Source organism: Lathamus discolor, chromosome 1 (genome assembly GCF_037157495.1).
Source record: "Lathamus discolor isolate bLatDis1 chromosome 1, bLatDis1.hap1, whole genome shotgun sequence".
NCBI lineage: Eukaryota > Metazoa > Chordata > Aves > Psittaciformes > Psittacidae > Lathamus > Lathamus discolor.
The window spans coordinates 54,507,032-54,578,748 of NC_088884.1; the positions used below are offsets into that span (position 1 = coordinate 54,507,032).

A 71,717-nucleotide genomic window follows, 5' to 3' on the forward strand; every position below is an offset into this window, starting at 1 on the left:
GTAAGAGAACTAGTGCTAATACCATTCTGTCCTTCAGCTCTCTGCCAGCCCTAGCTCCCTGTTTGTGAACTCCTAAAAAGCATTTAGCCACCCGAACCTGTAAAGTACTCAGTTACAGGCAGCAGAATCTCTCTTTAAAGACCCAGCACAACCATACCCTCAGCAAACTATTATGCCAGCGTTTATTAGTCCGCCAGGGGTCATCTTTGACCTGTGCTAATGTGCCTGTGGCCTCACTGTCTTTAGCAGTACCGCTGTGTGAAATATTTATGGATTAAGATTAAATAAAAACACAATTTTCAGGCACTTTTAGAGGAAGTCTTTACTTTTACTAGTGGCTAAGTGATAGACTGTGAAAGGCTTCAAGTAACAGCTATGTGGCTCAGAATATTGTGACAGAGGTGAAGTCTATGGAGACAACCCAAGCTAATGTTTTTTAAAGTTGATGGAAAGATTTCTCTGTCTCTCTGAGTGTTGAATTGGTCTGTGAGAGACTGGAGGAGATCCAATTGGGGCCCATAGTTACCAGAAGTTGCTACCAACCAATGGCTATTCAGTGAGTCACATTAAGCAAAAAGATGGTTGCAGTAACGTGCTCAGTGACCAATAGCTGCAAAATATTTCTCATTCTTCACAGTGGTCTGGAGTCAAACGACCAGGAAGGAAAGGGCATGAGGGCAATAATAATGAATTTATCAGCCAACACATGCCCCCCTCGGAGAGGTCTCAGGAAGAGCCAGATGAATGTAAATCCCACTATGTCTTCCAAAAGGTATTTGGTCCAGAGGGCTACAGGCTGAAGTCACTGTGCCTGTCAGGCTGACTCCCTTTATCAGCAGTGAACTGCTGCTTCAACAGAAAATTCCCAGGACTGACCTACAGCCACTACATTGCCAAATACAACTGCGATTTCTTAGAATCTGCTCTCACCGTGTCTTTTGCATAAAATGTTTCCTAAGATGCCTTTGTGTGTTAAACTTTCTTTAAGTGGCGAGTCACAGGGCTGCCTTGAGAACTCTTCTGAAATCCTCTTTTGTTACAGACTACTCCCAAGTTGAACCTGGAAAACAAACAAAAAAATATAATGAGACTGTTCCTTAACAGTCTTTCAGTCTAAGTCTTTCAGTTCCTTAACAGTCTAAGGAATATTAATAGTCTTAATATTCCTTTTTTCACCCTCACTGAAAATTACTCAGAAGCATATATTTAAGGGGACATAGATTTCAGGTCAACCTGAAAGAAGACACTGGAATGAAAACTGGTTGAGATGAAGGATCAAAGTGGTGATTATTCAGTGACTGCAGATCTTTCAGGGAACAGTTAAATTATTAGTAAGGCCGGTTTAATAGAATAGGACAGAATACATTGCCTGGAGATACACTGGAATTTTTAATTTGGGAGACTTTTAAGCAGAGACCAGCCAAATGTTTGCTGGGAAAAAATTTAGATAGTGCTGGTGCTATGTCAGAGCAAGAGAATAGACCAGGAGACCTCTTCAGGTCTCCTGTAAATTTATCTTCTTTGATTCTGTGCCTACAAACAGAAAGGAGTGTTAGCCAAGAACATGCTAAACTTGGAAAGGTGTGCAGTAATGTTTTAAATCCATTTATATACAAACTAAAGTTTAAGAAAATATATATATGAAATGAAGAACTGCAAATGAAAGATGACAGAGAAATAACACACAGGCATTTGAAACGTGGTCCAAAAATAAAACAGGATTCAGCTTGGAAAATGCATGCTAACATACTTGGGGAAATATAATCTGAAATAATATCCTCAGTGGGAAAGTGAAACCTGGAAATCATTTATGTTACAAAGGAGTCTTCTGGGTGATTGAGGACTGCAGAATTAGATAGATGTGTTTAAAGCACCACTGTAAAGGATGGAGCTCAGCTGGGACTTTCAAATTCAGGTTTGCTGCTGCTGCAACTGAGGCACACAAATAAATCCCCCAGCACTCACAGTAACAGTCTACCAGCTGATTTATACCCCCATTGAAAATTTGGCTGGAAGTGTTTAGAAATTCATGCTATTTTACCATGCAAAATTAAACTGACCACCTGCCCTGGGATATAGCTTTGATGTTGAGTCCCTGAAGCTTCACCTGGAGACTAACAGTCAGCTCTGGAAATACAGCCTGATGGCAGTCTGGCTGAACACTGTTTTCCAACAGAGTGAGTGAGGTAACAGGCACCCTTCCATCCCTCCCCCGTTTATGTGTAGTAAGGCAGTCTGGGCAAGGTCCTGGTTCACTAGCATTAGTAAACATCAAGATTCCTTTTGCTGGCTTCTGTAGACACAGAATTGCACCAATACTGGATATTCAAAATTTCTGAGGTTAGCTATAAGAAAAAACTAGGCAAGGAGGTGAGGAAGAATTCAGGTGATGAGATAAATCATAGAAAGCAGCATGAAGAACTGCTAAAACCCCTACAAACGCAGATATTCACCATCTGGTAGTTTTGCAATTATTTCAAATTATTAGACCTGCGCTGGCTACCAGCTGTATTCCCCACATGTCTGTCCACAAGCAGATCTAAAGCCATTTAGGAAAATTCCTTCTCCATCTGATAAGAGCAACCAATATGAACTCCAGACCCTTGCTTATGCAAGGAACTTTAAAATGTGGGTAGATGGAAATGACAAAAATACTACAACCCACCCAGTGTACTGCTAGCAGCACCTTTTTACCTAGTTACAGGGAAAAACAACATCTTAATTTCAGAGGCTTTTATTTCCTCAGCATCCAGAAGCAATGTTTTAGATGTTTTAACACAAAGTTTTCTATTCTGTCAGTGGCACACTCAGCAGCTCCTGTCATAAGCACAAACCCAAGCACAGTACGACTTCATGAAAGACATCAGCTGATGGCAGCAATAGGAAAGTCTGTGTTTGCTCCGTGTGAGATTTACATATTCCCATAGTGAACCTATTTGTACTTACATGCAGGAGTTAGATGTCCTGTTAAGAAATATAAAAATTAACTTGGTTCCCTTTGCCCTGACTACTCACTTTGTGAGGAGTTGTGTCCTTTTCTAAATACTCCAGTTGGACATTCCCACAGGCTCTTGACAGCTCTTACTTGTCCATTTGTAAGGAAACAGAAAGTAATGTTTCCAAAGGAACTAACTTACAATCTGAGAAGTCTGTCTCCTAGCTCTGTTAAGATGATAGCCACAGAGTAAGCCAGTCCTTCCACTTCTCCCTGCTCTTGATAATATTTCACCATCCAAAGCAAGCTTTAATTAGACCTCTCTGTTTTAACTACATCATGCACTGAAATGAGATCATTGCTATACGCTGGCAAATGAGGTTGATCTGTGTGGTCCTCCAGCTGTGCAGACTGCTATTCTCCAAGAAACTTTTCCTGTTCACTGTGAAAGGAATTTTGTTATCTGATATTTTTTCTTTCTATCACTGTATCTTATGAACACATGGAAGGGGTCTGATGTTGGGCTTTACTAGATTAAGCACAGAGAAGCTGTGTTGGACAAAATAATTTACTGAGTTCATTGTGCATGATCCTGAAGCCCTTCAGTGGCGGCAAATACAGCATGACTACTGGCACAAGTCATGCCAGTTTCTTGCTGAGAAACTCTGGATTGTCAAAATCTGCCATGCAGGGAGCTGAGCCATTTGGGAAGATACAGCCCAGGTCACCCAAGACTCATGCTGTCTCGCCAATATAGTCCTCGTTCTGTGGCAAGAGCCCTTCAGGTTACAGAGGGTCAGTTCATTTACTGAACTCAACAGAGTCATTTCAGGTTTATTGCTAGTGCAAGCATGATCAAACTTGGGCAAAAACACAAATAGGCTGCAAGAAACAGAAATGAGTGAGTTCTCAATTCACTGACCTTCTTTGTAACCTTAATGTATATCTGCTGGCTATGTGAGTACTTGTAAAGTAGCAGAAATAACTGGCCGGGATCAGCCATGAAGTACGCAGTTATAAATCTTGATGAAGGGTCGCGATTACTTACTGGCATTTACTTTACCTGTTATTTTAGTTATGTCTTCTAGTACATTGGTAAGTAAATTCCCTTCCTGCTTTAATTTCTCAAGATCTCTTGCACAAGCAGACATCATCTTATATGTCTATTGACATGAAATCTTGTAACCCACATATATATATTTAACTATTCAAAAAATCACATTTTGCAGCCCATTGTCAATTTTCTGTCTTCTAAGTTTGCTCCATTATTTCAGTATTTTTTTATTGAAGTAGTGGCTTGGACTAGATTTATTGTTGAAGGAAAGTCTTTTCGGGGTGTACAACTGAGGACTATGGCATACTTGTATTACGTTAAGTCAGACCTTAACATTATTTCGTTATAGTCTCTCTGCCTCTCTATAATAGTGTGTTGAAAACACATATCAATTGATCTTCACTCCCCAGAATATTTGGAAGGTGGGGTCATGACACCCCTGTAGTAACAACCCAAAGGCTACCTGTGTTGCTAGCATTGCCACTTTCTGTTGCTTTCTTGTTGCCATTCTTCTGATAGATTAGATGACAATCTATGGACAATAATACAATCACAATCAAGCCCACAAATCTGGCAACATTTTGGCAACCCTTGGTTACCCACTGCATCCATACAGGTATTTCCCTTTTCTTTCTTCCTCAGTTTTTGGAAATAAAAAATAAGGAAGAAATCCTTTACTGTGAGGGTGGTGAGGCACTGGAATGGGTTGCCCAGGGAGGTTGTGAATGCTCCATCCCTGGTGGTGTTCAAGGCCAGGTTGGACGAAGCCTTAGGTAGGATGGTTTAGTGTGAGGTGTCCTTGCCCATGGCAGGGGGGTTGGAACTAGATGATCTTGAGGTCCTTTCCAACCCTAACTATTCTATGATTCTATGATTCTATATTTTAGTTCTTGTTGCTGCAGACCTCAGTTCCGAGCCTTTGTATCTGTTCTTGAACCTGTCTTCACAGAGCATATGCTAGATGTTATTTCCTCTAGGTTTTTGCACTATCAAGGTTGAATAAAAATGATTCAATGTGGCTTGTACAGTTTTTGCAGCCTTATGACTGCCTCAGATGAATGATTTCGCTTTGTTTTGATAAAACAAAATTGGAATTATTCAAAAGCTTGCCTGCTATGTCACACACGTTTTTCATACAGGAGTGTATTAAGCCTGAAACCAAGGCCTTCAGTAACAAGCTTTCAGCATAATACAAACTATATTTGAGTCATTTGCCTGACCTTCCATGGTTTTTGTAACTGAGACCACCATGACTTAAACCATATTGTTTGCATAAATTAGGTTCTCTTTGCTTAAAATACTTGCAAATTCATCTTGGCCAAAATGTTTTTGTGATGGCTTTTTCCTTCTCCTGGTGTCCTACCCTTCTCTTTTGGGTAAGTTAATTTATATTGGAAGACTGGTTTATTGTTTTATAAAAAAATGTCGTCTTCGAAGGTGGATTCTTCTTTTTTTTTTTTTTTTTTGTATTGACATGGGTAACATTTGCTGATGGATTATTTTTACCTTTATTTGTACCCACTCCAACAGATTTATGACTAGGGTTTCCAAGAACAGCAAAACATGGGTCAGGGTCATCTCGCTTTTCATTAATCTCTTTATGTGCCATTGCAATGGCAAGGTTAGAGAGTCTGTCAGCATAAAAGGAAGCCTCTTCTAGCTCTCACTTGCCTTCAAGCAGTGGCTTCGTCCTCTATGCCCTCTGTCTCCATTGGATTTGGACTGGCTTTCATGTTCAAGTGAAAATCTTTCAGTAGAAAAAACATTATTTATCCATGGCCTCTTCTTCTTTCTACCCATTTTTCTTCTCACCTGTTCTTTATTTTTTAATTTCTAGAATTCTTAGAAATGGGATTTTCCAGTTATCCTATATCTGGTTTCTCTTTAAAGCTATTGCAAACAACCCACAACATGAAGTTTTGCTTTCCCCCCCCCCCCTTAATCTTTGTATTAGCATTTGTAAATTAAACAAAATCCAAACATTCTGTTAAACTCAGGGTATGCAGCTACATGAATTTGAAGAGCTATTAGTGTCAAAGAATATTCAGTCAAAATTCTGAATTTATGCAGAGATCATTACGCAGAGAATGCAGACTGAACTATATATGCTTCTAGAACTAGTCCCCGTTGACATATAAGTCCTCATATACAGGAAATGAACCTTTATAGTTACCCTAGGAAACCAGAGCACCTTTGCTGAGCAGTTTGAAAGAGCTAGTCTAAACTTACCCAGGCTTAGCTTTAACTCAAGATTACTTCGTTTGAATTTACACACTGAACTTCAATTCAAATACTCCTTGCTTATGCCAAGGATAGCGTTATTTAGCACTGAGGAACACGGTCTGAAAAAGTATGCAACAGTTTACTTTGGCTGATAAGAAAACATATATGTAAGATGAGGAATTCTATGCCTCAGTTCTCTGCATGTGCTTACCCAATTTACAGTAAAAGACACTGAAGAATTGTGCTTTCCCTTATTTAGACAACAAATTCCTTACTGCAAAGCAGCAGTAACTACTGCTATGTAAGCATCAGCAACAGTCCAATATTCAAAGGATGGCAGTCCTAGATTTAAGCAGTGAGAAGAATCCGAAGTTGCGTTGCACTTGTACAAACATTTGGTATTTTGCAGCACAGAGTGTTCTTCCTATTAGCAAGTTTAACAAGGAAGAGGTGTAACTTTCTTAAAAATATTTAACCAGACACAATCCTCTTTCCTGCTTCCATGGATGCTTCTTCTACCTGCACATGCATTTACAAAATAATTAGAAGAAACATGTTTCTTACTGTCCAATTCTGTCCTGTCTTACCACCAAGAATATAATGATCCACTTCACAGAGCTCTCTGGCTCTGCTGCCAGTCAATATTATCAGATATCAATGAGTTAAAAAAATAAAAACCCAAGAGAAGCATGTACATTGAAAAAAAGAGAAGTGTTTGTGGCATGTAGTGAACTGTGGAAATGCAGTTTTCAATGTTTCACTAAAGTCAGAATTTAATGTGGTAGCTTTATATTTTATTTGCATTTATGGACAGACTCAAACACTGAAAATCAGATTTTTCAAAGTAAAGGAAGGTGTTCCAAAAATCCTCATCTGAATGAAAATACAAGTATCGAAAATAAAAGAAGCTTTTGTAGCTTGAGCTTGACTTTTTTAAATTCATGCAAGCGAGTATATTACACACAGATTTCTAATGGAGTAAAAAGTTGTAATTTAATGCCTTTGCTCCAGAAAATGCCTCTTGACTCTTCTGGAGATGAGCTGTATTTAAATGAAGTTTTTGAAATAACTTATCTTTTTGTGCCTGTAACAGGCTGCAAGACTGTGATGTTCCTCAGCTTTTCCACAAAAAGCTTCTGTAAGCAGTCACATATAATTAGACTATTAAATGGAAAAAAATTGTTTTTAAGATATCTTTGTGGATGGCAACACTAGCACTCTGCTTCTGCTACTTTTTATCTTTACTGGGGTTGTCACAATGCACTTGAGAACCACATACATCAAATGAAGCAATATTATTAGTATTTGGAAAATCTTGTTAGCTGCTGAAATAGTAATTGAATAGTGTGAAAAAGAGAAAGGGAGCAAAACAAGAACCTATCAAATTTTTTCTTGTTTTCATTTGGTAAAAAGTGACATTTTAGATAATCTGCTGGATTTAACTGAGCTCTCATTTAGTCCATGGGTATGAATTTGCTAAAGCAATGTAGTCTGTAAGTCTAGCCTTGTGCACACTGAGGTATCTACCTATCTACTCAGGTGCATAAGCAGTAGCTCTGATATGTGCTGCTTGAAAATCAATATTTGCAGAGAAAGCATCCACTTTGTTAAATGTTATGATAGTCTCTTCCTCTTGTAGCATGCATAATTCAAATGCCAATCCTTTCATGCTATGTAAAATATCTTTGTCCCAATATCCTATGTTCATCTTTCTCTTTCTCCAAAGGAATATTATTTTTTTTTGTGGGTTCTTTTCTTTTTCTTTTTCTTTTTCTTTTTTTTTTTTTTTTTTTTTTTAGTACAAACTAGCTTGTAACAACTGCATTTATGGCAAACTATTAACCAAAATATAATTCACTGAACAGACATTATATGACTAGCGTTATCCAACAGTGTTGACAAAGAGTCTGAAGTTTTAAATGCTCCAGATCCTTCCAAGTCTTATGCAGATGGTTAATGTTACAGTTTTGAAGATTTTCTGTTGATTTCAGAGAGCCTGTCCACCAAGGGCACTTTGGCAAATGTCCATGTTTGAAAGAGAATGCATTCACATAACACAAGCTGTCTTGTCTTATTGCAATTAATGAAATCTCAGTTTTTAAAAATACCACCAAATGCCCTAGAAATTCTAGTGTGCAGCACTATTGCTTTTGAATCTGGATTAATTCTATTGCAATGGCTTGGCTATCAATCTAGTGAAATAGAGGAAGGTTGGTAACTGCAGAGTTCTTCTCCTTCCCGTGGATGGTTTTCATTTATATAATGTTAGAAAAAACACCCAGTATTACCAATAGGAACCATGAGGGGTATTTCAGTTTTCTATCAAGTATTTTGTGCATTTGACATATAGTTGGATTGCCTTTTCAATTGTATCATCTTCTCATACAATTTCCTACTTTGAGTGTTCCATATTGCTAGAGGTGGGACAAAATGTTTACAGCTTGGATTACAAAAATCCTGATATGGAAATCTCAAGAACAGATATAGTAGAAGTCATTCTTTTTATTAATTTTACTTTGGAAAAGACTAATTTTCAAGTTGATTGTGTAATTTTAAATTACAAAAAAATAAAACAAACCCAGCTCAATTAATTCCACCCAGCTTACCTTCAGCATCCTACCTTGCTGAAAAGCAAAGGGGACCAAGAATAACAGTTCTGTCAGTGCAGTTCAGCAAGAGGATAAATGGGAAGCCTCAGGGATATCTTCCTGTCATTGAACCTAGCTGTAAAGGAAGATTCATTCACCCCAATCTATCTAGAAAGTGAATCTCTCACCAGATAAGACAATTGGTGCTAGCTGAGGAAGAGCTGCTGTAAATTAAGATTTATGGATTACAGACAACATAAAGAGATACGTTTTGATGACTGAGGCAATCAGTCACGGATCCTGGGTGTGACTGATCACTGAGCCCCTACAATGAAAAAAGCCTCTGAAGGGAGGCATGCTCTCCAGGGCAGTGTGCCCATGAAGCTCAGGGAAGAATGCATGGGGTGACTGACCTGTTGCACAGGAACCTGAACTTCCCTTGACACAAAGGGGACCCAGGGTGGCTGTTGAATAACACATCAGATGTGTGAATCAACCCCTATAGAACTGCTCATCTCTGAATTAAACAAGAGTGCAAGTGTCTTCCTTCCTGCCTTAGCCAGACCAGGATGAGGAGCGTATACATGAGAAACCTCTTTGAAGTAGTTCTGGGCTAGTCACTTCTGAGACTTCTCACCAAAGCCTTCCCTGTCCTGTGCCTAAGATGGCCTCAAATCACATATTACTTCCCAGCAGCAGAGGATGCCCACCATCATGATAGTGAGCATATTACAGAGACACATGATGAGAAATATGTTTGTACTGTGAGTCAGCTGTCTACTGCACTTACTATAGTCTGCGAAGTGTAATTAGCATTCTGATTTACATACATCGCTATATCATTCTGCTTAATCAAAACCCTACGTAATGTCAAATAATTTCAGGTAAGTAAATCTGACATTAAAGATTAACAACCTTCACTACACCCACCACCAAGTGTGGAACATCTAAAAGCACTTAACTAGGGAGTATTGGACTCTGACACTGGGTCAGATGTGCTGAGTAGGATTCAGGACAGTGCAAGGATTAGCTTTCATCCAAGATTTACTGGAAGGACAAAGGAAGTAGGTGCTCACTGCTTTCCCTGGAGTTACAACGGGAGCAAAAAGTAGCCACAGATTCACACTGGTGGCATAACAACACTGTAAGCACCCCGTTCCCTCTGCATCATGGTATGAGTTCCTGGAGATGTGGTTGCTGTATGCCCTCACCTTCTTCCTATGACATGTCTGTCCCAGAGGCCCCACATGTAGGTTTAACATCAATTTCAACTGAGGCTGAATTTAACCCACTGTAGCTTCTAGTTTATCTAAAACCCAAGCCTTTATTGTCAGCACTAAAGTATTTTGTTTATGTAGGTCTTAACATGACATGGTCTCATCTGTTTTTCCCAAAGTTAGTTACTGTTGTACACTACAAGAAAGACAATTTGTAGGGAGACTGGAATAATTTAGGATACCATTATTAGAAGCATAAAGAAAACAATATCAGATAAAGAAAACAATAACTCAGAAACAATTAAAGAACCCCAAACACAATGGGTTTTATAAAAGTTATAATTCTATATAAACTCTATTATATATAATATATATGTAATTTATATTATATATAGATTCTATACATAATTCTATAAATTCAGAGGAAGCTTGGGATATATATAAAAATATGCTACCTCTAGGAAACAAAGTTAACCAATATTATCAGTACTTTATTCTAGCATAGTGTTTTCCATTAGTATATTTCTAAGTAAGTGTTTCACAAAGCAGGCATCATTATTCCACTTTATGGGTGGGGAAGCTGAGGTGTGACAGTGTGACGTGACTTCCCTATGTCATAGAGCAGATGAGCAGTAAAACTGGGAACATGCCCTTGGTCTCCTGAGGGCTAACCCTGTACTTGATCCACCGGCAATGCTGTGATCCCCTTCTGCCATCTACAGTATATAGTCTAGCTTCATCTAAGTCAAATTCATAAGTAGCATCACAGGAAACAGCCTATTATGCAGAGATCTCTGCAGCATATGCCTGTTTTCCTCTCCTTAGAAATGGCTTTCATTCTGATTTATGGGGTGCCTCAATTGCAGCATGAGAAGTTGAAACGTTGGGGAAATTACCTAATATTTTACAAACCAAACACTGCTCAGGAGTTAGCAAATGAAACATGCAAGGTATGATGAAGAAGATGCAACACTGCATGCACAGAGCAGAGCTACTTCCTGCCTTCCACCCTGCACCCCTCCTGGCTGCTGGCCTAAGCCACCCAAACACACCGGCAGAGAAACCCAGCAGAAAAGGAAGAAGTTTTCAGAGGAAGAAGAGTATCTGCTGTACCCTCACACACCTCTTGAAGAAGCCACATTACGGACAAAGGAGACTATGGTGAGAGGAAGTTTCAGAAGTGAACAATCTAGAGAAGTTTCTTACACCTCTGAAACAGCCAGATGAATTCAAACGATGGTGAAATCAGACAGCAAATGGGGTCTTCCAGGCATGAACTCACGCTCTTATTTATCCTGTACATGCACTGAATCATCTGAAGAATTGACTGGACTTTCCTATCTCAGCAGCACCAGTGTGTTTGCTGGGCCTAGATAGTTCTCAATGGATGGGCTGTTTGAGTTGTTCCCACCAGACAGCCTCTTTGGTCTCCTGCTTATCTTGCTCCAGCCAGAAAGCAGAGTGACATCGGTATTTCCGTAACAACAGTAAGGCCACAAGGAGACCAAGGGTACAGGCAGGGTTGCGTGGAAACTGAGGCACACCATTCATACCTGCCAGTCCTTGAAGTCAGCATTTGTAACTAAGCTTGCTGTTCCCGGATGTGGGAGATGTGAGACATGCCAGAAACACTCAGCACAGGACTCTTAATAAATCCTCACACATTTTAGGTAATCATTAGCCCTGAGGCTGCTTTTAGACGTTTGGCTCTAACTTCCCTGGGATTCAAATACAGTGAGATAGTTCTTAATCAGCAATATGATGTTCCAAATTGTTCCAAATCAAATTCACCTCCCTGTATATTGCACATTTAACCCAGTTAACTTGTAATTGGAGCTGTAACAAGTTGGATGTGTCCATTATCTGACTGTGTTTTTTTATGATTACATCACCGTAAGACATAAGCATCTCTGGTCAACTAGCACATCTTATGCCTACAATAGCACCGCTGAAATAGGAAAATATTATTTTAGAGAGTGGAAGCCACAGAACTCTGGTTCATCTTGCCTAAAATCAGTGGGTGACAAGCATAGAAGACACATCTCCTAATTGGTGGTCCTTTGCCTTATTCATCCTTCTCCTTCTAGCCCAAGCTTAGAATTTGCTATAAAAGCACTTTCCATGGACATTTATGCCACCGTAGAGAACAACTAAGGGTCAAGACCCCACAGCAACAGGCTCTGACTTGGATCAAGATGCATGTGTGAGATGCAGGAATTGGATAGCCACTTTCACATAGCTGTTTGCTATCAGCTTTTTTGTACTGTATCTAAGTATAGCCATACAAACCAGACTCCCTGAAGGCGCTGAGGCAGCCTGGGCTGCTCAGAAAAGCTGGGGTGAGACTGTCAGGCATGATGAAGGTAGACAGAGAAAGTGTGGGTATGTAGTTTGGGGGTGGGAGAGAGGGGGCCTGCTGCTGTGGTTCTCAGCTGCCAGCAAAAGGAGATGAGGATGTTTGCTTTGTTGTGCACCTGGCTTGCATGCTAAAAAAGTGTGTTTGGGCTGAGAACTGGGGATGGTCAGAGTTTACAGAGTACCTGGACTTCTGCCCCAAACCCCAAATCACCTGCTGAGCCACAGCTCTGGCAGAACTGCACTTGTATTTGTGTCAGGAGTTAAAATAGCATATTTTGGCATCTGTTCAAATTGCCAGAAATCTTCCCTGGCTGTTCTGCCTTTTACCCTGCTGATGTTTTACAAACTTTTTGGTGAATATGAGTACCAGCCACAATGGAGTAAGCCAGGTTACAAAGGAATGGCCATTTGTATTCCACACAGACCAAAAAGCAATGGGAACCCATGGGAAAAACAAGTCCGTAATAGTGCAACTGGCAGATTTAGAGTGCCCTGTGTGTGAGCATGATGCAACATTCACAGCAACACTCGCTTCAGGGAGGAAGTCCCAGTGAAATGTTGGAGACCCAGGATGACAGAGGGAGTTAGGAATTTCTAGAGTGGTTGCACGGCTGTAATTGTAAAATTGTTCAATCCCTCTTTAAGGCAAATTTAATGAGGCCAGGTAATTCAAGGCACAAGTTACTGGAAATGTTTTCAATCAGTGCAGCTCAGTAGTGGCCAGTTACTGTCATTGAATCGTAAGGCTTGGCTCGTTTCCCACTTAGGCAGGCAATCAGGAGGTACAAGGACCTGTGAAACAGCAGTTCCCCTAGACATTAATCAGTATTTCACTTTGCGGGCTTCAAATGCACCTGCACGAGTTGGGGGTCACGCTCCCCCGAAATCCCTCTCTCGGGTGCTTCCACCCCATCCTCCAGAGCAGCCTGCCTCAAGCATCCCTCCCCAGCCAGGCCCACACTGCACCCACCACACCACATCCCGTCCCTGACGGGCCGGCTTAGCCCCAGCCCAGCACTCAGGGATATATGGCTGACCGCAGCCCTGCTTGGGGGGGTCTGTCGAAGAGTCAGCGGTACCCCCTGAGATGAACACCCAAGCGCACCCCGCTACCCGCATGGCGCTGCGGTGGACGTGAACGCGCAGGCGCGCTCCCCACTCCCAGAGAGCTGCAGGCGCACTGACGAGATTTGTCCCTATCCGTGCGCCGTTCGGCGTGAGGGGAGGTGGGTAAAACAAGATGGCGGCCGTGTCTCGCTGCGCTCGGGCTCCCCGCGGCCTCTTGTTGCCAAGGGCAGGTGAGTGTCACCGCTGCCGAGGGCTTGTGGTGAGGGCCAGGCTGCTCTTGCGCTCCGTGTCCGGGCCTGTGTGTCACTATGCTAGCCGCCTGCTCGCTCTGCACCTCCGCTCTCGGTGTAGAGCGGGGCGAGGAGCTCTCCGGGCAGCGTCTGAAAGGCAGCTGATACAGCTGTTTGCGGCAGAAAGGTCGGGTTTCTGCTGTCCTTCTCTTTAGGGAGCTGGGGTTTACAGCCCGAAGGTGGGACTGGCTCAAGCTGTACAGTGTAAGATGTACAGTGAGTTGTGTCATCGGAACTGTTAAATTTCAGCAAATGAAATGCCCCATTGGTTAAAAGTGTTGTTTCTTTTACGATTTTTTAGGTGACCGTGACATTTTGGCTGTGGTCTATAAGCATGCTCAAGGACCAGACTTATATTAAATCTTATATTTTGGCCTTTAATGCCAAAACAGAACTTTCCTGTGAGGGTGCTGAGGCACTGCAACAGGTTGCCCAAAGAAGTGGTGAATGCACCATCCCTGGCAGTGTTCAAGGCCAGGTTGGACAGAGCCTTGGGTGACATGGTCTAGGGTGAGGTGTCCCTGCTCAGAGCAGGGGGGTTGGAACTTGATGATCTTAAGGTCCTTTCCAACCCTAACTATTCTATGATTCTATGATTTTTAGTTAAATTGATTCGGCACGTGCTCCTCTGTTAAACAAAGTGGGAGATGGCAAACAGGTTTTGTTGGTTGATAAAGGTGAGGAAGGACTTTAACGTACTTTAAATTGGAGAGATGTGTCTTTTCAAGAAAAAGATTTTTCTGGTTTACTGTGGGTATTTGAGATTTAATTCAAGCGAGTATTCATAAACTTCAAATATGGATTGTAAAAGCAAACTTTCAGTAACAAATAGATTCTGTTTTGGGAAGAAATCCTACTATCCTGGGAAAGAATCGTGGTACAAGTTTGTGTTATACAGGAACACAGAGCTTTAAGCAGTGCTGCTAAGCCTGGAGGTGTCAACATGGGCTGTGAAAGCTGTATGGCTGTGTTAAGCCCTAAGTTGCTCAATGTGCATTTTGGTAGGGCTCCACACCATGTGAAAGGTCCTTTAAGCACGAATCAGTGTGAAGATCTCTAGCCTGCTTTCTTTGAGTCTCATAGATACCCTTAAACCTATTTTTTAAATATAAAATAGCAGTCATTTGGCACGTCACCATATATTGTGGTGACAATTTGTGACAGATCTTGTACAGTTTTGGAAAACAAGAGGTATATACCATTAAAGGTCTTACAGTATAAAGCAAGCAACAGCAGGTATATACAAAAAGGTGGGAGAATACAAAACTAATTGGGTGTTATTTGTTAGTGTGGCAGTGATAGCATCAAGAAGAGCCAGTCACCAATATTATTTTGCAGAAATAACAGCAAAAAAACTTGCAAAGTAGTTGAAAGACATTCAAATTTTTTTCAGATTAACTTTTTAATAGTTCTCATATGGGCTGATTTGTTTAATAATGCTTTTTTCAACAGGTATTCACAGTGGACTGAAATTTTGTTGCTTTTTAGGTTTTGTATTGTAAGAACTGAAATGTGTTCCTATCTAGAAGTAATAGTGATAGTGTTAATTCTGTAAATATGAATAATGATATCAATATTCTGTATTTTATTTTTTAATTATTTTTTTTTTTACAAACCTTTAGAAAGAGAAGTGTATGTAAACAAGGTACTGAGGAGTATGGGTCATCAAACTTGCTTCTTCAGTATCTCAGCATACCATGTAGCTTTTTGCGTATATGAAGGAATGCTGCTGCTGGCTCTAAAGAACAGGGTCATTTTCCCATGAGTCTGCTTTTCCTAAAAAAAAAAAATAAATAAATAAAAAAAAAAAAATCCTAGTTGTTAGAACACTACAAGAATGAAGGTAACAAGACCATGCAACTGTCTCCCTCAGTATTATCCTTTATGCTTACACTTGTACTGAGCTTGGTTAATCTTCACTCTCCAGGTACCTGTTACATAGCTACAGGCTTTGTTCTGTGCACAGTATTCAGAATACACTAGTGATTTCATTTGCATTCATTTTCTGTTGTCATTTAAAAAAATAAAAAAGCAACCCTCCTCTCCAGGAGTTTTGAACTGGTGAAAACCTAGGGTATGGGCTTTATGTTTTTGTAGCTTGTATCAGATTACATAGTGAGCACAGCGTGATAATGTGCTTTAACATGTGCTGTATTGGAAGTCCAGTGAAATGACTGGCTTCACCTTCACTGCAATTCCTCAGAATTATACACAAGGATTTTTGAGGACAGTGTTGAATTAATGATAGATAATGATAGATAAAGCAGAACGTGAAGGTATGTGGTGAATGTGGCAATGATGAGTTGGCACGTTCCTTAAAATTTCACTTTGAGGTATTGTAAAGTTTAATATGAACATATTGTGTCACTTTTAAAAACTGCATGTTAGGCTTTCAGACATTAATTGGGTGCCACAGGAGTGTGTACTTCTTTTAGACTCCAGCACATCTTTGAGAAATTGTGTGATTTAATATTTTTTATTTCTTAATGGGTGCTTATCATGGTGTATATTTTGGTTTTTTTTTCTCATAGTTAATCTCAAGGTCCCTGCTTCAGTAATGGATAGGACCTGCATATCTGCCACTTTTAAGACAGATAGTGTGCCCAGTTTAACTGTTCCTGAGCTTAGCTCTGTTTTGTAGGAATTGTTTTTAGGAAGTCATATACCTACTTGAAGTTTGCATTGGTAATATTGGAGTATATTTTTTAGGCATAGTATATTAATTTGGTAAATACAGTATTTGTGATTGCTCTGGTTAGGTGAGCGTCAAACTACCTTTCAGGACAAAATTGGGATGTGGTTTCTTTTATTATTCTAATTTGTGAATTATAGAGAGAAGAGGGATAGACAGGCTTTTAGATGGAGAAACACCTCCTTCAGGCACTGAAATCTTGCTGAATTTTCTGGTTTGAATTTTATCAGCTGATCTAATGAACTATAATTTATGTTCAAACATCACTGGTCCTTTTCATCATGGCTACACCATGCCACAATGCAACTGGTAACACATAACCATATTGGAATAAAACATACTCCTTCAATGTACAAGTGCGATTTTGTTTTGTTCCTTAATGCATCCATCATTCTGATATCAAACACTAATCTTGTTTTCATTATGATTCTTGCTACTTGGATTTCTGTGAGATTAAACTTGTTTATCTTTCTCCAAAAAAATGCTTATGACCATGACTTACTAAGAGTTGGAAGGTCAGTTACTTGATTTCTGTTATATCCTCAGGCTGGTTTTCCAGTGACGGCTCTTATGATCTGCTGTTGTCAACAGTCAGTTGTCTGTAGTGTGTTTATGCACTCTGTATTTCATCTGTTCCTTTCTTCCTGTGAGCATGCACATGTAATTACACTAAAACACTTCTAATTTCCGAAATCTTTTACAAGCAGTTTGTTCCTTGCTTTTAGCTATCGTGGTTGGAGAGGACATATGTTTCTTCTTTTCAAAATCCCTATTGGAGTGACCTTGTCAATTTTTGTGAATATTCTAGTGGTGTCGTATTTTTATGGCTTTCAAGTTTTCATAGTTCCTTGAGAAAAGGAACAGCTTTAAGGCAGTACTGTTTGCATCATGAATGTGTCTCTTCGAATCTCTTAATTTCTCTTCATTTCCCTTCACTCAGAGCTATGATATAGGAGGGTTGCTGCTTCTTCCAGCGTTTGGGTCTGATATGTTTAGACTGAGGTGAAAAGTCTGGTTAACTGCACCTGGAGTGATTCTGAGTTTTTTTTCTTTCAGTTCCAGGATCTGGGAGTAGGATGTGGATGTACTTGGGTGGGACCTGCCTGTAGCAAGTATTCTTTATTTGCTTAACCTGTGTGCTTCACCTTGTACATCAAGTGCTAATGCTAGCTAGTAAAGCTTTATTTGCTGTTTAGGAATCAATAACCTTAGTCTGCTCCTTTCGTATCTTAGTTTGGTCTTTATCAACAGCTCCCTCAAGGCTGTTGTCCTCTGACCTATCCAGATGTCTCTGAAATAGCCTCTCAGGAGTCTTGACATGGGAAATTTTGCTGAGGGAGATTAGATAAAATGGATCTGTAACAAGAAAAATAACATTAACTGTGGTTTGACACTGCTAACTTTTAGCTTATGTCACATGCTCTCTTCTGTTTTGTGTTGTAGGCCCTGGCATTTCTGTGCTAGCTGCAGCACCATCTGTGTTGCAGCAGAACCGCCAAGTTCATCATGCATTGATCCCTCATGGAAGAAGTGGACGATCATCTGTTAGTGGCATTGTGGCCACTGTCTTTGGGGCTACAGGTTTCCTAGGACGATATGTTGTCAATCGTTTAGGTAATGTTCCCCAGGAGTGCTAATTAAAACAAACAAACAAACAACTATTTTATTCTTCAGGTTGCAGGGTAATCTAGAAATCTCAGGCACTTTGGATCTTAAGAGTGTGATGCTTCTGTAGTGTTTGGTCTGTTAAAGTGTCAAGATATGGCAATTAGTAAAAACTGTTTTAATCTAGGAAATCTAGAAGCTTTAGAAGACCATTAAAGTTGTTAAAATAAGTTACACTCGTTCAAGTACTGTTTCTGAGTCAACTGTTTCTGAGGAGAGGTACAACACATATTTGAGTTGCTCTGTTTTGGCCTTATTAGGACATTCCAGGAATTTGGGATTCTTTGAAATTACCGTTTTGAATTCAAGTTTTAGATAACAATTCTTGCTTTTGTTTTTTCGCCTTTCCGTACAACTTAAAAATTGCAAATACCCTTAGATGTCACAGATTTTTAAGTATTGTAATATGTTTATAGCACATGCTGTGATTTTTGTTGTTGTTAACAAGCTTAATGCACGCTTCTCTATTTTGTCTTACAAGCCAAATACCCAAGTGTGTCCCTGCTTAAGAATTGCAGTGATGTAGGTTCAAACATTTACTTCTGTTCTACTTTTAGCTGTGCAGATAGCTATTCAAGATATCTATGTTGTGCTTTACTGCCAGGGGAAAAAAGGAAGTTTTGTATATTCAGAAGTTCATCTACTTAAAGTTATGTAGTAGTTTAGGTTAAGTCAAACTTTGTTTTGTGAATCCTTAGGTCGCATTGGATCTCAAGTAATCATCCCCTATCGCTGTGATCAGTATGACCTCATGTATCTGCGGCCCATGGGTGACCTGGGGCAACTTGTCTTCTTGGTAAGTCTTTTGCTTTGGCTTTAGATCAAATACAATACCATTGCTATACAAGGAAGTCTGTTAATCATTCTCAAAGTCAGAACTCCAGCTATTGTTTAGCCTCTAAATGGAAATGGTGTGAAAGAGCTTTCTTTGATTATGCCTATTTACATATTATCTCATCTTTTTCCCATTTGATGCTCTGGTTACAGGAGTGGGACTCTAAGGACAAAGACTCTATCCGAAGAGCCGTGGAACACAGCAATGTGGTCATTAATCTTGTTGGAAAGGAATGGGAAACAAAGTAATTTTCTTTTTTTCCCCCCCCCTGCCCTATATAGATAGATTTACACCAGGTATTAGACATTGTAGCTGCATTTTGCAGCTTGTGTATAGTATGCAGTGACTCTGACATTATTCTTGGCTTTTACGGAAAGGCAAACCTGAAAATCTTTACGTAAAAGTTCTTCCATTTCTTTTAATTATTAAGTAATGTCCTGGTTATGATCTGCTTTTGGAAATTGCATTCTTTCTATAATTTTCTAGCCTACAGCTTTTGTTCTGACAGAGAGTTCTATGTGCTGTTTTCTACAGATGTTTAATTAGAATCATAGAATCATAGAATAGTTAGGGTTGGAAAAGACCTCAAGGTCATCTAGTTCCAACCCCCTGCCATGGGCAGGGACACCTCACACTAAACCATCCCACCCAAGGCTTCATCCAACCTGGCCTTGAACACTGCCAGGGATGGAGCACTCACAACCCCCCTGGGCAACCGATTCCAGTGCCTCACCACCCTAACAGGAAAGAATTTCCTCCTTATATCCAGTCTAAACTTCCCCTGTTTAAGTTTTAACCCGTTACCCCTTGTCCTGTCACCTATAGCTGACAGAGGTTCACTAGTTTCTGTCAGCTCGTATTTACATTATTACAGAAGTGGACTTTCATCCTGTCACTTTGGCATAGTGAAGAATTGTAGCCTATTAGAATAAGCTGTGATCAAGTTTTTCCTATTCTCTGGCAAATGTTAGTAAACAGGAATAGCTTATTGAGAGTCCCAAAGATTAATAACATAATTCCTTGCTAGAATTTTGGCACAAACACTATTAGCTACATAAGCATTTTTTTTGGAAATAATTTTTTTTAAATAGTTCCTTTTGGAGATCCGTTAAAAAATCCTGTATTTGTTTTAGGTTGAAAATACCTGTAATAGCCTCATGTGCATTTGGTTTTTTTCTTGTATGCGTGCAAGTATATCCACCTTGTGTAAAGCCTTGTGCAGAACTGCCAGACAAAACCTCATTAGTTGTGTGATTTGCCTTTATAGGGTACATAATTTTGCTGTTGTAGTAGACAGAAACAAATGCAGATATCAGTTTCATCTACATTTACAAGTCTAATGCCTTTTTTGCTCTTTTTTTTTTTGGTGAACATCATTTGATGTTCAAATTGTAGAATTAATTGTCAATTGTATTAATAGAATTAGTAGTCTCATAGTGTACAGTTATTTTTCCTAAAATATGTGCTTGCCAACAGACTCACTGTTTCTCATCTAGTCAAATATCATACATAATTCTGGGAGACACTTTGATTTTGCGTTCAAGTTTGTAGAACTGTTTTGTTTTTCTGATAGTCACTTAGCTCCTTGTCCCACTGTTGGAGTCTATAACAAAGCTTATCTGGGGAAAAGCCCACCAAACCTAAATTATCTTAAGTCTTGTGCATCTCACAAGTGTTTTGGAACTTTTGGTATCTTCTTCTTTGAGATAAAGGTAAAAATGTACAAACCAGCAACCAGCTTGCCAAGATTGTTTGCGCTGTTGCTGAATTACGAATGTAAGTGTTCAGATGCTAATTGCTGTCAAAACAGGAGACATTTCTTTGTAATGTGGAAGTGAGGAAAGAAAAGAAAGCCTGTACAATTGGCTCAAGGACACTGTGGTATCTGTTTATCTTTTAGCTAAGTATTTCTTGTGTACTGCCCCCTTTAAAATGTCTGGACTTGCATAAAAAGTATGATTTATGTAAGGGAGGTTTTCTTCGTTATTGAAAGGAAGTGTGGTGACAACAGCAAAAAGTTTCATTCTAGTTAAAAATCCTCCAAATCTGTCACTCTGGTCAGTTTCAATAGATTCAAATGCAGAGGAATCTTTGTACATGTTAAAGGCTTTTGGATGTTCCAAACCTTACCACTGTATTGCACATATGTTCTTAAGTTATTTTATATATCTTGGTATCAGTGCTGGTGCTGGAACCCTGATATAAATTCTGTGCACTGTTAATCACAAGGTCAGACTAAACATTGTAATTATCCCAAAGTCTATGAAAAAAGGTAAGATTAGAAGTACAGATCAGTCAAAAAAAGTAAAGTTTGCCATTAAATACTTTCCTCCTTGTCTAGTATTAGTTTACGGTCTCATCTGTGTATACTGTGTTGTTCGAAAACTCCATAGTTACAGGAGGGATGTTGTTTGTTCTTGTATGTTTCTAAAATCTATTTTTGTGTGTGGAACAGGAGTGATGGTTCCCAGGATCAGATTAGTTATTGAAGGGTCAAAAATAACTTTTTATTTTTAAGGCTTTCTTTAGACTCCAGTGGGATCTGAAGAGCTGTGGGAGTAGATAAGGGCAGAGAGAGAGGCATTTGAACAAGATGTTTGTTACCCAAAGCAAATGGAAAAGATGGAGCAGGGTGCTCACAAGGACAGTATAAAGACGCGAGAAGTTAATTCTCTTTCTTGCAGTCTTGGGATAGTTGGAAACAATTTTAGAATTGTTGCCAGCCTATAGTGTTAGTTCTGCTTAGAGACAGAGCTTCTGTATTGTTCTTGATCAGATGCCAAACTAGATTGTAGTTGAACCCCCACTTTAGGCCCCTTGAATGCCATAAAGTTAGTGAAGTTGTTCTTTCTTCATGTTTCTCCTTGAAGTCCCTTACAGCTGCTGTGAAATGGTTCTAACTGTTCTGTCAGTGTAAAAATTTCAATTTACAGAAGCACCTGTGTATTCTGTGGTCTGGTTTTGTCTACTTCTGCAGTGCATCTGACCAAACTAAGGCTGCTAAGAATTTTTGAGCTCCTTTGTAGTGTAATTGAGTGCATCAAATCAAGTCAAAATTTTGAACAGAGCAGGTGTATAAAGACAGCTTTGCTCAGATTTCAAGATACAGCACTTCTCTTAAAAAAAAAAAAAACAAAACAAAACAAACAAAACCAAAAACAAACCTGCCTTCACTTGGAAAGAGTTTTCTGTTTGTCACAGACAAGTGGACAAGAGGATTTTTCATATTGATTTAATGTTAGCATGTGAAAAAGCAGACAGTACTAAAGCTGTAATTGAAGCTTACTGTTGCAATTCACTTGTCTCTAGTTTTTGTTACCTGAAGAGTCCCTCATGAAAGGAAACTTTCTTAGAAACAATGAGCATCGAGATAGGTCTTTTGAAATATATTCAAGTAATGTCATAATTGCGATTAAAGTAAAATTTGGTTTTTGTCTTGATTTAGAAATTTCGGTTTTGAAGATGAATTTGTAAATATTCCTAAAACTATTGCGCAGATAAGTAGGGAAGCTGGCGTGAAGACATTTATTCATATCTCTCACCTGAATGCTAGCATGAAGAGTCCTTCCAAATACCTTAGGAATAAAGTAAGTCTGGAATCCTTTTGAATATATTTTCCAAGAGATGCCTTTTTTTATTTGTTTGTTTGTTTGGTCCCGTTCCCCCCTCACCCTGATCCACCTCTGCTGGGTCTGTTCAAAGGAAATTGGGGTATGAATTTACTATGGAATGTTTTCTGCAGCTGAGGAATTTCTGAGTTACTGTGCTTATCGGAGCTAGACACCCCCCTTATACTACTTCATGTACTTTGAAGGGAAATAGATCATGTATTACTGAAAACCCTTTCTTCTGTCCTTGAATATCTTTGCATCTAAAGTTGCCGTCATTAAGAAAGAGGAACTAGTTTGATGGTTTGGGATCTGATATCAGGCCTAAACATCTAAGGCTGCAATGACCTAGCAAAGTAAGTAGTTTATGCCAAAAAGAATGCTGCAAAGACAGATGGATATCTGATATAGTTTTGGTATCTTTTTTTTTTTTTTCTTATTAGGAGGTATAATTTTTTTATTACTGATTTTTCTCTTTTTAATAGAGCTGTTGTCCCACATTTTTTGTTTTGCTTGAGCTTATTGTATTCTGCCTTGTTTTCAGTATAAACATGTTTTAAAACCACAGTTAAAATTTAGTAGTTCTCAACATGTAACAACTCTATAGTATAGGTAGGCCTTAGTGTATTTGCCAGGCCTATTGGAAAGTAGATAGCTGCCACTGAAATTTCGTACTGTACTTCAGCAGTTCTTGGCGTGTTCTTATAGTGTAGTAAGGCTTATGTAAACCTTCTGTTTTCTTCCAAACTCTGGTCTAATATAAACAAGAGAAGTATTTAGGTTAGGCTTCTTTCTTTTCGAATTTAAATTTGTGTCACTTCACTAGTGAGGCTGTGTTATATTTCAAATACAAGAAATGATCTACATGTTGATGGGACTGTTTGGGATGTTCTGTGAGACCTTTAGCATAGCATCTCAAAGATCAAATGGCCAGATAAAAATAATTTTTGAGCTACTGATGGTATCATTTCTTTCAGTGCTGTAGTCAGGATGCATTATGTTCTGAAAAGGCATTCTTATCTGTTCAGAATGGATCTAATAAATGTGTTCATTTTAATTGAATGATAGGCTGTTGGAGAGAAAGCAGTGAGGGAAGAATTTCCAGACGCTATAATTTTGAAACCCTCTGAGATGTTTGGGAGAGAAGACCGATTTCTCAATCATTATGCAAGTATGTACTCTTGAAATCATAAAACCATGTACAAGTTGTATACCTGCCTATAGAGTACAGAGGGGAAAATGTGATTTGCTTCTGAGAAGCAGAGAGGTATGTTTTTATCAGAAATATACTGTATTTATTAGCTGAAGGTGTGTACTGGGAAACATAATAAATTTTTACCTCATGGCTGAATTCTTTCTGAATCTAGTTAGTCTTTGCTATTTGGTTGTTGGGTGTTTTTTCTTAGTTTTGTTTTCTATTTTTGGTCTGAGCTAAGGTCTTGTCATCTTAACCCTCAAAATAGTTACCTCTAAAAGTAGTTTTTCAAGATGGTATAATGCTCAAAAGTAAAAATCAACCTGAGCTGTTCTCGGCTCAGAAGCACCAGTAATGATTCTGATGTATCACCAACAAAATTGCTAGACAGGATAGAGTGGAATCTGCTTCTATCTTGCAAAGTTGAGGTAAGTCTGAATCACTGTAAGTAAACAGTAAATACAACCTTCCCATTGTTGTTGAGAAAACTGTGTTGAAAACAGTGCTGCTGGAATTGGATGGTAGTTCTTCCCAATTTTATTTATTTAAAACAGCTAAGTCAGTGTTCAGAATAGATGCACACTCGGTGTAGTGCAAAATGCATTGATTATTTACCTGAAAGGGTTCAGACTTTGTTCACAAGTTATGTATGTGTCTTTCTGCCAGACATGCGCTGGTTTGGTGGTGTGCCTCTTATTTCTCTGGGAAAAAAAACAGTGAAGCAGCCAGTATATGTAAGTTCTGAATAAACCAAAACAATCCCAAATCTTTTGTGTGTGCCTGTGTGTTGGGTTTTTTTTTTTTTTAACTTTTCCCCCTGTAAATCACTTCTGAAAGAGGAGTGTGTGCATGCATTCCTGTTTTCTATTGGTAATTGTCTGAATTTGTTTCTTACAGGTGGTTGATGTAGCAAAGGCAATTATTAACACAATTAAGGATCCTGATGCTAAAGGAAAAACATATGCCTTGGCTGGGTAGGTTGCTTTTCTGATTCTAATTAACTGAAGTACTTCTTTTTGGTGTCATTTTTTGGCATGCTGCACAGTACATTTAATTTCTTCATCCATGCACACAGTTTGAGCTACAATAAATTCCACCTCCTTTTTGGGAGGAAAAATGACTCAAGCTGTTATTGTGAGTACTCTGAAAATCCTAGTTTGGGCCCCACTGCATTTAATGTTATGTACATGCACACAAAGAAATAGGCAGTCTTGGGAAACATACTAGACAACATGGATTTGGAGAAAATTATGCTAAAGTTGTGTGGAAGCCACCTGGAATTAGAACAGATGGAGACAGTGGATCTCTTGAAATATTTTTGTGTACACAAGCTCCAAGTCAGAATAGGTCATTAGCATTAAGAATAAACAACATGGCAGATGCCAAGGTAATAGGTCCATGTTTTGATGCTCTTAACATAAGCACTGGAACTGGTCTTCATCTAAAATATGTGTTAAAAGGAACATTAGTTTTATTGATAAACAGGTGCTAATTAGTCAAGGTATAAATGATGGTGAACTTTTTTTTTCTTTTGCATGCGTATCCATGTCTTCCTCCTCTCTGAAAATGTGCCTACTACCTGATTTTGCAAAAGGCTTATCTGAGATTGCGTTGTTTTTTCTGTTTGTTTTGTGGCACCGTTGCAGTGGCAGCTCTTTATTCCTGTAAAGCAGAGATCATTGCTGGTCTATCTTTTTACTCGTGTGATTTCACTTTCTTCAGTGCTGCCAATGAGCTGTTGAGAATATCCTGGTAGCTATGCTAGGTGTGTTGTATGCTCTGGAAGAGGCAGCAAGCAGGTCTTCAAATTACTTTGGATCATGCTGAGGAACTTCTGTTTAGAAACTAGCAAAATAAGAGGAAGAAGCTACCAATGGTCTGGAAGGGACTATTAACAATAACAACAAGGTTAAGGAGCTTGAGGTTGCTTTCAAATCACAGGGATGATACAAAGTGTCACGTTAAAGGACAAGTGGAAACAGGTGGAATGCTACAGCACTTCAAACCTTATTTTTCATCAAAGAGAATACATACCTAGGTGTCAGACACAACTAAGGCAAAACCGCAAACTGTGATGAAAATACTTATTTGAGTGACTGTAATATCTCTTGGGGGCAACTTGAAGATGGGTCAATATGTATCCAAAGCTGCCTGCCACAAAAGGAAGGAGAGGCGCCTGCTTTTAGATTCATCATTATCTCACAAAAACAACTGCACCAACTGCAGGAGAAATTGAGAATTGCACACAAAACAAAACACTATTTGCAGCCAAGTGGGAGGGTGGTTGGCTAAACTTTGAATGTATTCTTGCAGTTTTCAAGTCTCATTTTTTGGCAATTTACTGAGGGCCAGGAGTTCAGTTACCAGGTTTTGGAGTCAGGCATTCAAACGAGGATGTCAGCCTGTCACTGCAAGGAATACAGCTTCAGGGACATAACAGTGACTGAAAAGACTTTGGTCTAAACCAAAGATCCAAATCAGTGTTAGAAAACCAAAGGAACTCTGCAGCATAACCCTTGACTAAATCTGTATGTTCTGTTTGTTTTTTGGGTTTTTTTTTTTTTTTTTTTACTTCCTGCTGAGTGGTGGAATATAGTTTTAACTGTGGCAGCTAGTGGTTTTTTTTTTACCTGTTCCCCTCTATTCTCTGTGGCATTGCTTTTGCTTCCTCCACTCATTAAATCTTCTGCCTTGAATGTTAATGCTCTCTAGAGCTTGCTCTCTGCTAGTATTGTGGTTAATGTAATGAAACTTCCATGTGAATTTCTATTCTTGGTGAAGCTGTATTGTTGATGTTTGCTAATTTGTAAAGGAACAAACAGTATTTATGTTTATTTTTACATTTTTTAAGTTTGGCTATACTGTATATTCTTATATCTCAGGCAGTAATCCAGCCGCCTGGATGAAGCTCATACAAAGTTTCAAGAGTTGAATTCTTTTGAATTCTGCCAAATATGCTGACCTACCTTTAAGTGTATACATTAGAAAGTTTTTTCCTAATTTGCTTTTACAAACTAAAGTAGCAGTAATTTGGGTTTCTGTTTTTTTTTTCAGCATTTATCAACAAATTTTGTTTGTGGTCATTAGTATTGCTGTTCTTTTTGAAGTACATGTCAATTTTCATGCATACAACCTCAGACCTTGATATCTCTGAGATCTTGGGTTTATCAAACTGTAATTCATGTTCTTTGTATCATAGTCTTGGGTTTTTGGACTGTGTGAAGTTTTGCGTATGTAAGTCTTACCCTAGCATAGTCTTGCAGTTGGGCCACAACAGCCCCATGCAACGCTGCAGGCCTGGGGAAGAGTGGTGGGAAAGCTGCTCTGTGGGAAAGGACCTGGGGGTGCTGATTGATGGCCACTGAACATGAGCCAGCTTGTGCCCAGGCAGCCAAGAAGGCCAATGTCATCCTGGCCTATATCAGCACTGGTGTCACCAGCAGGGCCAGGGCAGTGAGCATCCCCCTGTACTCAGCACTGGTGAGGCTGCACCTCAAATCCTGTGTTCAGTTTTAGGCCCCTCATTACAAGAGAGACATCGAGGTGCTGGAGTGGGTCCGCAGAATGGCAGCAAAGCTGGTGAAGGGTCCGGAGCACAAGTCTGATGAGTAACAGCTGAGGGAATTGAGGTTGTTTAGTCTGGAGAAGGGAAGGCTCAGAGGGGACCTTATCGCTCTCTACAACTGCCTGAAAGGAGATTGTAGTGAGGTGGGGGTCTGTCTCCCAAGTAACAAGTGATAGGACAGAAGGTAACAGCCTCAAGATGCACAAGGGGACATTTAGATTGGATATTAGGAACAATTTCTTCCCAAAGGGTGCTCAGGCATTGGAACAGGCTGCTGAGGGACTTGGTGGAATCACCGTCCCTGGAAGTGTTCACAAACTGTGCGGATGAGGCCCTCAGTGATGTGGTTTAGTGGTAGCCTTGTCAGTACTGGGGTGATGGTGGGACTTGATATTAAAGGTCTTTTCTAACCTAGCTGATTCTACAATTCTCTGATTCTTAGTTTTGACTAAAAACACACTTTATTCAATATAACTGTGGTGGGTTAGCCTTGGCCAGCAGCCAGATGCCCACTCAGCTACTCACTCCTCCTTCTAAACAGGACTGTGGGAGAAAATTGCATGAAAGATGTATGGGTTGAGATAAAGAAAGGGGGAGGCTGATTACCACTTATGTCATGGGCCGAACACACTCAAGTTGGGAATACTTAATTTTATCTACTGGCAATTTAAATAGATTTGAACAGTGTAAAATAAATAAAAAAAAAAAAAATAAAAATAAAAGAGTAAGCCAGCACTACCTCCCTTCCTCCACCCTTTCCCCAGGCTCAACTTCAGTCCTTCATTCTTGAATCTTCTACCCCCTCTCCCTTTGCAGTGCAGAGGTATGGGCAATAGCAGGTTATGTAGTCAGTCCATAACTGTTCCTTCCTGTTCCTCCAACCTCTTCACACTTTTCTCCAGCTCCAGCCTGGGCCTTTTCACAGGCTGCAGCCCTTCAAGAAAAACCTTTAGCGTGGGCTCTTCATGAGCTGCAGGGGAATCTCTGCTCAGGTGCCTGCTCTCACCTTGATGTCTGCAGGGCTGTTTATCACGCTTCCTTTCCTCACTTCTCTGGGCCTTTGTGGCATTTTTGTCTTTCCTTAAATACATTTTCCCAGAGGTGCCATCTCTTGTCTGAGGGTCTCAGCTGTGCTCTCTGGTGGGTCTTTTGGAGCTGGCTGTCCCCAGCATGGGGCAGCCCCAGCTTCTCCACAGAGGCTGCCCCTGCAGCTCCCCTTCCCAGCACCCTTCAAAGGGTGCTGGGTACCATCCTTTCAGACCTAACCGATACCTTCTGTATGACATGGTAGAATACATAGACTCATAGAATGGTTTGGGGTTTGGGGTTTGGGTTAGAAAGGGCCTTAAGATCATCTGGTTCCACCCCCCTGCCATGGGCAGGAACACCACACACTAGACCATGTCACCCAGGGCTCTGTCCAACCTGACCTTGAACACTGCCAGGGATGGGGCATTTATCACTTCTTTGGGCAACCTGTTCCAGTGCCTCACCACCCTGATAGGGAAGAACTTCTTCCTTACATGTAACCTGAACTTCCCCTGTTTAAGTTTAAACCCATTGTTCCTTATCCTGTCACTACAGTCCCTGACGAAGAGTCCATCCCCAGCATTCCTGTAGGCCCCCTTCAGATACTGGAAGACTGCTGTGAGTTCTCCAAGCAGCCTTTTTTTCTCCAGGCTGAGCAGCCCCAATTTTCTCAGCCTGTCTTCATATGGGAGGTGCTTGAGCTCCTTCTCATTTCCGTGGCCTCCTCTGGACTTGCTCCAACAGCTCCATCTCCTATACTGGGGACACCAGAACTGCGCACACTACTGCAAGTGGGGTCTCATGAGAGTGGAGTAGAGGGGCAGGATCACCTCCTTTGACCTCTGTGCAGTTTGATTTCAAACCCAGTGATGAAACAATTTTGCAGTTTGTGACTTACACTGTTACCATTGCTGATGTCAGATTATATGTTTTTCTAACTTAATCATTCTTTATTTCAAACAGTACAGAATCTGGAGAGCCAGAATCTGTCCTCCTCTTGTGAGGAAAATGACAATTCAGTCAAATCGTTTAGATTGAAGGAAACAGGCCCTTGGTAGGCTTGGGGGTGGAGGACTTTAAAATTTTTGTCTGTTGCTGCAAGTATTCAAGTACACCTAAATTACCTATAATTTTTGTTGCTTTTTCTTTAAGACCTAACCGGTATTTCCTGTACGACATGGTAGAATACATCTACGCGGTTTCCTTTCGGACCTTTATTCCGTATCCGCTTCCACGTCCTCTCTACCAGTAAGTGGGACCCTTCTTTTTCTAAGAACTTGGGATCCACCAGGCACCACAGAAGCATAAATGATTGTTTCATTTGTTAATTAATATTGCCAGTTGTTATTTAACATGGTAGGATTGTAGAAACTGTCTTTTTCTAGATACTTGTTACTAGTTCTGAGTCTTCAGCTCAGGCACAGGCCTGTGTTTGATGAGCTAGTGTGTGAAAGGTGTACTTGTAATAGGCTTAGTTATTTATTCCAGAGTTATTGAATGGCTTTGCTGAGTCAACAAGTAGCGAAAGGTCCTAAGTTGGGACATCAGTACCAAACTAAACAAATTTATAGTAACACCACAGGGAAAATCTGCGTGTATGTTACTGATCGTAGGCACTGACAGATTTTTCGACAGCAGCTTAAGGTATTGCTACTGTCATCTGTTCTTCCAATCTAGTGAGCATTGGTGCCCTGGAAGCAGAGCTGGGGTAAGGGTGGGTATGGGTATTGATTGACTGTCTAGTTCAGTCCTTTGTAGTGATTTGAGCCCAGGTTGAAGGTAAGTTTGTACTGAGATCTTGTCCTGGAAATTTGAGCAGTGCAGATGTGAGCAAGCATTTCTTTGTCTGTTTGCCCTATAAGGGCAGTAACATCTTTAGAAGATGGTAGTGAATTGGAAGATAAGAAGGGAAAGGTGTAGCATCACTTCAGTTGACTGCAGTGGATGGATTGCGAAGGCTTTGTAGAAGCTCTTCCTGTAGCTGTACGTTTTGGCCTTAGAGGCCGCGTAGAAACTTATTTGCTCAGTTGCAGCTACTGAGTAATAGCACATGAAGGTGTGCAGTATAAATCAGCCTGGATATAGTCCTTAAGGCATAATCATATACTTTTGAAGAGCTACCTCAAACAGTAAATGCCATTTCAGAAGTTGACCTCAGCATGGTTGAGATGTGTTAATGTTTGGGGTGCTGGTCCTCCTCAGTTTCAGTACAATGCAAACTAATAAGCTAAAAAAGCCACCAGTTACAAAAGAGCCCTCCTACCAATCCGCTAATAGGACTCGTTTGTCTAATATGATTCATGTAACTGATGATGAATAATGCTAGAACATCTGAAACTGTTGTGTCTGATCTGAATTGGTTGTAGAGGCATCAGCTCAGCGTGGCTAAACTGACACAGAGCAACTTATTAAAAAGTTACTGTTTAGGTGCTTATTAGTTTTATTCACATCTGCTGAAGTTCATGTTAATGGGCTAAGCTAGGTAGTATTTCATATTTTTAAGAAAAGAGCGCATCTGAAAGCCTAGTTTTGTGCAGTAGTTTAGTAACCCCAATCTGCCAGGTGACTACTTCAGAAAGAGATTCTGTCTCGAATGAATATTGTTGGTCCCAAGATGCTGGGGAGGAGCTGTAGCATTGTTTTACTTTCTTCACCAGATTCTCTTTCAAGAGAAACTTAATTTCTCTAAACTGCAAATATACTAATCCTCATAATTTTTAATAGATGCAGATGGCTCCTGATTCCATCATCTTGTTTGTGTGGCTGTTAACTTACTTAGTTGCCAGCAAGCATGTTTTCTCATGGAGGCGTTGACTGTAACTTTGTGACTAGTTGGATTACTGCCTACACTACTAGGGAACAGAGTTTGGATGAAAGGCAGGGGCAAGACTGAACCCTTTGGTGTGTGTGGAATTGGATGTGGAGGTTTACTTTCCCTACCCGGTAACACTCATTTTTACTTAAATACCTGCTCCTCCATTCCCTTCCAAAGGAAAAGGAGACCGAATAATTCAGTAGCAAACAGTTGAAGTTACCAGAAGCACAACTAAGAACTTGCTGGCTGGCACATTCACTACTCTAATGAATTAATAGCTTGTGAGAACAGCTACAGAACATGCTCTTGCTCACAGTCTGTTAAGTGTGAAATATTTTTACCCGTTCTTGTTTTCTTTTGTGCATCTGGATAATGACTATGCTTGTGTAATACTCTTTCTAATGACAGTTTAATTGCAAGATTCTTTGAGATGAATCCGTTTGAACCATGGTTAACACGAGACAAAGTGGACCGGGTAAGTGTAGGACAATCCACAAATTCTTGGAAAATGTTTTGTGTGTTTGTAACTTGCAGTTCTAGTTTTGCATTCAAGGAGTGCTGAAATGTGTGTACATCATGTGGTGTTGAATTTCAGTTCAGTGGCTAGAATTTGATTTATAAAGACTTTCAGACTGTTTGGATACTATGAAATGTATGTATGAATGTACTCCCTGCTTTTATGTAACTAGTGAGTTTATGTACCTCTAGGTGCATTAAAATAATTTACACCATCCAGATAATGATGTTTTTAACAAGCTGAATTGACAGTGCTGGATACAGCTCAAATTCTAGAGTGCATTTCTTGTGAACATGTTGCAGCTTTATGTTTATTCCTAACTTCTCAGAGTGTCTAAGTGGGGGTGGAGGAATAACTTGCAAAAACCAACTGCAAGTGAGGAAAAAGTAGGATTTAGCAAGTATTAATGTCAAAACTGTTGGCATATGTGTAAGTTAGCAAAGATAGTCATGTACTCTGACAGTCTCTAAGCTTGCTGCTCTCTGAAGGTTGCAGGTACTCTCCCAACTATTTTGCGGAGTTGGAACTCTAATGTCTTTGTTATGCTGCAGTATTAATAACTTATTTTGACCTGATTTTCCTCAAATTAATTTGAAATAGGGTACTACCATGAATCTTGGGGAACTGGGTCCTATACTTAGCGCTGCTTACTGAGTAGCTATAAGCAAGTAATTCCTATGTTACATTTCTCCATCTGTGAAATAAACTGGTTCCCTATTCTATTTGGAAATAATTGTGAAAAACTGTGGATAGTATGTGTAATAAAGGAGGTAAACTTACAGCCTAGTGCAATTCCATGCCCCCCCAAACCACTGACTCATCCCCCATACTTGAGAGAGTTGGCATCGTGGTTGTATTGTCTGTATTTACCTAGGATGTAGATCTAACATCTCCTTCCTTCTAGCTGCCTTTGTAGTTTCTAGAGATAAGTTTAATTGAAATCATTGAAACTACTGCAGTTAGCTATAGCATGGGTAGTGTAAGAGGTGGAGTTTCTCCATGTCACTTCTGTGTCTTGAGTGTTCCTCTTTCACAGCTTTTCATCCTTAAGTAATCTACACAAAATTAGATGTGGTTGACTCTTGAAGACCTTTAAAGGAATAACAGCATAAGAGAAATCCCCATTTTCTAAGACACAGGTCATATGTTTTGTGAATATGGTAATGGACTTAAATATTCTTCTGTACAGGACCCTGTTCTAAACCGTGAACAGAGAAAAAACAACCTACCAAAGGTCGTAATTCAAAGTACATTTTCTTGACAAAGCAGAATGTATATAGTTGCAGTTCAGATATGCATTTACAAGTTTGGCCTGATTCTGTGGTTGCAATGCAGTGATCTTCCTGATAGTGTGCACCTAATGGAAAGAAAATGTAGACACTTACTGGATATCTCCCTGCTATTTATTCCTGAATCTAAATCTGAAGCCTGAAAGACTTTTTGCTGGATGCAGAACATCTGTGTCTCCTGTCGAATTACATTTGGTACTCAATACCTTGTGCCATAGTTCTGCAGGGCCACACTGAATCTTTTCATATTTCCAGAGGAAGACACTGAGCCAAAATCAGTCAAGGAACTGGGACTGACACACAGTTGGCTGAGTCCACATTTGTGTTTGAATAGGTCATGAGATCTACTACAGGATGCAGAAGTGTGTTGTATTGCAGTGTTCTTTCTTGGGGCAAACATTCTTAAATCAGCAGCCTTAAAACTGTAGTAGAATCTCCCAAGAGCTGCCATTTGTAGAAAATTGTTTTGAGGCATACTGAAGTGTTTCTAGTACTATGGATTTGTACTACTTTGTTTCCATAAAAGAAAAAACGTGACAGGCATAAGTACACAATACTTTTTTAGTGTGCCCATGATTGCGTTGGGTGTAATGCTGTTCATTCCGTCAAGTCAGTTACTTTTTTTGTCTTCTTTCCTCCCTCCTCCCACCCCTTTCTTCTTAAAGTTTCACACAACAGACATGAAATTTCCTGACCTTCCTGGTTTAGAAGACCTGGGTATTGAACCAACACCTCTAGAACAAAAAGCTATTGAAGTTCTGCGCCGTCACCGCAGATTCCGCTGGTTGGACACTGAGCTAGAGGAAGCAAAACCAGCAAAGACCTGTCCAGTGTAACAGCTGATAAGGTGGTTTCTTGACACTTGTTAAACTGCCTTTGTATGACCCAATTTGTTTGGAGAACTGTGTAAATACTGAGTAAAATACATTAATCATGTAAACTATATTTCACTAGTGTTGTCTTTTCAATTATGGAAGTCTCTCATTGAAATGCAATTTTTCTCTTTAAAAGGTCATGAAAATAAATTGCATATTGTTGCTTAGCTGCTGAACATTAAAATGTTTTGAAGATTGGGACTAGAGGGAATGTGTCTTAACACTAGCCAGTTTCTCCTTTGGCTCTCAAAGTAAACATGTCACTCTTCTTCAGTAGGTGCTCAAGTGATTTGAAGAACGTTGTAGTTCAGGACTGTGTCACCTAGAATATGGCCTTTCCAAAAGGGCTTGCTGGCACTGCCACCTATTCAGTTTATGAGCTCTCAGATAAAGACCGGTTTGAAGTTATTGACTCTTCTGAGCTTTGTTTTCTGAACTGAGCACAACCAGTATAGAATATACCAACCAAAACGGTAAAAGCTGTTTTTAAGGTCAAGAAGTGTCAATCAGACACGTAAACAAGTTACTACGTGTCATTTGATCTCTTGTAATAATTATATGTGCTGCCTGTCATAAATGTGAGAAAATGTAATTTCTTCCATTTTTTCATGAGGAAGTCTTAACTTTTTATATGCCTAAGTCTTTAATGTGCTGGGACATCATCTTTCAGTAAGAGAGTGAAGCATTGCTCTCTATTTTCAATCGCTTTAAGATTAAAGGAAGATATCTGCCTGAATTTGATCAAAACTTTTTGTTTCTGTATCCAAAAGGTTGCTGGAGTTGTTTTTCACATTCAAAGCACAGCTTTTCTAGTGGCTTCATTTGCACCACAGACTACTCATACAAGATCTTAATTCAGGTAGCCATTAGATGGAGAACATGCAGGTGATGAACACCCATGAAAAGTTTGCTTTATGCAGCCTGCTGCATATCAGATAGGAATACAGGTAAAATGGAGTGTTACTTTAGTGCTCAGCTGCCTCAGGTTTGGTTTCCCACAGTACTTGGCTTTACACAGCACTTCTGCTTCCTACCTTGTAGAAACTACAGTGTGGTTTCTCAATATTTATCCTTCCAGTGAAATTTCTTTAGGGATCTTGAGTGTAATAATTAAATAAAATCACCTGTAATACTGTCTAGCAAAACTACTATAATACAGCTTCACCAGTGAATCTTACTCGTTTATCAATGAAATCTTCCTTCATATCCTATCCCTAGTTTCTCAGATTGCAGGAATTCTTCAGACAATCTACAATTTGTGATGTACTGAACGTCCTTAAATGTGTGGACTCGAGGTTTGTGCTGAAGACCCTTGGGTGTCAAGCAAAGCATATGGAAGAGGGAAAAAGGAGGCTGTTGTTTTCCACCCTCCCCACAAGAGGTCACTGGTAGAGCAGAAAGTGGCAATGGTCTTTTAAGTGCAGTGGGTGCTGCTGCTTTTTGCAGCCTGTTTCCTGCTCAGGCTTTGCAATTTCTCATCTCTCTTTCTTGCCTGCTCGAAGCTAGAAGACTGTCCAGAAGGGCTTTTTCAGGGCAGGCCCAAAATTGTACATTGACAAACTTAGGTACAGTGGCATAATAATCCATTGCTCTAGTACCATCTCTGGCTGAAATAAAACCTGCTTTGGTCCTTTCCCAGCACATAGTATAATAATCTATTGCCCACCTTCAGCCTGCTTTAGAGGGTGTTGTGAGAAAGAAGATCCTTGGCAGCATCTGTTTATGGAGCAGATGAAATTTTTGCATGGCTTTGCCTTGAGTGTGTGTGCACTTAGGAGACATGGTTTAGGACAATAAGGGCTGAAGAATTGGTGGAGGTCATGTTAAATATATATGTCTGTGTGTGTGTGTATCTGTATATCAGCCTTCCAATATCTGAAGGGGGCCTACAAGAATACTGGAGAGGAGCTCTTCATTAGGGACTGTAGTGATGGGATAAGAGGTAATGGGTTAAAACTTAAACAGTGGAAGTTCAGGTTAGATATAAGAAAGTTCATTACTGTGAGGGTGGTGAGGCACTGGATGGGTTGCCCAAAGAAGTGGTGAGTGTTCCATCCCTGGCAGTGTTCAAGGCCAAGTTGGACAGAGCCCTGGGTGACATGGTTTAGTGTGAGGTGTCCCTACCCATGGCAAGAGGTTGGAACTAGATGATCTTAAAGTCCTTTCCAATCCAAACCTTTCTCTGTTTCTATGTGACTAGGTTTGTTGAATTTTGTGCAAACAACCCAGCACCTGTAGTGCAGGGGCATCAAATGCAAGTTTAACGAGTTTAATTAGTGCCTAGTCTCTAAGGACTTGGACAGTATGATGGAAAGCAAAAAGGAAACTGTGCATAGGTATCACTAAAACATCACTTCTCACTTCTGGCACTCAGCTATCCTGACACGAGAAAGTGACACTTCTGCTCAGTGTAGTTAACTTCACTCATACACTGCCTTGAGATGCCAGTATACTGTGGGTGATGTGAAGAGAAATTGTAAGGAGTAGTAGAATATCATGAGATTGTTCTAATGGTAATCATGGTCTTCATAGAAATGATAGAGTGCCTCTGTATTTTGAGTTCTGTGGGAAATACCACTAGCCTTTATCCTTTGTTGGGAAGGTAACTGCAAATGTGATTTTTAGTATGAAGGGAGATAGGTGTGGAGGAAGGAGTTAGCAAAAGCAGGAAACTTAACCCACTTTGCTTTTTTAGATTCCTCTGCACATAGGACTGGAGGATACTTGCATTTTGGGAACAGCTTGTTTGGGTGGGAATAGTATCTGCATCTAAGGTGGAGAGAAGGATTTGGACCTTATGTTTCTTGAAAGACTGTATGTATCCTAAGCTGTTAGGACTCTGGTTTGGACTTACTGCTAATTATGTGCATATTTATGATGAAAATACGTTAACACTAGAATTATGCTTTTCATAATATATCGCTTCAAGAACGAACAGGTGACTCGCATACAATTAAGTCTTCCTGTCTGTCTACTTCTTTCTTGGAAGGCCTTAAAGCTTTCTTCAGATGGTTTATGACTGACAACAATTATCCTGTAGTTACTTCTCCCCGCTGTTTTGTCTTCTTCCTTTCCCCCTGCTGTAAGTGATATGCAGGGATATCCATTACATGAAATGAGATCATAGGAGTGCTATATTTAAAGTAATTCAAAGTGTTGTAAGAACTCAAAAGTTATTAATGATGGTGTTAATGTAGCCTCTTTGAGGTATGGAGACCGAAGGTGAAGGATGCTGATGAGGTAGCAAAGGAAAGTTGGTGCAGAGCCAAGAACAGAGTGACAGGGTGGTGCTATGGCTTCCTTCTGTCCTAATGAATAGACATAGCCTGGGACTCACTCATCCTAATCCCCATTCTTTCTTGGAAAAGCTTGCAAGGGTGGTAGCATCAAAATTTGTGTAATAAACAAACGAGGCCTTTTGGAGAAAATTCTAAATGAAGCTCGTTCTGGGCTCCTGTGAATCTCCTGCTTTCCTTTGTGCTTTATTAGGCCTGTTTTGACACACATTTCCATTTTTCCTGTATGCAAATCAGCAACAGTAAATCACAGTTGATCTACTTCCAAGGCTTTGGAGAGAGGTTTAATGTTAATGCACGAAGCTTGTTTGACTATGGATTGTTCTGGGGATTTTTTGGAGGGTGTGGGGTGATAAAAACCAGAAGATGGATCTCAGGATAGGAAAGGGTCACACTTTTTGTGCAATCCAGGATACAGTAGGGCCTTTGTACTATGGGGCTTTTCATGCAGTCCAGGAATGTGAACATAATTGTGGGCACCCAGATATTTCTGTTCCAGTTGAAAGGTGAAAACCTCTCATAAAAACAGTTAAATAAAATTTTTTAATCAGCTGTGGTGAAACCTGTAGGGTTGGGAATAAGCTGGAAACCACATTGTTCAGTCTTTAGCTACGGAGACCAACTCAGTAAGTTTAAGCAGTTTTCAGTTTGTTTTACTTTAAAACCTGGCTGTATAAATACAGATTATTATGAAAAGCAAGATGAAAGAACCTCAATGAATGCAAAATATTTGGGGGATACATATGGCAATATTCTCAAATTTAATTTCAAAATTAGTGAATCTTGGCAGTGTTCCATTTCTTTGTGTGCAGAACATCCATATATATTTCTTCCAACAGGAAAAAAGGATTCAGATTGAAGGGGTTTAAATGCTAATGTGGATTTAAATGCAGCTGCAGAACCTTAAGGACTACAACCCAAATACAGAGATGGTAACAGGGTGCACATCCACAGTGTGGTGACTGAGAGAGAAGGAACCCCTAAGAGAGAAGTAACCCCTGGCAGTTTTGTCTGAAGGCTGTTTTTCCCTGTAATATGCAGGAGTCAGGTTGTGCATTAATGACACTTGTAGGTGTTTCTAAATCAGAAAGTTTGGCAAAGACCTGTGAGGATAAAGGCAAGAGAATGAACATTGAAGATGTTATAAATGTGGACAGGAAAGAATAAAAATATGTCAGGAAAAAATACAGCCCAGTGCATTTTCTGTAGGAAGATCACCAGGTATCAAGTGAGGGGGAGCTTCTTGGAAAGAAACATGCTGAACAGCTCTCAGTGTTGTAGTGCGTGGTACACACAGGGCTGCTTCACAGGAGATGTTGGAAGGATGTCATGGGATAGTCATGAAGGGCAGAATTCTCTTTATGGCAATGCCACTTAACGCCAGTTCATGATCTTTTCTCCAGAGTTAACATATGTGAAACCTATGGGTTCAAGTGGTTTCAGAACCAATAGGAATATAAAGTGATTCACAGCGTCCCTTCTTGGCTGATGCGAGATTTTTCCTTGGTGTGGACCATCTACTTCAGTTCCAATGCACTTTTTCTTGTACTGGAAGGCAACTGGTGCCCCTAGGAGCCTGCTCTGAGCAGTGCACCAGATACTCTGCACCTTAGAAAGTGTTTCCCCTCCCTCCCTTTCTTCAGTCTATCAAAGTGGTATCTTAGCTGTGACATATGACCAGTGAAGAATCATGCTCTGATCCTGAAAGTGAGTGGAGTGGTACAGCTCTTGCAGATGTGCTTATCTCCTCTCTCCTTCCTGTTCATGCCAGTATACCCAAATCATGCAGAAAGCATTCATATTACAAAAGAAGTATTTTGTTGGTACTTTTAACCAAATTTTTTGAATATTTTAAAAATAGGTATTTTAAAATGCACTGTATTTAAATACTATTGTACTACACTTGTACTATTAAGGTACTCCTATTTAGAGTACATAGTACAGTACTTGTGGTACTGATGTGTACAGTACAAGGTGCTCTTTGCTCCCTCTGTTTTTTTTTCTTTCTTCTTAGTGGTCTGAAATGGTCTGTGCAATTGTACCAGTATAGTATTTCAGCTGTGATCTGAAAAGTTTACAGTTGATGAACTTCCCTTGCTGCGTGTGATGGCACGCAAATCCTGAACTGCCCTACCTTTTCTTCCAAGCACTTCACTCTAGTGTAGTTAATTCATTACCTGTTACGCTGTTTACTGGATTTCATAATGCTATGTTCCTGCTATATTTTTTTTCTCAAGATCTTGTTCTGTCTTCCCCCCCGCCCCAGCCTTGTTTCTGTCCAGAGGTCTTTTATTTTTCCTGGATTTCCGTAAAATTTCAACAGAAGCATAATCTGTTTGTTTCATGAAAATACTTTTGTCTTCTCTTTGTAGGTGTTCATGAAGAAACTGAAATTATTTCTTTTCACAGAATCATTAAGGTTGGAAGGGACCTCTGGAGATCATCTAGTCCACCCCCCTGCCAAAGCAGGGTCACTTACAGCGGGTTACACAGGAACGTGTCCAGACGGGTTTTGAATGTCTCCAGAGAGGGAGACTCCACAGCCTCCCTGGGCAGCCTGTTCCAGTGCTCTGCACCCTCAGTGTAAAGAAGTTCTTCCTTGTGTTGAGGTGGAACTTCTTGTGTTTCAGTCTATGGCTGTTGCTTCTCGTCCTGTCACTGGGCACCACTGGAAAGAGTCTGGCTCCATCCTCCTGGCACTCGCCTTTGAGATACTGCACTAATGAGATCCCTACTCAATCTGCTCTTCTCTAGGCTAAACAGGCTCAGCTCCTGCAGTCTCTCCTCGTAAGAGAGATGCTGCAGACCCCTGATCATTCTCGTGGCTACTGGACCCTCTCCAGAAGCTCCTTATCTTTTGTGTACTGAGGAGCCCAGAACTGCACACAATACTCCAGATATGGCCTCACCAGGGTGAGTAGAGGGGGAGGATCACCTCCCTTGACCTGCTGGCCACACTCCTCCCAGTGCACCCCAGGAAACTACTGGCCCTCCTGGCTGCAAGGGCACACTGCTGGCTCATAGTCAACTTACCATCTACCAAGACTCCCAGGTCCTTCTCAGCTGAACTGCTCTCTAGTAGGTCATCCCGCAGCCTGTGCTGGTACTTGGGGTTCTTCCCCAGGTGCAGGACCCTACACTTGCCTTTGTTGAACCTCATCAGGTTTCTCCCCACCCAATTCTCCAGCCTATCAAGGCCCCACTGAATGGCAGCACAGCCTTCACTCAAAACAACCAACCCAGTATGTTGCTGTGATTCATCTTTACATTTCTACTTCCCTGTTCCTCCTTCTTCTCCCCACCCCCCAAAAGAAAACAAAAAAGGGTTCTGAAAGTCTAAAAGAAGCAGGAGTAACTTAGCACAGGTAAGCACACTTCTGTGCATCAGGTGAAACAATCAAACCAGCTACCATTATTTCCATTTGAAGGTCAGCTTTTTGGAATTTAAGAATCAAACAATCTATTGGCATATCTATGGTGTGTCTTCTTGGAGCTGTCAAAAACCTAACTAAACCAAACTTTTCCTTTGCATATTTTTTTCCTTATTTCTTTGTATCATTTATGAAATATAGGGCATCTAATTTTCTGACTTGGCCAGCATCACTGGAGAGAAGGAGGTACAGTGTTTTGTGTATGGAGTTACCTCTATGCTATCATGAAAGATGAGTTGAAGGATTGTTTTTTGTCCTTGGAAGTAAGTGAAAGGACTAAACTGTTTCTGAAATACTGTATTGGGTTTGTTTGGCAAGGTTTTGGTAGCATGGGGGCTGCTAGAAGCTTTCCCATGTCCAGTACAGCCAATGCCAGCTGGTTCCAAGAGAGACTCATGGCTGGCCAAGGCTAACCCCATCAGTGATGGTGGTAGTGCCTCTGGGATAACATAGTTAAGAAGGGGAAAAAAAACCTCAGTGCAACAGCAGCTGGAAGAGAGGAGTGAGAACATATGAGATAAGAAGCCCTATAAAAACAAAGGCCAATGCAGAAGGAGGGGAGGAGGTGGCGCAGGAGCCAGAGAAGAGATTCCTATGCAGCACATGGAGGTCCATGGTGGAGCAGATACCACGGAGGAGCCCGCGCTGGAGCAGGATGTGGACCTGTTGGAGTGAGTCCAGAGGAGGACCATGAAAATGATCTGGGATCTGGAGCACCTCTCCTATGAAGACAGGCTGAGAGAGCTGAGTTCAGCCTGGAGAAGAGAAGCTTCTGGGGAGACCTTAGAGCAGACAGCTTGAGCAGGACTTTTTATAAGGGCATGTAGTAACAGGACAGAAGAGAGATTAAGATTGGATATTGGGAAGAAGTTCTTTACTGTGAGGGTGATAAAGCACTGGAACAGGTTGCCCAGAGAAGTGGTAAATGCTCCATCCCTGGCAGTGTTCAAGGCCAGGGTGGATGGGCCTTTGAGCAGCCTGGTCTAGTGGAAGGTGTCCCTGTCCATGGCAAAGGGTTGAAACTAGATGATCTTTAAGATCCCTTCCAACCCAAACCAGCCTGTGATTGTATGATTTTGGTAATAGGGGTGAATGTTCCTTGCTTTAAAACTATTGGGTTCACTCATCTCAGGATCATCCCTGAACCTGGCTATTGCAAATTGACTCTGCCTTTTGACTCTTTGCTGTACGAAAATCTGCCAGGGGTGTTACAGAAGCAGGAAGGTTCTCCAAGCTTCCTTGGCCCATAGTGGTTTGTAAACAGGAGCTTCAGTGAACAGCTGGAAGGATTCTCACTTAAAAAAAATCTAGTTTCTTCTGGATTTGTATCTGGTTCCTTATATCTAAAAGGGCATCAACACTTCATTTTGTCCCTGTTATAGCATTTGTGATGTCTGTCTGCCATTGAATTAACTGGTGTGTAAGGTTTAAACTTATGCTATAGTGTTTCTGCAAGTAGGTAAATAGCAGGGTCTCTACTTTGTGAAGTTGCCTACTGTCTTGAGCCAACAGGATGAAGACTTATTAGGGGAGGGATGGATTAACAGGAGCAGATACATGTTCTATAAATAGCATTTTCTTGGGAACTCCACCTCAAGCAGACACTGCTGTCGCTTAAAGTTGAGGATGGTCCTGCATGTGGTGAGGCTGTTCTGGGCAAAGTGCAGGGTTGTGTTCCAAGAAAGTGTTAAAACAGAGCAGTAACTTAGCATAGTGATAACACTGAGTGGAAAAGAAAACAAAAGGTGTTTGCCTGTTTCCTTGTGCCTTTATGATCTTTACCTGTTTCTCATGTACATTCCTATGCTTTATAGCCTTAAGTTGGTTTTGGATATGAAAGAGAGATTAAGCTATCAGTTTGTGATAAACTCTGGGTCACCAGTTCCTTTGCCAAGACTTGGCTTAACTCACTCTGGTCACTCCAATTGCTGGCACCACAGGCATACAAGTTCATAGAATCACAGAATAGTTAGGGTTGGAAAGGACCTTAAGATCATCTAGTTCCAATGCCCCTGCCATAGGCAGGGACACCTCGCACTAAACCATGTCAACCAAGGCTCTGTCCAACCTGGCCTTGAACACTGCCAGGGATGGAGCATTCACTACTTCCTTGTGCAGCCCATTCCAGTGCCTCACCACCCTCACAGTAAAGAACTTCATCTTTATATCCAATCTAAACTTCCCCTGTTTAAGTTTTAATCTGTTACCCCTTGTCCTATCACTACAGTCTCTAGTGAAAAGTCTCTCCCCAGCATCCCTATAGGCCCCCTTCAGATACTGGAAGGCTGCTATGAGGTCTCCACGCAGCCTTCTCTTCTCCAGGCTGAACAGCCCCAGCTTTCTCAGCCTGTCTTCATACAGGAGGTGCTCCAGTCCCCTGGGCATCCTCGTGGCCCTCCTCTGGACTTGTTCCAGCAGTTCCATGTCCTTTTTATGTTGAGGACACCAGAACTGCACACAGTACTCCAGGTGAGGTCTCACAAGAGCAGAGTAGAGGGGCAGGATCACCTCCTTCGACCTGCTGGTCACGCTCCTTTTGATGCAGCCCAGGATACGGTTGGCTTTCTGGGCTGTGAGCACACACTGGAGCCGGCTCATGTTCATTTTCTCATCGACCAGCACCCCCAAGTCCTTCTCTGCAGGGCTGCTCTGAATCTCTTCTTTGCCCAGTCTGTAGCTGTGCCTGGGATTGCTCCGACCCAGGTGTAGACCTTGCACTTGGCATGGTTAAACTTCATAAGGTTGGCATCTGCCCACCTCACAAGTGTGTCAAGGTCCCTCTGGATGGCATCCCTTCCCTCCAGCGTATCAACTGAGCCACACAGCTTGGTGTCATTGGCAAACTTGCTGAGGGCACACTCAATCCCACTGTCTGTGTCAGCAACAAAGATGTTGAACAAGACCGGTCCCAACACTGATCCCTGTGGGACACCACTTGTTACTCTTTCCTCTGACATGTGATCTCCAGTTTCTGGCACTTAGACCTCCAAGCACACAAATGTGCACAAAATAGAGAGTCCCTCAACCAGGAATATGCTTAGAATTAGTTTGGTAAGAAGGCAGACCAGATGAGGTGCAGGGCAGAGCCAGACAAGCATGCTGACCAGCCACTCTTCTATGTTTGCTCCTCCCAAAATCACCTTGTTCCCTTGTACAATCCTCAAATGTTCTTCCTAGTACCACATAGTATGCCCATACCTCTAGGAAGTAACTGACCTGTGACTTGGACAGCATCGACTTCAGGAAACACTTACTGTGAGGGTGACTGTTCACTGGCCCAAGTTGCCCAGAGACATGGACTAAATATCCCCATTCATCCATGGGGATATTCAAAAGCCATCTGGACATGGTCCTGGGCAGCCAGCTCTAGGTGTTCTTACTTGAGCAGAGGGGCTGGACCAGATGGCTTTCACAGGTGCTTTCCAACCTCAGCGTTTTTGTGATTCTGAGCAGGAGGGCTTGCCAGGTGAATAGTCACACTGCTTAGGAGCATTTGCAGTGTTCAGGTCTTGGGAAGGTCTGTGAGGACAAAGAAATGCAAGAAAATGGCAAGGAAAGACATAGTTCCACATGTCCTGCCCATTCTTGCTTGAGGAAGGATCTCGGTCTTGTTCCTTGATTTTTTAACACTCTTCCAACCCTCCCCACTTCTCGTTCCATCAGCAGTTAACATAGTAGAGGGATGTACTGGGTTTGTGTGGCAAGGTTTTGGCTCAAGGGGAAGCTTCTGTGAAGCCCGTCAGTGATGGTGGTGGCACCTCTGGCATGACGTATATAAGATGGGGAAAAAGTCACTGCGCACAACCACTTGCAGCCAGAGAGAGGAGTGAGAATACATGGGAGAAGTAGCTCTGCAGATGCCAAGGTCAGTGCAGGAAGAGAGGGAGGAGGTGCTCCAGGAGCCAGAGCAGAGATTCCTCTGCAGCCTGTGGTGAAGACCATGGTGGAACAGATGTCCCCCTGCAGCCTATGGAGTTCCATGGTGGAGCAGTGGGAGTCACTCAGAGGGAACTGCTGAGAAGGTGGCATAGGGCTGCCAGTGCAAGTTTGGAAGGAGCTACTTCTGAAGGGACTGTGCTCCATGGGGGGCACATGCCAGGGCAGGGATGGCCCTGAGGGAATGTGGCCAGCAGAGGATCCATACTAGGACAGCAATGCTGGGAAGTGTGAGGAAGCCTGGTGTTTTTATGGAAAGGAAAGCTCTGTATGTTGGTAATTGTTGTGAGGGCTACCTCAAATTCACATATGTGTGCTATGTGAATTTTCAGGTAGAGCTGGCAGGGGTAGGTGGGCTGCAGGAGTGGCCTGTGTGGGAGAGGGCCATTGAAGTGCCCTAAGTGCCCTATACCAGTCACAATTACTTACAGCCAGCTCAAAACCTGATGGAAAATCCATTTTAATGTATTTTCATTTTTTTTTGTTTAGTTAGATTCACAATTCCCCAGCTGCTAATGACCAGGAAACAGAATTGCCTTGCTTTTTATTCCAACTGTGTTCATGCTTACATGTACTTTGTTGCATGACAGGTTTTTTGACATCTACCCCACACTTCCTACAGCATCACCCAGGTTCTCACTCAGTTCACGTAACTCGTTACGCAAGCCAGTGGGAGCTGCATGTGTTCTCTGGCACCAATAACTTGCACAGATACATGTAAGTATGCAGGAGAAATCACCTGTAAGCTGTACCTTATCATCATCACTACTATGAGTCATTAGACTGTTAATTACTCCACCTGGGCAGTCTTAGCTCTCAACCAAGTAGAGGCTATTTGAAACAGTACGGCTGGAAAGAAGATTGAGTGTACACCCAGAATCACATGCAAACTCCAACCAGCTGCACAACGCTGAGTTTCTTTAAATTCACAATGGCACCCTGGAAGAGATCACATAAGCTTGCACTGTTAATCGTGAACACAGGGTTTGTGTGTTATCTTTTGCACTTGCTGCAAGATCAAAGAAAGAGAAGACCTGATTCCTTGGAAGTAAATTCTCAATCTCTGAAGCAAGAAAACACCATCCTTCAGAGACTGGACCATTTGGACTGGGACATTCACAACCTCTGTAAGTAAAATGCCATGGTGCTTAACTTTCTGAGGACTAAGTATCTAGATTTCCTGAAGGACTGAATAATAGATAGCAGCAATAACTGCTGGGTTTCCTTGGATACTTTAGATCATTTGTCTGTTTTTCTTCCTGTAAGCTTGAAAAAGATCTGATAGCTTCTCTGCTTACCCCCGAAACAATGAAATCTTGCACAGTCAGCATGGTGTTTTTTTGCATATTAGGCAGCTCCTGACCCTGAACTCTTTTAGAAGTGTTCAGCAGTTGTATCAGCATACCAATCTCAGGTGGTTATTATTCCTGTCATTACTTTGTTTGCCCTCTCTTTTTGAGAGAAACTGGAAATGCCTCATTTCCTTGACTTCTGCTGTGTGGGTGAGCAGAATGAGGAACTGTGAATCTTCATGTACCTTCAGCACAGACACAATGGGGTTGCTGTGAGGAAAAGACCTTGATGAACTCTACATCACTGCTTGATTGGACTGTGTTCCCAGGCAGCATTATCTGAAATCTGCTGGCAGGACTGTTTCTGTCTCATCTCACCACAGTGAACATCCAGCTGTGTCCCAGCAGATGTGCTTGTGTATGAGCAGCGTTAATTTGGAAAGGGCCTTTTCATTCTCACAAGGGGTTTGTGAATTTTGACTTTGTTTTCAGGTATCTGTTGTAGGTTGGACTTTTGGGAAGTGGGCACAATAGAGCCATCTGCGTAAGGGCTGAAGAATCCATCTCTCTTTTTCCTTTGAACCCCCCTGATTTCCAGGTTTTTTTTCTGTTGCTTGAATCTCATCACCTTATGGTAGCTATAGGAGGCCTAAAGCAGCCAGAACCCTGCTGGCTGATATTGCTTTTAACTGCCACGTTGTCCAGATCTCCTAACATTAGAGCTACATGCATGCTATGTAGAACAGAAAAAGAAACTTAGAATTCTGTCTTGATCATCCAAGCCTGAAACTAGCTGTTTAAAATGCCACTTGCACCCTTGAGTGAAAAATTTTCCGTGTACATCTTGATCAGGTTTAATATGCCCTATCCCAAGCACCAGCATCCCGTAATGTCATTGTAATTGCTGACAGTGTCTTCACTGGCACCTGTTCTCATGGGCATCGATAGTGGGGCATATTTCTGTAGGTTATTTTAGAGCCATTTGAAAGAAAGCTGAAGCCTTCAATACTTAGTCATGGAACCACCTAGTAGTAAAGATTGGAAGGCATCTCTGGAGATGGTCTATTCTACTAATTCCCCTGGTTGAAGCATGAATAGCTAGAGTAGGCTGTCTAGGGTATCATCCAGTTGGGGTTTGGATATCTCCACGATGGGGACTTAATAACCTATCTGGAACAACATGCTTCAGGTTTTTTTGTCACACCAGCAGTTACAAAAAACCACAACACAAACCCAATGCAACTAACAACCACCACCCCCATCTTATATTTAAATGTAATTCCCTGTATTTCAGTTTGAGTCCACTGCCTCTTGTCCTTTCACAGGACACCAGGAAGAGACTCTTTGTTAGTGCCCCTCATAAGATATTTATATTCATCAGTAAGTCCCCTGCACCCCCAAACCTTCTCAGGCTTGTCAGCTTCCCTTTGTATAACAGGTGGCCCAGTCTCAGAGTAATCTTAGTGGCTTTTTGTAGGATTTGCTCTAGTATGTCCATGTCTCTCTTACTGAGAAGCCCAGACATGGATACAGTACTCCAATGTGTGGCGTCACCAGTGCTGAGTAAAGGGGAAGGACCCTTGACCTGCTGGCAGTGCTCTTTCTAATTCAGCCCAGGGTACTGATGGCTCATGTTCAACTTAGTATCCAATAGGTCCTTTTCTGCAAAGCTGGTGCTGGTCCATGGGGTTGTTCCTCCCCAGATGCAGGGGACTTTGCATCTGGATGCGTTGAACTTCATGAGGCTCCTGTTGGCCTATGCCTGCAGTCTCTTCAGGTCCTTCTGAATGGCAGCAGGACTCTGTGGTGTATCAGCCACTCCTTGCAGTTTGGTATTGTACACAGAATCAATGAGGGTGCACTCTGCCCCATTTTCAAGGCCATTAATGTCCATATTAAAGCAGTATTGGAACCAGTCTAGGACCCTGGGGTGCAGCACTGGTGACTGGCTTCCATCCGGATTTTGTGCAGTTGCAACCTTCTGATCCTGGCAGTTCAATCCCCCTTGCTATCCACTTATCTAGCACTTACTTCCTTATCTTGTGAATGAGGATGTTATGAGAAGAAGTGTTAGAATCCTTACTTGAATTTAAATAATGTCCACTCCTCTCCCCTCATTCACCAGGACAGTAATTTCACTGTAGAAAGCTTTAGCTCCCGCGTGTTTTCTGTGCCTTTTTTTATGGCACAGTCAAATACTGTGAACTTAACAAGACCTAAAGAGATTAGGATTTACCATGTTCAAAGCAGAAATTCAAAAGATGCTACAAAAGGCTCTTTTATCGTATTTACCTCCAAGAACAATCTCACATGGGCTATCTGTGACTTTTCTTTGCAGCACAATATTGCAAACCTAAAAGAGCCGTGAGAGATTGGGGTTCGCCCTGTTCTTATATTTCTGAGCATAAGTCAAAAGAGTCCGTTAAGCTTATTAAAGGAGAGGGCAAAGGAGCTCATTTACTGCATTTGCTTTCAAGATAAATGTGGTACCAACAACCTGACTTTGGTGGCAATGCTGCTATGCATCATTAATACATTAATGTAACTCAAGCATAACACCATGGGAATGATTTCGGCCTGATTTAACAGTTTGTGTGTTGCCTCCCAGATTTCTCCACTGATGCCAGTTCAGTGTCCCTTGCTCTGTGCTTTTGCAATTGAGGGCAGAATCTGATGCAGGGTGCTGTGAAATGTGATGTTTAAAAACTGTTCATGTGTAGGAGGGAGGGTCTGATCCTACTCTCATGTGAATAATTAGTTTAGCTGTTGAGTGTGTTCTCAACTGCTGTTATAATCAATCCTCTTTTATTTTCAATCAGCAAAATCAATGGAAGCATTCCGTGAAAATATAAAACAAATAGAACATGATCTGAAGCTGCAAGATAACTCCAAGACTGACCTCCGCAAAGCTGATAATGCAAAAGAGCAAAAGAAGGTTCCACACCGTTTGCTGTACCCAGACTCAGTTTTGTTCAGACGCTGGGGTGCAGATTTAAGTGAAGAGGAGCAAACTGTTGCACAGAATCTCTTCTTAAATTATGGGTATAATGTTTATCTCAGTGATCGACTACCTCTGGATCGACCTATCAGAGACACCAGATCTCCCAGGTGCAGTATAAGCCCTCTCTACCTTCACAAGGAGACATGAAATTAAAGGGAAAGGGATCTAGATTGCTTTACACTAAGTTAGAATCATCTGCTAACAGATCTCAATTTGTGCTCTGTTTATTTAGGGTTTTTTTCAATCATTTTCTTCCAAATCTCACTCAGACATGTAATACTGCAAAGACTGTGAAAAGAAGTCACAGTGTAGAGAAAGCACATAGGGAAAAGAATGTAATGTTAACATTATACTTGATATAGGACTTCTAACTGTCAGTAAAGAGGAGAAAAACTAACCATAGAGTTCAGAAGATATGAGACCTTCTGGTCTGTTTACATTCTATTCAAACCTCAAGGCAGGACATCTGAAGCATGCTTTCTCCTTTCTCTTACGTTGTCTTTTATGTAAGCCTGTTAGATGCTGAGATATCCCACGGGGTGTTTTTTAACCCCCTTGCCCTTATTTGGAAATTCCCCAAAATATAATCAACGAAGAAAGAAACCCTTTCATTTTAAAATTCTGTCCTTTTTAACAAAATGCTTGTTTTTCTTAGCTATGTTGCAGAAAGTAAGTGGGGAATACCTATACTGCTTATTTAAAGATGATTACAAATCAATCAGGAGAGTTGGCTGGAGCTTATTATTAGTGAGTGAGTTCCATGAAGGGTGACAGAAGATTCAGCACGAGCTGGATGTCTGGCACTCTTATCTTTAGTACTGTAGGCACAACCATAATGGACCGGTGACTTTGTGAGTTTTCCTTGTAGCCTCATTTTCTCATTCTGTTTCCTTCTTAAGTTATTAAAGAGTCTGAGGTTTAGTTACACAGAAAATATAGTGGGGTAAACATCTAAAGGATTAAAATGTAGGTAATCAGTCCTTTCCAACCCTAACCATTCTGCGATTCTGTGATTCCAACTAGTTGGTTCTTGAAGTCAATAGATAATACATTTTTTTTTAAGCAGACCGGTGATACTGTGGAAGCTAGCATAAGTAACCATTAAAAACCTCATTAAGAACAAGTGTCTGTTAAAAAAAAGCAAGCACTTTTTTTCCTATATAGTATGATAAGGTACACGATTTATTGCAACAGATAATAGTAAGCTTTCCAGAAATGAACTACTGTAAACGTGGAGGAATATCACACTTATACTATCAGCCTAAACATTTGTACCTATAATCAGTGGTACTAATTCTGATAGAATATTTCAGAAAAGGACTTGGGGTCCAGAGAGGGTTGCAAACTGTGCATGGATTAACAGTATCACACTTGGAAAAGGGGAGTTGTCTTACTGGCAGCCCTCCAGAAGATGTAAGGAGGAGGTTTATGCAACTGGGTCCTCATCATCCTGCTCCAGGTGGCCCTAGTTCCATCTAGGGCAGGCAGTAATAAGTTGCCCTTGACTGTGTGCGTCTGTGGGGTAGCGTTGCAGAGGAGAAGGTCAAGGGAGAAGGGCCTTGTGCAGTAGTGAGCCAGCCACTGATTGTCCTGAGGTAGCCCAGAGCTCAACAATCTCCACTCTGCTGGGGGATTGTTTTGGAGGCTTCTCTGGAGCAGCCACCATGGATGTGGCTGGCAGAAGCACATGGTAAGTCTACATGGTCCCAAAGAATGGATGCTCTGCCTGGTGCTCTTTTGCTTGGCATCATAAAGAAACATGAATACATCATAAGGAGGTGTTTGTAGAGACCACGTTTTGCAGATATTCCTTCAGGCTTTTGTGCTAATGAGTAGGGAAGCTAGTGGAGAAATTCCAACAAAAACATGTTCCACTTGTGCGAATGTTGGCACTGTAGAGGTCTACCTGGAGCATGAGGCTGTCTTGCAGAGAGCTGCAGTATGTAGCTACACAACTTAAGCAGTCAAAGTATTTTCATGAACATATTTCTAAGGGGAGGGAATGATCATCCAGAGAATCCAGCTATGCTCTGTTGTCTATTCTAAAGAGAGTTAGTGCTTAGCACCAAGAGAAAAACCCAATCCTCACCATCTGCCCGGTGCCCAGGATGATAATTAGCAGAGCTGACAAACATCCCAAATATATACTTAAAAGCAATAAATATATCTTTTGACAGTAAGCAAGAAGACCTGAAGTGTTCAAATAGCACAAAACAAGTTTGTATCAGTACTGGGAACAATTTATTCTGGGATAGCATAAAGTTCCACAAGGAGTGGTTTGCTCTGTAAGAAGGGCTTTTGAAGCTCTTTCAAGCATTTCTAAAGAGATCCCTTGTACAAGGGAATCATTCTCACATGCATGCGTGAAGACCTCATAGCAGCCTTCCGGTATCTAAAGGGGGCCCATAGGGATGCTGGGGATGGACTTTCATTAAGGACTGTAGTGACAGGACAAGGGGTAACGGGTTAATACTTAAACAGGGGAAGTTTACATTGGATATAAGGAAGAAGTTCTTTCCTGTTAGGGTGGTGAGGCACTGGAATGGGTTGCCCAGGGAGGTTGCGAATGCTCCATCCCCAGTGGTGTGCAAGGCCAGGTTGGACAAAGCCTTGGGTGTTGTGGTTTAGTGTGAGGTGTCCCTGCCCGTGGCAGGCGGGTTGGAAGTTGATGATCTTAAGGTCCTTACCAACCCTAACTATTCTATGATTCTATGCATGTTTATAAGTATAGCTAGTCCTACCTTGTTCTTTATTGCACATACAGAGGAATAATTACCTAATTTGCTTTTGTCTGTTGTCAAGTTTGGTCATTGTGATTTCCTTTTGTAAATGCAAAAAGCCAAATTTTATTCACATGTCCACTGCCTTGTGAGGTAATAATTGCTGGCTGAGTTAGCTGTATTCTTCAGGTTCAATATTTTATAATTATTTTGGATTGAGAAACAGTAATTGTTCTTTTTAACAGAAATTTTAACTTTATCCTGGTGATTTATATACATACGTAACACAACCCAAATGCATAATAAAACTTGGATTTGGGAATTCCTTTTTTTCCTTCACACTTATGCTGATTTTCACTGTGCTTTGAGCCCAGCATCCCAATTCTCCTTTCCTGCAGCTGCCTTGCTCTGGCTTTCTTTAGAAACTGTAGTAAAGTTGTTTATCTTCTGTTACAGTTGTAAAATGAAAACATACCCGAAAGACCTTCCAACACTGAGCGTTGTACTTATATTTATGAATGAAGGACTGTCAATCATCTTACGTGCAATCACTAGTATAATTAACAGAACACCTGCCCATTTACTGAAAGAAATCATCCTGGTAGATGATTACAGTTCAAATGGTAAGTGACCCAGGGAAAGCAGGAGTCTTGCTAATTTATGCCACTATTGTGTGAAATGAAAGTTGGTGGCTTTTTGGGTGCACACAGGGTAGACTTCTCAAAATTAAGTAAATTAAGTGAATTTCCAAAATTATGCTAAGAGATCCTGACTTTCAGTTCCTTTTCTCTGACACTATATTCTTCTTTGGTGAGGGAGATGGTATGCCTACATCTCTTACAGGAGCATTTCACATTTTCAGGGCTTGTATATTTTCCTTTCCTTTCCACATGGTAGAAGATACATAAAGAAATTACTGCACTAAGACAAATAGTTGGTTGCTGCTATGGCACACATCTGAAGTCTCTACACACTGATATATATGTGTATGGTTTAGAAGCCATATGATAGCGCTGTATGTAAATGAAATATAGGAACTGTGAAAGGAAGGAAACTTGTTGTTAAAATAAGCCTCTTGAATTCTTAAGTACCTGAATAATTCTGTTTTATTGCAAACGACAAATCAGGTTTCAGTCTGGACCTGAAAAATGTTAGAAAGCCATTGCATATGTAATGTTTTCCATTTCTTAATATTGATGAACTCTTTTACTTCTTTGATTTTTTTTTTTAATGACTAAAATTTTGGGGCTGGTTCTAGATGATCTGAAAGGACCTTTGGAAACAGAAGTCAAAAATTACAACGTAAAGCATTCGGAACTGCTGAAGATCATCAGACATCAGAAAAGACAAGGCCTAACACAAGCCCGGATTTCTGGCTGGGAGGCATCAACTGCAGATGTTGTTGCAATTTTGGATGCCCATGTTGAGGTGAACATGGCATGGTAAGTCTATGAAGACTGGGGAGTTTCTGAAGTGGGGAGAGGGGGACAAGGAGTATAACTTTATTAGCTGAGACAGGAATCCCACATATGGTTCTCCTTTTCTGGCTTGCACATGTTAATTAACAGCCACCAGTCATTTATTTCTGAGAGGAAAAGGGATACAATTGTTTGAAATATATAGCAAAGACAGGTAACAGAGTAAGCTGTTTAGTACACAGGAAAGGAAAAATGCCTACCTTCTCTCTATATTTGTGACATTTCTAGGAGAAAAGACTTTATGCAGTGAAATAAGAATGACGAAGGTCATTTAATTCCACTGTGAGCAGCTTTGACCCTTTATAAGTAAATTAAACAGCCATAATGCCCGATGACTTTAAATTGGCTTGGTTCTTATTCCAGCTTTCGCTAATGCTTGTTTGCTCTTTTCTGTTAGTTTAATAGTGCATTGTAGTTCTGTAGGACACTATTTGCAAAGAGAGACAAAACAAGCAGCTGATGATGGATATTTATATTTGGTTAGGTGGTGATGCCTGTGGTGCTTTTTTTGTGTGAAATCTCTTTACATTCTTTCCTCCTCGGTTGTTGAATTCACTGGCTGACTGTTGTCTGTGTTTAAGTTTCTGGGATCAAAATTCTTATCCCAGCCCTTCTGCAGGCCAAAATGGCTCTATGTGCTCCGTATCAATCTTTGGTAACACGCTGCACTTCCTAGTTGTTACAATCTTAAAGGTAACGCTGAAGTCATGGCTTTCAGGACTCATTGGGTGCCCTGGGTTCAATAGTAGCAGTCATTTTTCTCCTTAGTAGCTGGTGTAGTGATGTGTTTTCGACTCTAGTCTGGGAACAACGCTGATAACACCAATGTTTTTAGTTGTTGCTAAGTAATGTTTACGTCAAACAAGGACTTTGAGTCTGATGCTCTGCCAGTGAGGAGGAGCACAAGAAGCCAGGAGAGAGCAGAGACAGGACACCTGACCCAAACTAGCCCAAGAGGTATTCCATACCACAGCACATCACGCCCAGTATGGAAACTGGGGGGGAATTACCCAGAATGCCAGATCGCTGCTCGGGTCAGGCTGGGTATCAATCGACAGGCGGTGAGTGTTTGTATTCTCTTCCCTTGTTGTTCCCCTTATCATTATTATTACTGGTGGTGGTGGTAGTAGTGGTTTTGTATTATACCTTAGTTACTGGACTCTTCTTATCTCAACCCATGGTCTTAAACCACAACATCAGGATAGGTTAGGCTGTCAAGAGTATGTAAGGAGTACTGAGGCCAGTTCTATTAGGGCTAACAACAATTGGGGTCCAGCAAAAAGACTCCCTCTGTCAGAGTCCAATACTCTCTGACCAGGTTCTTTTATATATTCTATATGAGGAGAGTTTAATGTTTTAATACTAAATTTACTTATTTGAAGATACATGAGATTTTGGTTTAAAAAAGTGATACAGCAATATACTGAAATCACAGCACAAGCACAATATAGCAATTGTAATATTCAATACAATGCTTTACAAATGAGATTTACATTACTACGTTTCATATGCTCACCGTTGAGATGCTGGGCATCCCCAGTTGCTTGGAAAGAATATATGGGTTGAAGCCAACTCCAACACGTTGCTCTCTTTAATGTTTTCATTTTCCTGGATGTTCAGTTTTTATACTCTGTGTTGGCTGCACCACATATACACTTCTCCAATGTTGGTCTGTCTAATTTAGGAAGATAATACTTTCTATTGATTATTTTAGGAAGGTCACATACATAACCAGTAGACCCACTCAACTGATACTGCCGTTTACCTGCAGCAAAGGCCATTCTCTGGTTCCCTTGGTGTTGGGATAAGTTTAGCTTCCTTTACGATAGCTGTGGTCATTCCCTACGTTCTCCTCTGAGCTTTATGATTACATCATCCTTGCCTCTCTTCTCTGAGCCTTCTTCCATCGTTGATCATAGGGGTCCATTGATTGGTCACACCCTTTCCCTCATACACTAGATGTGCCATCAAGGCACAGGGGAAAGATGGTGAATGATCAACCTCAGGTCTTACAGTACCCCCTGTGGTCTCTTTCCTTTCCTTTTCCCTTTTCGTCTCTTCATGGAGATATTGAGGACTGTCTGGAGCCTGAAGGAAGCAGACCCAGTGTTGTGGTTTAAGCCCAGCCACGCAGCCTCTCTCTCACTCCCCCCCTTCCTCCCCCTGCTCCCAGAGGGATGGGGAGGAGAATCAAAAGAATGTAACTCCCACGCGTTGAGATAAGAACAGTTTAATAACTAAGGTATAACACAAATCACTGCTGCTACCACCAATAATAATAATGATAAAGGAAATAACAAGGGAAGAGAATACAACACCTCAGCACCAGCCGACCGATACCCAGCCTGACTGAGCAGTGATCTCGCCCCTTCCGGGTAACTGCCCCCAGTTCTACATCCTGGGCATGACGTGCTGTGGGATGGAATACCTCTTTGGCTAGTTTGGGTCAGGTGTCCTGTCTCTGCTTTGTCCTGGCTTCCCCTCCCCCCTGGCAGAGCATGAGACTCAGAAAGTCCTTGGTCAGACTTAACATTACTGAGCAGCAACTAATAAGATCGGTGTTATCAGCTCTGTTCCCAGGCTGAAAGTCAAAAACACAGCACTACACCACCTACTAAGAAGGAGAAAAATGAGTGCTACTGCTGAACCCAGGACACCCAGGTAACAATCAACTCAGAGATTTAAAAGTGAAATTTACTGTTATTTTGATTAGTGACAGTTAAAATGCAGAAGCAGTCTAATAGAAGAGAGAATTGAGCCATGGCATTAACAATTTGGGCTATTAGTACTCCAAGATTGGCATATAACTTTTTGTAGAGGCTAAAGTAAATAGCTTACATAAAGTAGCTAACCCAGTTTTAGAAACAGGCTGTAAAGTTAGTACTGTTCATTAGATTTCCATTTTTTTCAAGATGAATATACTCTGCTTGTTAATTTTGGTAGGGCTGAACCTATTCTATCTCGACTAAAAGAAGATCGCACTATTATAATATCACCAGTATTTGACAATATTCGTTTTGATGACTTTGAGCTTCTTCAGTATTCAGTGGCTGCAGATGGATTTGACTGGGCACTCTGGTGCCTTTATGAACCCTTACCAGCTGAATGGTATGCTCTAAAAGATGAAACAGCTCCAGTCCGGTAAGTATGCATAGCATCTGAGGGTGAGCCAAGGTACATAATACCTACGTAGAGCAAGCAGAGGGAAGAAGATTTTTCATAGGTGGTGGGATAGATACCTGTGAACGACGTTATATCTCGATATTTGGTTTGGAAATGTGGGTTCTTTAGCAGCCCTGAAAATCTCAGTACACCAGTTGCAGGGTTGTTGAATCAGCCCTGTGCTGATTCTGCTCTCAGATTTTCAGGCAATCCCCAAGTCATTCATTCTTCTGTATTATGTTCCTTAGCTAGGAGTGTGGTAGCAATATTTATTGACTGTGCAAGATGAAGCGTGGCCCTTCTCCACATTTGCCCAACGATATGGAGTGAATCTCATAACTCTGCTGGCCAATTGCATGTCTGATCTGTGAGGACTCGGATGGGTTCAAGTTGTGCAGTTATTCCTTTGGAGATGTTGGAGTGACATGTGTTTGCAGTGATCTTGGCCAGCTTTTTTCAACACTTACCACTTGTGTGTCACATAGAAGCAAGAAAAAACATGAACAGATACACCAGCTGTTACACCTAAAGTGACCCCTTATTGTTAGGTTTAAGAGCCAATATATTTGCTTCTGTTACTGATACCTTCCTTAACTGCTCATATTAGTTTATGTATTCAACACCAAATGGTTGCTGGTACTATGATACCAGCAGCCATCTCATCCTGAATATATAAACCCATTTGCTTCCTTGTTCTACAAGGATGTCAGGTGTTGACTGTCCCTCATCTGTTAACAGCCACTTAGCAAACAATACTAAAAACCCCTAGGAGATAAGGTATAGTAATCAGATTTGTGTAGCCCTAGCTTATTTTATTGCATTTATGTGGCAAGGTTTTGGTAGTGGGAAAGGCTAAAGAATTGGTTTCTGTGAGAAGAGGTGAGGGGCTACCCCCATGTTGAACACAGCCTGTTCCAGCTTACTCCAAAACATACATTGTGCTGGCCAGAGCTTAGCCAATCAGCAATGCTGGTGGTAATAATGTATGTAAAATTGGGTAAAAAATGCTGCACAGGAGCTGTGGGAGAGAGGAGTGAGGAAGAAATATGAGATAAACAAGTTGTCCTGCAAACACCAAGATCAGTGAAGCAGGAAGTGACGCTCCAGGTGCTGGAGCAGTTTCCCTGCAGCCTGTGGGGAAGACAACGATGAAACAGCTTGCATCTCTGAAACATGTGGAGGATTCATCCTAGGAAGGATCATACTGGAGTAGGTATCCATAGGGCAGTTGTGGAGGACCCCACTGGAGCAGATATTCATATGCTAGCCCATGGAGGACCCTACAGGAGCAGATATCCACACAGCAGCCCGTGGAGGAACATGCTGAAGTAGATAAACACACGGCAGCATGTGGAGGACCCCACACCGGAGCAGGTGGATATGCCCTGAAGGAAGATGCTCTTTTTCTTCCATATTGAAAGCCCATGCTGGAGTAGGATCCTGGGAGGTACTGCCACCTGTGAGGAAGTGCTCAGGCAGGAACAGGTTTTCTGTCAAAGAACTGCAGCCTGTGTGGGACCTGCACTGGAACAGTCTTCTCCTGAGTAACTGTACCCTGCAGAAAAGGACCCAATCTGGAGCAGCTCTTGAAGAACTACAGTCCATGAGAAGGACCCACGTTGGAGCAGCTCATGGGGGATTGTATCCTAAGGGAGGACCCCACACTGGGGCAAAGGAAAAGTGTGAGGAGAAAAGAGTGGCAGCGATGAAGTGCTATGAATTGACTATAACCCCCATTTTTCATCCCCATGCACTGCTTGAGGTAGGGAGAGGAGGTAGAAGAGCTGGGAGAGGAGGCAGAATAGCCAGGAGTGAAGCTGAACCTGGAAAGAAGGATGGTGGGGAGGTGGTTTAGTTTTGGTTTTATCTTTCTTACTATAGTCCTTTTTTTAATTTGCAATAAATTAAATTAGCATTCCCCAGGCTGAGTCTATTTTGCTGGTGACGGTAACTGGTGAACAACCTCGTTATCTTTATCTCAACCCATGAGCTATTTTATCTTACTGTCTTCCCTTGTCAGGCAGAGGAGGAATGTGAGAGTGGCTTCTTGGGCACCTGGTAGAAACCAGACAAGGTTAATTCACCAGATTTATTTATATGAAGGGCTTTAAAATTTATTGTATAGATCTGACGAGGAAAGGCACTGAGAAAACATTTGAAAATCATATCCTGCGTTTGTCAGATAAGGTGGCAGATTTCTTCATTCATATACTACTACACTTGGGAGCAAAGCATTGGAGACAAGGCTGCTCAGATACCTATAGAAAGAACTGTGGGTGAAATTGGCACACTTCTCTCTCTGTTATAAACATATAGTGAGCATTAATCATTCAGACACGAGAATGGAATAAAAGCAAGCCAAATGTAGGTTAAGGAATGTTTCATGGGGGGATGTCCACAGTTCTTGGACCAGAGAAAATAGAAGTGGGTTTGGTCATAGAGAATGGGGATATCAAGAGAGTACCAAATCCCCTTTCAGTCCTCTTTCCCCCCCATGTAGAATGGATTCATCCACAGGGGAATTAGTCCTGCTAATCATCTCATCTGTCTTTCAAAACCTCAATTGACAGTGATTCCACAGTCCCCCTTTGCAATGGGCTTTAGTGTTTAAGTTTCCTTAATGTTAGGTAAAATTCCATAATGTCCAACCCAACTCTTCTGTGCAACTGTTTATTCTGATTTCTTTCTTCTTGTTTTAAATATGTTATATCTGTTGTGACATGACTCGAAATAGATCTGATTCTTTAAAAGGTATTATATCATGCTTTTTAGCCCATTGATCAAGTTTATTTGTTGTCTTCAGGACTCTTTAATGTTGATCCACATGTTGCTCTGAAATAAATCCTTATGGAAGTTCAAGATGTGATTGATGGCTAATTGACTTTATTTCCATAATTATTACTTTCTTATTTTACTTGTTTGGCTTTCCAGAAGCCCATCTATAATGGGGATTATTGCTGCAGATAGGAAATTTTTGGGTGAGATTGGTGTACTGGACAGTGGAATGCACATATATGGAGGAGAAAATGTGGAACTTGGCCTGAGGGTAAGCCTATTTTTTCATCTTTTTTAGAAAGACAGTGAAAATTAGTATGTGATTTTTTTGAAAGCATGTAGGTCACTGGCTATTGTCCAAAGCAGGGGTTAGTATTTCAGAACAATTCTGTTTTATTTCGGATACTAAATGGAAGTGATAGATTTCCAAAAGCATCAGCAGGCATTTGTTGATATTTCTCAAGGATTTTGACTCCTAACACAAAATCCTAATTCGGTGAGGGAATACTGAATCTTTCAAGATGTGGTTCTTTCAGAAATGTAATGTCTCTTTGTTCAGTGGAAGAATAAGAGCAAGTTAAATTAAGTATTAGGGAAAAAAAACCCCAAACATCCCCCCCCCCCCCCCCCGAAAAAAAAATCCAAACCAGAAATAGGTCTATCTGCCCTTGAAACTAGTGTGTTCTTCAAATTTTGGTGTCTTCAAATCAAGAATGGAGGCTTCCCCCGGTCCCCCTGAATAATTTCATCTGGAGTGTCTTTAGTTATTAGGGAACAAATAAGAGCACTAAAAATTCTATTGGTGAGTATTTTTTAAAAGTATTGGTGGTTGGAGATATTCTGGAAGACCTCAGAAGAAAAAAATGAACATAAGGCTTATCCCTATAAAGAAGAGAAAAGATGATAGGACATGAGATTTATAAACCTTTTACCAAGACTTACATGTCTAGGAAAAAAGGGTTTGATTATTCTCTTTCTCTATTAAGTATGAAAACGAGGGGGTTTTGAAAGAAGTCAGTAACCAGTTTCAAAACAAACATGAGAATGGGGTACTTAATTCTTTCAGTCCAGTAGACCAGGAACAGAGCTCCTTCCAAAGGATATTGTGGGTCTTAAAAACTTGCAGTCATTTGTGGGGAGGCTGAACAGTTATGGAAGAAAAACCTACTCAGAGTTAGTAAACAAAAAAAGAATCATGGGAATATGCACAAAATCCCCTCACCTGAAAATAACCGGGGGCTATGAGAGGTAACATACATACTTGTTCCCAGCCTTCCCTAGAAATAAATTTGCAGTCACCATGGGATACAGAATACTAGGTTAGATGGACCTTTGTACTTTTGAAGCATTGGTTTTGTCCTGCTTGGGCATCTCTTCGAATTCCGTAAAGACATTTTCCAGGAATCCACTGGACATTTTTCTTTCTCTTGAATTGTCCCTAGTGTGTCAGATTTTGCAGGACCAGTTTTGCTCTTGGCATATTCTGGGCAATGTCACTACTTCTGAAGGATTCAGGCCCATAATCACTACACTATTTAGCAGTCTATCTTCTAGTGAGATCACTTGGAGGTATGAAACAGTTTGCCTTACTGTATCTATGTCAACTGACCAGAATGCCTTGTCACAGGAAATTGGTGAGTAGTTCTGTAAATGGTGGTGGCAAAGAAAAAGAAGAAAGAACATGCTTTTACTCTCCTGGACCTCTGTTAGGGCTACATATAGTAGAAATGAAAGGTACTGGAAAATTCATTTCACTCACTCTAGCCAGGAAATAGAGTTTTGAATGTTGAGGGCATGTCAGTTTATTTGTGAAGGAGTGGGGGGAGCAGAAATGGAAGCACTTTCTGGGGAGAGACTTTTTAGCAGGGCCTGTTTCTGTAGGATGAGAGGTGATGATTTTAAAGAAAGGGTGATGTCTTTTTTAAAGAGAGATTCAGGCTGGATGTGAGGAAAACAATTTTTACAGTGAATGTGGTAAAATCCTGGCACAGGTTGCCCAGAGAGGTGGTGATTGCATCATCCCTGGAGACACTGAAGGCCAGGCTGGATGTGGTTCTGAGCAACCTGATCTAAATGAAGATGTCCTTGCTCATTGCAGGGGGATTGGACTAGATGACTTTTGAAGGTCCCTTCCAACCTGAACTGTTCTATGATTCTTTGATTCTAAAAAGTGCAAAGAATAGATAGGCAACTTTACCTCAAATTCTCTCTTCTTGACCTAGGCTTGGCAGTGTGGAGGTAAAGTAGAAGTGCTGCCCTGTTCAAGAATTGCTCATTTGGAAAGAGCTCACAAGCCTTACTTGCCAGACTTGAGCATTGCGGTAAAACGCAACGCCTTACGGGTAGCTGAAGTGTGGATGGATGATTACAAGTACATGGTCTACTTTGCATGGAATCTTCCAATTGAGGTAACAGCATTTCTCTGTTTTTCAAATTGGAATCCAGAGTCTAAAAGTGGTGAAATAAGAGCATGTGAAAAAAATTTAATATTGATATATTAATAATTGTTGAAATAGATGGCATCCAAGAGGCATGATTATAGACATGTTCCACTTAGGCTCAAACCAAGAGCTGACGCCTAGCCTACAATGGAATTGTTTAACATGTATTTTAACTTCCTTAGGGAATGTAGGGAATATTTTACCTGAAATATTAATAATTTTGCATGAAAAAGCATGTCTCTAGTGTGGGTGTCCCTGGATATCTTTTAAATGAGCAAATTTGAACTTTAAATAGAGAATTCAATTATTCTTCATCACATAACCAATTACTTTTATTAAGTGAGTTCTCCTCTTTGCAGCCCAAAGTTCTGCTTTTGTTTTCCTGGAATTAAAAAGTGAAAGTTTTATAACACCCTTAGAAAGCTGAAAAATGGTAATACCAGGGAATTAAAATAATAATAATAATCCCTTAAATTACATTGGCTTGGGTTTTTTTGTCCTTTTGATTAACTTCGGTACTTCTCAATACAGTTTTAACTTTTCTCCTGCACAAACTGTTGAAGATACTGGAAATGTCAAGACCAGGTCTTTTGAGTATTGATAACTTCAGTTAATAAAAAAAGCCTTATGAATTTTCCCATCTTGCACTTCAGTGGATTTATGAATCTTTAAAAAAAGAATAGACACCCGCCTTCTTATGTTTTCTTGAATAGATATTAAAGAAACAAAATATATAGTGATATAGCATAAATTAAAACTTTAATTAATTTCTACCATAAATATTTGGAATTTTTCATCTGAAAATGTCAGTCATCAAATAGTGGTTCAAGTCTATTTAAAATTTCTAATCTAATTTATCTAGGCCACAGGCTGCATTTTACACAAATGCTTACAGACAGGGTGTAAGTTCCTGTTGGACTGATCTATGCCAAACTTCCCTGCTGGAGCTTTCCACTTCGTATAAGAATTTACACAGTCTTGTAAACAATAGTTTGAATCTTGACTGCTCCCACATGAGATGAGTATTGCAGTCAAGAGACTATTGATCATATTAAAGTTGTTAACAAACTCTGTCTCATTTTTCACTTTGAGCTAGGTGTTAGTTTTTTTGGTATGAAATAAGGAAACTACTTCCAAGTCATATCTAGCTCTGATAGCCTTTATATTTATGAAATGATATGTTAATTTTTCACTAATTTATTGGCATTTATAGTCAAAACATGTTCTGAAATTCTGAAGTTTAATAAAATGTACATTTTTTTTTACAAATGAAATTTTAGCTATAGTTTTAGTGTTATAAATAGACAATACGGAGAAATAAATTTGTATTTTCCCTAGTTTCCCAGGCCACCTTAATGTCCTGAAATTAAACATGGTGTTCTTGCAGAATCCTGGAATAGACTTTGGAGATGTTTCTTCCAGAAAAGACCTAAGGAAAAAACTGAACTGTAAAGGTTTTGACTGGTACATAAAGAACATCTACCCCAATTTAATATTTCTTCCCAACATTGTTGGTTATGGAACAGTAAGTATGGAGTCTATTTATTTGAAATATGGAATAAATCATTAGCTCTAGTATTAGGAAGAGTTGTGAACACTGTCTTGCTGATTATATTTCCCTAGAAACTTTAAGAATACTTTGATTTTATTATTTTTTTTTTCCTAGGCACTAAGGCTTTCTAAATTCTTTTTCATATTAGTTGTTGGTCTAGAATTTCTAAACTGTGTTTATTGTGTGTGTGCTGATGGGAGCACAACAGTAGTTTGGGAAAGTGCTTAATGTGTGGTTTTCTACTGTGTACAGCACTCCTCTATTGACCAACAAGAATGGATCAATATCTTCTTGTAAGGACCTGAATTTTTCGATAGAGTAGTATGGATTCTTTTCTGCAGAGATTACCAAGATAATTTGGAAAGCATGCACATATGAATTAAGATAGCATTTTCTATACCCAAGCTTGCATGTCTTGCTGGAGGTGGGCACTGGTACTTACCTGTCTGGAGCTGCTTGGTGACTTCTGACATGGTGCTAAATGGCACGATGTAGATGAATCTTTGACAGACCTTACGTTTGCTTTTTTTTTTTTGTTAGAGTGTGTTATTTCTATGGAGGTAATCTGAGATTTCTTTTCTAAGCCCATATTGTATCTTCCACTTCAGGATTCAGTGCAGAGCTCTAAATGAAGTAGCCTTGCTCTCAGGACAGTTTCTAAAATTAGTGGTGGGGAGTTGCAAACAGGATTGCTGTTCCTCACAGTAAATTTCCTGGTTTATTCTGCAGATGAAAAACACATTGAAAGAAGACATCTGTATTGATCAAGGCCCTGTCCCTGGAAACTTACCAATTATGTATCCCTGTCATGCATACTCACCACAGGTAACAGAAGTAACTGACCAGATCTTCACACAAAAGACGTTGCTAACTGTTCCTTTCAACCCTCCACAGGGCCATGCAGTCAGCACTTCAAAACTATTATCTCTGTGCTATCTAAAGGGAAAGATTAACCTTTATTTCATTAAATTGTGCTGCCCAATGTAACTGGAAGCAGAGCAGGTTCCCATGGAAATCTGTGTGCATTAAACTAAGGCTTTTGGTTTAGCCTTGCCAAAAAACTGTGAGACCGCATGTTGATACTGATTGATCTTGTTGATTAACAGAAGATCACTGGGATAAAATGGGAGAGAGGCGGATCTCTTCCTCACACCACCCTGTCAGTCCCCTCAGAAGGAGGGAAGCTAAGGGTTACCATTCAATTGTATGCATCTTGATTTTGTTTTTCATTGGAAAGCAGAAAGATTTTGTATAGGGTCAAATTCATCCTGGTTTAATTACTGAGAGCTCAATGAATGCTGGTGCTGTACAGCTGATACTTCTCAATATCAGTTTTGGAACTGTCTGCAGTCACCTGCTTAGGAGATTTCCCTCGTATCACAATTTACTGACAGCAGTGTCACCTTCCCTTTCAGCACATCTTTTATCACAGCACTGGAGAAATGTATGTAGGAGGTTTACATGCCCGACAGAATACAGGTGATAGATGCCTAACAGACCCTGGGAATGGGGACCTGCCTGTGTTAGAGAATTGTGACATCGCTGTAAATAAAGGTCTGAACTTGTACTGGGATTTTAGGCAGGTAGGTGGATTTCTATATCCCCACATTTCAATAAGCACTCCCATTATAATGAATCCTTGGACACTTCCTTGCAAAGTAGGTTTGTTTCTGAATAACTTTGCCTTAATTTTCAGGGCTTGCAGGTGCCACTGCAAGAGCTTTGGTGAAGGTGGTTGAGTCTTCAGGGGTGTGTGATTTTAAAAACAAGGGGATGGTCACACAGCTGAAACTGAGTTACCAGAATTTAACCAGGTTCCATTTGTGCAGGATTTATGCCAACTGATGCTGACATGCTTAAGATCCCAAGTGATGTTTTCAGTGCCTCTGAATACAGAATATAATACCAGCTTAGTCAGCTAGTCTAAGACAGGTACTGTCATACTTCTGGGGCAGGATAAACAGGCAGCAGTGATAACAGTGGAAAGAGAGGTGGGAAAGGAAGCCATGCAGCTTCTCCCCTCTCAGGCAGTTCAAACCTTATTAGTGTTATGTAATTAATAATTAATTAATTTTACACATAATGTATGGGCCTGTTTATTGCATCTCTCAGTGAAAACCTAAGCAGGAGACAAATCTTGTGAGCAAGTGGTAGAGAATATTGGAGTTAAATTGGTGAAAGATAAAGGATTCAGTGACCCAAATAGTATAGACCTACATGGTCTCCAGAAATTTTGCTAACATGGGCTTTATCTTTAGTCTGGTCTGTAACCATGAAACTTATAAAAAGGTGCATATATATTTTCTGGAGGGTTTAGACCCACCTTAAAAGTAAACCTCCATTTCCTTGGGTGCATCAAGAATTATCATAGTGAACAACTGGCTGCCTGAAGGAACCAGCTAACATCCTGTTTGCTCTGGAGCCCAGCACCTTAGGAAAAGCCTCGTTTCTGGCCTGATGAGTTGACTTAATCACATCCCACCTCATTCACAGTAATTGGTATTGAAATAGCGACTTAGGGACAAGATATTAATATTCTTGCCTGTTATTAGCTCTCTTCTTTCAAAGTGGGACAGAGTATTAAAATCTACTAAAATTACTTAAGCTGTAAAACCCCCACAAACCCACAAAAAATACCCATCCCCTCCCCCCAACTCCAAAAAGCAGACATGAAATAAGCCTCTGCATATATTTTAATATGCCTCATAAAGTTCCATAAGCTGTCATGCATTATCAGCCTGAGGAAAACACAACTTTTTTTTTTCTCAGGTCTATGACCTACTAGTGTTCCTCAGACACATTTGTAAAGGTCAAGAGAATTGCTTCCTGACTGAGCACTGAATTTATAAGCCCTCAGCTTCTCTCACCTTTCCTTTCCTTTTGTAGGGATCGGCTGTAATCAACAGGAGCACTAAAAGATGCCTCGAAATCACAGCAGACAATCCAGTTTCATATAGACTTGTAATGCAGACCTGCACAGGACAAAGGTGGAATATCCAACACACAGTTAAGGACTGGGGAAAGACAAAAGACCCACAACAGAAGGCACAACACTGACTGGAGGATGCTCTTCCTTGAAAACTGTTATGCTCATCATGCAGCACTGAAAACAGTGCTGCTTTCAAGAATTTATTTACACATGATTTTCCAAGGTAGTAGTTACTGCAGGAACTACTTGCACTCTTGGGACATCACCCCCCAAGTTTCCTCAGTTAGGAAAGGGCCTGTCTTTGCTCTGTTATTGTCACTGGAGAGCAGTAGTTACGTCTAAGAGTCTTTCAACCCACCTCAGTGCCTTATGTTGTCCTTTAGAAGTGTCTGACTACTCATTAATGAAAGACTGGCGTAAGGTCTCTAACTTTCTACCTTTGGCATTTTGGTTAGATATGAAAATTTAGAAGAAATAAAAGTGAGTCTGACTTCCTCTTGTACACGGTTTATCTCAGGCTGAATTAGACCATTTTTTGAGTCATATAGATAATGCAAAACTTCTTGTCAAGATGTACTTATGTGAATGGGTGAAATGAAATACATCCTTGTTCTCCTGTCCATATAATTTTCCTGGACATGATTCAGTTTCTCAGTAAAGTTTATTGGATTCAGCAGCGTGATACACTAAGGCTGCATTATGTTTACATATGTGAAATTAGTTTGTGCCAGACACGTGACAACATGGATAAAATTCAGTCAAGTGCTTGGAAACAAGGATACTGAACTCAGTAGTTGCCACAAACCAATAGGAGTCCAATACAGTAACACGTCTATCAAAGAAACAGTAAAATACAGCATGAGTTGCTAATGGAAGGCAACTTCCAGGTAGACAGGATATGAGCTCTTGTAGGAATAGGGTTAGGTGGAACTGGTTGTCTTAATTCTTAGAGTAACCACTCCTAGGACTTACACTTATTTGTTAAAGGGAACTCCTGTAAAGTAAACTCATTGAAGCTATATAGAGTTTCAGTCTAAAGTAATTTTGCTATGAAAAGGGTGCCAAAGATTTTATCCAAATGCGTATTCAGGGTTTGTTTGACTACTTGTTTGAGTCTAACCCAATATTATTTGGTTTTTATCTTTCTAATTTCTCTGTAAACTAAATGTGAATAATCTGGCCCTGATATTCAGGGTCAGAAATGGACAAGCTCTTAAAGGAAGGTCCTTAGGATCTGTATTTTTCTGCTCCAGAAACTCATTCTTAAAAATGCCACATTTTAACCAGATTGTATTTAAATTTCTAAAATCCACTTTTATTCCCTGTCCTGTTTTCTGCATCTTCAATACTGTGTCATACTGAAATCAAAGGACTACCATTTTGACAAGCACAGTGAAGACAGTCAGAATTTTGCCAGTACAACTGAAATGATAATCTGGCCTAGTGGTGATGATTAATAATAAGTGTTTACATATGATTTTTCCATCTTAATATGCCACTTCAATAGAATGTAATAGACATTTATTTTGGACAATTTTGGTTTGAATTTAGAGTTTGAAAAAACATCAAAATATTCCTGAATGTCTAGGTTTCCGGGTTCTTAATGTGTGGCCTCTAATTATACACAGAGGTCAACACTGAAACAAAATGCTTCAAATATTTTGATTTATCTCAAGTATGAGTCTTTTTAATTTCCTGAACCTCCCTCACAAATGTGACTTTTCAGTCAGTTTTTGTAATGAGGAAAGATAGTAGTCATAAGAGAAGGACTTCAATTTTCTGGTGACGCACAGTGGGACATAAATAATAACTCCACGTTTTTGGTGCTACAATAGTAGTATATTACTCTCACTAGTAACACTTTTGAACTTGAAAGTTCACTGTGTGATGAAGCAATTGATGTGTGATTCCTCAGCAAGGAAGCAATGGATGTAGGACTCTACTGCCATGCTGTATTATAAGAAGGCAGCTATGGCTGTGGCATAGCATAGAATGGGATTTATTCTTGCCCTGAAAACCAGTCATTGGCCAAACTTTCAGAACTGCAGAAAATCATCTCAGCCCCTGCAAAATGACACAAGAATGCTGAAGACAGGTAGTAAAAGTAACATAATAGGCAGGAGTTTTAATGGGTGTGTGGCTGCAAAGGAGTGGGACAGCTTAACTCACAGCAAATATAAACAAAAGCACCAAGGTACCTACTATCATGCAGGTAAGCCTTAGTGGAATGGCTAGAACAGTAGTACTTTCCTCCTTGGTTTTGTGCTCAAGGAAGTTCGGCTTTACTGCATGTGCAACAGGAATCCACCTTGGGAGGAAGAATCAGAAGAGGAAAAAAGGATTTCTTCTTTAATGTCTGGTGGAATGGGGAGAAGAGCCAGTCTGGAGACATTAACTATTTAAAGGACTATAAATTGTCAATCTCTTTAAGGGGAAACTAAATCAGAGAACAGAGAGAATCATTTAATCTATCACCAGGGGATTTAGTTCTGGCCAAACTAAATCCCCTGGTGACAGATTAAATGTGTGGTAGAACTGTGCTAATCAATATAATTAAAGCCACCACTGCTTTCATTCACACTTTTTATTTGACTGACTTCTCTAAACTCAAGTGGCAAATTTAGATTTACCTCCTCATTTTCCTCCCTCTTTGTGAAACTACCTCTTTTGAAACATTAACCGTTAGGAAGAAGTTCTTTACTATGAGGGTGGTGAGACACTGGCACAGGTTGCCCAGGGAAGCTGTGGCTGCCCCATCCCTGGCAGTGTCCAAGGCCAGGTTGGATGGGGCTTGGAGCAACCTGGTCTAGTGGAAGGTGTTCCTGCCCATGGCAGGGGGTTGGACTGGATGAGCTTTAAGGTCCTTCCCAATCCAAACTATTCTATAATTCTATTATTAAGCTTAAGTGTTATCAGTGCAGTATAGCACTCTGCTTGCATTAAGAACAATCCAGTCAGGATCAGTGGGCAACTGAATCAGTGGGAACTAAAGGGTAGAGCTCCTCACAGTCAGCCACTTGGAAGCCCTCAGTACACCATGCAAGCCTGAAGACTACCAATGAGATAGGGGGTTCATCAATCTCCCAGGTTAGGACAGGGTCATACCCTGTCTCTCATGTCTGGGAAGTATGGCCCTGGGGCTTTGCTTAAAGCTTTGTGCTTGAAACCATACACTAACAGCACTTCAGTATTCAGCTCTACTCCCTGTAGCAAATATGAGTTCAGCAATGGTTTTGTATTTCCTTAACCCTGGTAAATTCTATCTACTCAGATATGGTAGTTACAGTTTTTTTTCTCTAATTTTTGGGAGAATTGCTGTTACTTCAGAGCATGTCTTTTCACCTGTTCACTGTAAATTTACTTGCAGTCCTTAGTCTTCCCAAAATCTCCTCCCAGAAAAGGCAAAATGGTACCTTATAGTGTGTGTTTGCCTGCAAGATTCCCCAATATGTGCCATTTGTTGCTAAGTGCCTGAAGCAACAACGATAATGGCAGCAGCTTTGAAGCAAAACCATGCTTACTTGTGCCCTACTGTGGTAGGATGCACAGAGCTCTGAGTTCAGTATCATGATTGCTGTTTGCTTCTAAAGCCATGTGTGTATCTGTCGCAGTAGTTCAAAGGAGATTTGCAAATGTAAGTCAGTTTTGTGTGGATAATTAGACAGAAATGCTCGCTGTAAACGTTACGTATGCAAGTGAGAGAACTCCAATCTAAAACTGTGTGGTTAGATGGCACATATCCTAAACCTATTAATTTTTGGGGAAGAGGAGTTTGTTAAAGGGAAAATATTTGTCTTACACAGACAGTTTTGAAAAGGGATTGTCAATTCACCATATTTCAAAGAAAGTGTTAGAGCTCTACACTGACAGCCACATCTGAAAAAGACTGAGACAGATAGGTATGAGCTTCTGATGGAAGGGAACTGTGATAGCTGCCACACTACGCGGTTTGCTCCTGCATCTCCTTTAGACTTTGAATTTCTGTGTGCCTGCCATCTTTTTTTTTGTGTGTGTGTGGTATGCACGCAGGTGTCATTAGCCTGGATGAACGGAGCCTGGTTTATTCTTCACCCCCACTGGAAATGGTCACTCATGTGTTCACCTCAGTCTGCCTTGAGTGCACGGTTCATGGTTCTCGGACTGCCATGCTTCTGGCATGCAAATCGGTTTAACTAATAGCATACTGTGCTGCAATCTGCTGTATAATTACACAATTAGATTCACAGTTTGTTACCTGTGTCACACTGTGACAGGGCTTGTTGCTCTTTAGGGGAAAAAAAATCTGGTTATAACTTAGAAAAGCATAACGAGGGTTGATTTTTCTCCCTGAAGGTGTGAGTTCCTTTTAGAAGAACCTACAGATTAAAGCTCAAGTAGCCACTGTTTATTAAATGTCTGTGGTTAACACCCCCCAGTTAAAAGTATGCCTTTGGGCTTGCAAAGAAAAAGCTCTGAGTAAAAGATGACAATGGTGGCATGCACACTTACTGATGTGGGATTAGGCAAAGGGAGGAAATTTCAGTGTGTGAGTTCTGGGGTAGCTGCCTGGTTGTGTGATCTTGCACTACACTGTGAGATAGCTTGTATGCTGAGGGCACAGTTGCCTTCTACTTCACATGGGACAAATATGCAGTTACTTGCTATTTTACAGTATACCTCACTTCAAAATGCTTCCTTATATACCTTAGATCTGCCTTAAAACTGCACGTGCAATGAGAACTGCTTGTGTGTGTAAGTGAACATTTAATAGTCTTAATTTACCATTGTTCTTCTAAAACTATAGTATGTTTTGGAATGGAAGTATTGATTCCTGAAACTTTATAGTTATTTTCACTAGTACTTGTTGGATGGCCTTTAAAGCCTTATGGAAGGAGTGCAAAAGAAGGCAAGGCTCTCTAGAACAAGGAAACAAGATTTGCCCTACTTCATTTACCTTGTTCTGGCAGCTGCTTCTACTGGTAGAGGTTCAAGGAAGTGAAGGCAATATGAATGTTCATTGTCATTATTTGCCTGGTAATATTAGACAAAAGGTAAACTATTACTTTCATAATTTGGCAGTCCCCCAGTGCTTGAAATTCAAATAAGTCTATGTTCATGTAGGAAGTTGGTGATTGTCTGATGAATATGAAAATACATGATTATCTAAAGAAAATGAGTCACCAAATCAAGCTATTTGCTTTGAATATAGATCTGTCCACATAAAAAATCAGAGTAGCAGTTTCAGATAAGCAATATACAGTTGTTAGCAGCCATGATTCAGAGACTGCCCATTGGCAGACTTTCTGAGTGATGCCTGGCTTGGCCTAGCCCTGCTGTATGCATCAGACAAGTGGGTTGCAGTGAGATTATAAAATTCATCAATATGAATTTTATTTGCTCTGGGGGAAGATTGCAAAGATCCGAGGGAGTCTGGGAGATAACTCCCAAATTGGGAGTTACCAAACTGGGAGGTAACCCTCGCCCCCCCCCCTTCTCCCCCCCCCGCCCCCACAGTGGTCGGGAAGATACTGAACTGAAATTCTTCTGCAAGTTGGACACTTTGACCTATTGATGTACTAGAAGAGAAGAACGTGCTTAGTTTGCTGTGTTTTACACCTTGCAGGCTCTAGCATGCATTCTTGAATGTGGGGAATGGTAGAATCAGACGTGCTGCTCAGCAGCATCCCATTCATTATCCCAGCCCTGAAATAGTGAGATCCTGCAATGTGATTGTCACACTTTTATCCAGTTCATCTGCAAGTCCCAAGAGCTCAGTACATTACCAGAAGGGTGAGTAAGGTGAACTGAAGGGAGTCAAGCTTAACATTTCTTGAAGAAAGAAGGTATTGTGCAGGAGTGAAACATCATCTGGAGGTGGCTTCCTTGGCTACCCACTGGCATGTGTAT

At 40.8% G+C, this 71,717-nt stretch overlaps 2 protein-coding genes across 2 annotated transcripts; both read left to right on the forward strand.

The window, feature by feature from the left end:
* Nucleotides 1-13,565: 13,565 nt before the first annotated feature.
* NDUFA9 (NADH:ubiquinone oxidoreductase subunit A9) lies at nucleotides 13,566-33,888 on the forward strand. Its single transcript, XM_065672013.1, has 11 exons — nucleotides 13,566-13,673; nucleotides 17,869-18,039; nucleotides 18,789-18,886; nucleotides 19,078-19,169; nucleotides 22,371-22,512; nucleotides 23,602-23,704; nucleotides 24,395-24,462; nucleotides 24,626-24,702; nucleotides 29,475-29,570; nucleotides 31,546-31,612; nucleotides 33,609-33,888. Exons 1-11 carry the CDS (start codon nucleotides 13,616-13,618, stop codon nucleotides 33,777-33,779), a joined length of 1,143 nt encoding a protein of 380 aa, XP_065528085.1. The 5' UTR covers nucleotides 13,566-13,615; the 3' UTR covers nucleotides 33,780-33,888.
* An 11,449-nt stretch (nucleotides 33,889-45,337) lies between these two features.
* On the forward strand, nucleotides 45,338-66,333 carry GALNT8 (polypeptide N-acetylgalactosaminyltransferase 8). Its single transcript, XM_065665061.1, has 11 exons — nucleotides 45,338-45,608; nucleotides 48,593-48,881; nucleotides 51,951-52,117; nucleotides 52,753-52,936; nucleotides 55,916-56,113; nucleotides 59,066-59,180; nucleotides 61,132-61,317; nucleotides 62,738-62,875; nucleotides 63,632-63,727; nucleotides 64,318-64,485; nucleotides 65,789-66,333. Exons 1-11 carry the CDS (start codon nucleotides 45,365-45,367, stop codon nucleotides 65,957-65,959), a joined length of 1,956 nt encoding a protein of 651 aa, XP_065521133.1. The 5' UTR covers nucleotides 45,338-45,364; the 3' UTR covers nucleotides 65,960-66,333.
* The last annotated feature ends 5,384 nt before the right edge of the window (nucleotides 66,334-71,717 follow it).

Bases quoted from the DNA above. Each gene is read 5' to 3' on its own strand.
- NDUFA9 (XM_065672013.1), top strand. From the start codon at position 13,616: ATGGCGGCCGTGTCTCGCTGCGCTCGGGCTCCCCGCGGCCTCTTGTTG. The intron at 19,170-22,370 runs GTAATTTTCTTT...GTCTTGATTTAG, and splicing joins GGAAAGGAATGGGAAACAAA to AAATTTCGGTTTTGAAGATG. The intron at 31,613-33,608 runs GTAAGTGTAGGA...TTCTTCTTAAAG, and splicing joins CACGAGACAAAGTGGACCGG to TTTCACACAACAGACATGAA.
- GALNT8 (XM_065665061.1), top strand. From the start codon at position 45,365: ATGCAAACTCCAACCAGCTGCACAACGCTGAGTTTCTTTAAATTCACA. The intron at 52,937-55,915 runs GTAAGTCTATGA...TAATTTTGGTAG, and splicing joins GTTGAGGTGAACATGGCATG to GGCTGAACCTATTCTATCTC. The intron at 56,114-59,065 runs GTAAGTATGCAT...TTGGCTTTCCAG, and splicing joins GATGAAACAGCTCCAGTCCG to AAGCCCATCTATAATGGGGA.